Raw genomic sequence first — 72,089 nt, forward strand, 5'->3', positions numbered from 1 at the left:
TTCGGAACTTTTAAATATCTTGATATATCTCGAGAACTACGCATCTGATCAAAAAATATCATAGAACATAAAAAGTAGGAAACTTAATTCTCTACAAAAAAGGTCTCTTAACATTTTGCCATAGCTCGCTTCGTTTCCGAGATATTTGCAGATTTATCTCAAGGGAAGGGGCCTGACGGACATATTTCGAGATATTTCTTCTTCTTGTTGTTCTTCTTCTGCACAGCTAGGCTGGAAGTGGCATTTGCGGCTCGCACTAGTGCAGAGTTATCTCAAAGAAAGGGGCCACGGTGTTTCTGTATCTCTATTATGTTGGTGCGGCTTTGGAACTTTTAAATATCTCGATATATCTCGAAAACTACGCTTCTGACCAACAAATATCATAGAACATAAATTGTAGGAAACATAATTCTCTACAAAAAAGGTCTCTTAACATTTTGCCATAGCTCGCTTCGTTTCCGAGATATTTGCAGATATATCTCAAGGGAAGGGGCCTGACGGACAGATTTCGAGATATTTCTTCTTCTTGTTGTTCTTCTTCTGCACAGCTAAGCTGGAAGTGGCATTTACAGCTCGCAATAGTGCAGAGTTATCTCAAAGAAAGGGGCCACGGTGTTTCTGTATCTCTATTATGTTGGTGCGGCTTCGGAACTTTTAAATATCTTGATATATCTCGAGAACTATGCATCTGATCAAAAAATATCATAGAACATAAAAAGTAGGAAACTTAATTCTCTACAAAAAAGGTCTCTTAACATTTTGCCATAGCTCGCTTCGTTTCCGAGATATTTGCAGATTTATCTCAAGGGAAGGGGCCTAACGGACATATTTCGAGATATTTTTGCTTCTTGTTGTTCTTCTTCTGCACAACTAAACTGGAAGTGGCATTTCCAGCTCGCAATAGTGCAGAGTTATCTCAAAGAGAGGGGCCACGGCGTTTCGGTATCTCTATTATGTTGGTGCGGCTTCGGAACTTTTAAATATCTTGATATATCTCGAGAACTACGCATCTGATCAAAAAATATCATAGAACATAAAAAGTAGGAAACTTAATTCTCTACAAAAAAGGTCTCTTAACATTTTGCCATAGCTCGCTTCGTTTCCGAGATATTTGCAGATTTATCTCAAGGGAAGGGGCCTGACGGACATATTTCGAGATATTTCTTCTTCTTGTTGTTCTTCTTCTGCACAGCTAAGCTGGAAGTGGCATTTGCGGCTCGCACTAGTGCAGAGTTATCTCAAAGAAAGGGGCCACGGTGTTTCTGTATCTCTATTATGTTGGTGCGGCTTCGGAACTTTTAAATATCTTGATATATCTCGAGAACTACGCATCTGATCAAAAAATATCATAGAACATAAAAAGTAGGAAACTTAATTCTCTACAAAAAAGGTCTCTTAACATTTTGCCAGAGCTCGCTTCGTTTCCGAGATATTTGCATATTTATCTCAAGGGAAGGGGCCTGACGCTCATATTTCGAGATATTTCTTCTTCTTGTTGTTCTTCTTCTGCACAGCTAAGCTGGAAGTGGCATTTGCGGCTCGCACTAGTGCAGAGTTATCTCAAAGAAAGGGGCCACGGTGTTTCTGTATCTCTATTATGTTGGTGCGGCTTCGGAACTTTTAAATATCTCGATGTATCTCGAAAACTACGCTTCTGATCAAAAAATATCATAGAACATAAATTGTAGGAAACATAATTCTCTACAAAAAAGGTCTCTTAACATTTTGCCATAGCTCGCTTCGTTTCCGAGATATTTGCTGATATATCTCAAGGGAAGGGGCCTGACGGACATATTTCGAGAAATTTCTTCTTCTTGTTGTTCTTCTTCTGCACAGCTAAGCTGGAAGTGGCATTTGCAGCTCGCAATAGTGCAGAGTTATCTCAAAGAAAGGGGCCACGGTGTTTCTGTATCTCTATTATATTGGTGCGGCTTCGGAACTTTTAAATATCTTGATATATCTCGAGAACTACGCATCAGATCAAAAAATATCATAGAACATAAAAAGTAGGAAACTTAATTCTCTACAAAAAATGTCTCTTAACATTTTGCCATAGCTCTCTTCGTTTCCGAGATATTTGCAGATTTATCTCAAGGGAAGGGGCCTGACGGACATATTTCGAGATATTTCTTCTTCTTGTTGTTCTTCTTCTGCACAGCTAAACTGGAAGTGGCATTTGCAGCTCGCAATAGTGCATAGTTATCTGAAAGAAAGGGGCCACGGTGTTTCTGTATCTCTATTATGTTGGTGCGGCTTCGGAACTTTTAAATATCTTGATATATCTCGAGAACTACGCATCTGATCAAAAAATATCATAGAACATAAAAAGTAGGAAACTTAATTCTCTACAAAAAAGGTCTCTTAACATTTTGCCATAGCTCTCTTCGTTTCCGAGATATTTGCAGATTTATCTCAAGGGAAGGGGCCTGACGGACATATTTCGAGATATTTCTACTTCTTGTTGTTCTTCTTCTGCACAGCTAAGCTGGAAGTGGCATTTGCAGCTCGCAATAGTGCAGAGTTATCTCAAAGAAAGGGGCCACGGTGTTTCTGTATCTCTATTATGTTGGTGCGGCTTCGGAACTTTTAAATATCTTGATATATCTCGAGAACTACGCATCTGATCAAAAAATATCATAGAACATAAAAAGTACGAAACTTAATTCTCTACAAAAAAGGTCTCTTAACATTTTGCCATAGCTCGCTTCGTTTCCGAGATATTTGCAGATTTATCTCAAGGGAAGGGGCCTGACGGACATATTTCGAGATATTTCTTCTTCTTGTTGTTCTTCTTCTGCACAGCTAGGCTGGAAGTGGCATTTGCAGCTCGCAATAGTGCAGAGTTATCTCAAAGAAAGGGGCCACGGTGTTTCTGTATCTCTATTATATTGGTGCGGCTTCGGAACTTTTAAATATCTTGATATATCTCGAGAACTACGCATCAGATCAAAAAATATCATAGAACATAAAAAGTAGGAAACTTAATTCTCTACAAAAAATGTCTCTTAACATTTTGCCATAGCTCTCTTCGTTTCCGAGATATTTGCAGATTTATCTCAAGGGAAGGGGCCTGACGGACATATTTCGAGATATTTCTTCTTCTTGTTGTTCTTCTTCTGCACAGCTAAGCTGGAAGTGGCATTTGCAGCTCGCAATAGTGCAGAGTTATCTCAAAGAAAGGGGCCACGGTGTTTCTGTATCTCTATTATGTTGGTGCGGCTTCGGAACTTTTAAATATCTTGATATATCTCGAGAACTACGCATCTGATCAAAAAATATCATAGAACATAAAAAGTACGAAACTTAATTCTCTACAAAAAAGGTCTCTTAACATTTTGCCATAGCTCGCTTCGTTTCCGAGATATTTGCAGATTTATCTCAAGGGAAGGGGCCTGACGGACATATTTCGAGATATTTCTTCTTCTTGTTGTTCTTCTTCTGCACAGCTAGGCTGGAAGTGGCATTTGCGGCTCGCACTAGTGCAGAGTTATCTCAAAGAAAGGGGCCACGGTGTTTCTGTATCTCTATTATGTTGGTGCGGCTTTGGAACTTTTAAATATCTCGATATATCTCGAAAACTACGCTTCTGACCAACAAATATCATAGAACATAAATTGTAGGAAACATAATTCTCTACAAAAAAGGTCTCTTAACATTTTGCCATAGCTCGCTTCGTTTCCGAGATATTTGCAGATATATCTCAAGGGAAGGGGCCTGACGGACATATTTCGAGATATTTCTTCTTCTTGTTGTTCTTCTTCTGCACAGCTAAGCTGGAAGTGGCATTTACAGCTCGCAATAGTGCAGAGTTATCTCAAAGAAAGGGGCCACGGTGTTTCTGTATCTCTATTATGTTGGTGCGGCTTCGGAACTTTTAAATATCTTGATATATCTCGAGAACTACGCATCTGATCAAAAAATATCATAGAACATAAAAAGTAGGAAACTTAATTCTCTACAAAAAAGGTCTCTTAACATTTTGCCATAGCTCGCTTCGTTTCCGAGATATTTGCAGATTTATCTCAAGGGAAGGGGCCTGACGGACATATTTCGAGATATTTCTTCTTCTTGTTGTTCTTCTTCTGCACAGCTAAGCTGGAAGTGGCATTTGCGGCTCGCACTAGTGCAGAGTTATCTCAAAGAAAGGGGCCACGGTGTTTCTGTATCTCTATTATGTTGGTGCGGCTTCGGAACTTTTAAATATCTTGATATATCTCGAGAACTACGCATCTGATCAAAAAATATCATAGAACATAAAAAGTAGGAAACTTAATTCTCTACAAAAAAGGTCTCTAAACATTTTGCCATAGCTCGCTTCGTTTCCGAGATATTTGCATATTTATCTCAAGGGAAGGGGCCTGACGCTCATATTTCGATATATTTCTTCTTCTTGTTGTTCTTCTTCTGCACAGCTAAGCTGGAAGTGGCATTTGCGGCTCGCACTAGTGCAGAGTTATCTCAAAGAAAGGGGCCACGGTGTTTCTGTATCTCTATTATGTTGGTGCGGCTTCGGAACTTTTAAATATCTCGATGTATCTCGAAAACTACGCTTCTGATCAAAAAATATCATAGAACATAAATTGTAGGAAACATAATTCTCTACAAAAAAGGTCTCTTAACATTTTGCCATAGCTCGCTTCGTTTCCGAGATATTTGCAGATATATCTCAAGGGAAGGGGCCTGACGGACATATTTCGAGATATTTCTTCTTCTTGTTGTTCTTCCTCTGCACAGCTAAGCTGGAAGTGGCATTTGCAGCTCGCAATAGTGCAGAGTTATCTCAAAGAAAGGGGCCACGGTGTTTCTGTATCTCTATTATGTTGGTGCGGCTTCGGAACTTTTAAATATCTTGATATATCTCGAGAACTACGCATCTGATCAAAAAATATCATAGAACATAAAAAGTAGGAAACTTAATTCTCTACAAAAAAGGTCTCTTAACATTTTGCCATAGCTCGCTTCGTTTCCGAGATATTTGCATATTTATCTCAAGGGAAGGGGCCTGACGCTCATATTTCGAGATATTTCTTCTTCTTGTTGTTCTTCTTCTGCACAGCTAAGCTGGAAGTGGCATTTGCAGCTCGCAATAGTGCAGAGATATCTCAAAGAAAGGGGCCACGGTGTTTCTGTATCTCTATTATGTTGGTGCGGTTTCGGAACTTTTAAATATCTTGATATATCTCGAGAACTACGCATCTGATCAAAAAATATCATAGAACGTAAAAAGTAGGAAACTTAATTCTCTACAAATAAGGTCTCTTAAGATTTTGCCATAGCTCGCTTCGTTTCCGAGATATTTGCAGATTTATGTCAAGGGAAGGGGTCTGACGGACATATTTCGAGATATTTCTTCTTCTTGTTGTTCTTCTTCTGCACAGCTAAGCTGGAAGTGGCATTTGCAGCTCGCAATAGTGCAGAGATATCTCAAAGAAAGGGGCCACGGTGTTTCTGTATCTCTATTATGTTGGTGCGGCTTCGGAACTTTTAAATATCTTGATATATCTCGAGAACTACGGGTCTGATCAAAAAATATCATAGAACATAAAAAGTAGGAAACATAATTCTCTACAAAAAAGGTCTCTTAACATTTTGCCATAGCTCGCTTCGTTTCCGAGATATTTGCAGATTTATCTCAAGGGAAGGGGCCTGACGGACATATTTCGAGATATTTCTTCTGATTGTTGTTCTTCCTCTGCACAGCTAAGCTGGAAGTGGCATTTGCAGCTCGCAATAGTGCAGAGTTATCTCAAAGAAAGGGGCCACGGTGTTTCTGTATCTTTATTATGTTGGTGCGGCTTCGGAACTTTTAAATATCTTGATATATCTCGAGAACTACGCATCTGATCAAAAAATATCATAGAACATAAAAAGTAGGAAACTTAATTCTCTACAAAAAAGGTCTCTTAACATTTTGCCATAGCTCGCTTCGTTTCCGAGATATTTGCATATTTATCTCAAGGGAAGGGGCCTGACGGACATATTTCGAGATATTTCTTCTTCTTGTTGTTCTTCTTCTGCACAGCTAAGCTGGAAGTGGCATTTGCGGCTCGCGCTAGTGCAGAGTTATCTCAAAGAAAGGGGCCACGGTGTTTCTGTATCTCTATTATGTTGGTGCGGCTTCGGAACTTTTAAATATCTTGATATATCTCGAGAACTACGCATCTGATCAAAAAATATCATAGAACATAAAAAGTAGGAAACTTAATTCTCTACAAAAAAGGTCTCTTAACATTTTGCCATAGCTCGCTTCGTTTCCGAGATATTTGCATATTTATCTCAAGGGAAGGGGCCTGACGGACATATTTCGAGATATTTCTTCTTCTTGTTGTTCTTCTTCTGCACAGCTAAGCTGGAAGTGGCATTTGCGGCTCGCACTAGTGCAGAGTTATCTCAAAGAAAGGGGCCACGGTGTTTCTGTATCTCTATTATGTTGGTGCGGCTTCGGAACTTTTAAATATCTTGATATATCTCGAGAACTACGCATCTGATCAAAAAATATCATAGAACATAAAAAGTAGGAAACCTAATTCTCTACAAAAAAGGTCTCTTAACATTTTGCCATAGCTCGCTTCGTTTCCGAGATATTTGCATATTTATCTCAAGGGAAGGGGCCTGACGGACATATTTCGAGATATTTCTTCTTCTTGTTGTTCTTCTTCTGCACAGCTAAGCTGGAAGTGGCATTTGCGGCTCGCACTAGTGCAGAGTTATCTCAAAGAAAGGGGCCACGGTGTTTCTGTATCTCTATTATGTTGGTGCGGCTTCGGAACTTTTAAATATCTCGATATATCTCGAAAACTACGCTTCTGATCAAAAAATATCATAGAACATAAATTGTAGGAAACATAATTCTCTACAAAAAAGGTCTCTTAACATTTTGCCATAGCTCGCTTCGTTTCCGAGATATTTGCAGATATATCTCAAGGGAAGGGGCCTGACGGACATATTTCGAGATATTTCTTCTTCTTGTTGTTCTTCTTCTGCACAGCTAAGCTGGAAGTGGCATTTGCGGCTCGCACTAGTGCAGAGTTATCTCAAAGAAAGGGGCCACGGTGTTTCTGTATCTCTATTATGTTGGTGCGGCTTCGGAACTTTTAAATATCTTGATATATCTCGAGAACTACGCATCTGATCAAAAAATATCATAGAACATAAAAGGTAGGAAACTTAATTCTCTACAAAAAAGGTCTCTTAACATTTTGCCATAGCTCGCTTCGTTTCCGAGATATTTGCAGATTCATCTCAAGGGAAGGGGTCTGACGGACATATTTCGAGATATTTCTTCTTCTTGTTGTTCTTCTTCTGCACAGCTAAGCTCGAAGTGGCATTTGCAGATCGCAATAGTGCAGAGTTATCTCAAAGAAAGAGGCCACGGTGTTTCTGTACCTCTATTATGTTGGTGCAGCTTCGGAACTTTTAAATATCTTGATATATCTCGAGAACTACGCATCTGATCAAAAAATATCATCGAACATAAAAAGTAGGAAACTTAATTCTCTACAAAAAAGGTCTCTTAACATTTTGCCATAGCTCGCTTCGTTTCCGAGATATTTGCAGATTCAGCTCAAAGGAACTGGCCTGACGGACATATTTCGAGATATTTCTTCTTCTTGTTGTTCTTCCTCTGCACAGCTAAGCTGGAAGTGGCATTTGCAGCTCGCAATATTGCAGAGTTATCTCACAGAAAGGGGCCACGGTGTTTCTGTATCTCTATTATGTTGGTGCGGCTTCGGAACTTTTAAATATCTTGATATATCTCGAGAACTAAGCATCTGATCAAAAAATATCATAGAACATAAAAAGTAGGAAACTTAATTCTCTACAAAAAAGGTCTCTTAACATTTTGCCATAGCTCGCTTCGTTTCCGAGATATTTGCATATGTATCTCAAGGGAAGGGGCCTGACGGACATATTTCGAGATATTTCTTCTTCTTGTTGTTCTTCTTCTGCACAGCTAAGCTGGAAGTGGCATTTGCAGCTCGCACTAGTGCAGAGTTATCTCAAAGAAAGGGGCCACGGTGTTTCTGTATCTCTATTATGTTGGTGCGGCTCCGGAACTTTTAAATATCTTGATATATCTCGAGAACTACGCATCTGATCAAAAAATATCATAGAACATAAAAAGTAGGAAACTTAATTCTCTACAAAAAAGGTCTATCAACATTTATCCATAGCTCGCTTCGTTTCCGAGATATTTGCAGATTTATCTCAAGGGAAGGGGCCTGACGGACATATTTCGAGATATTTCTTCTTCTTGTTGTTCTTCTTCTGCACAGCTAAGCTGGAAGTGGCATTTGCAGCTCGCACTAGTGCAGAGTTATCTCAAAGAAAGGGGCCACGGTGTTTCTGTATCTCTATTATGTTGGTGCGGCTTCGGAACTTTTAAATATCTCGATATATCTCGAAAACTACGCTTCTGATCAAAAGATATCATAGAACATAAATTGTAGAAAACATAATTCTCTACAAAAAAGGTCTCTTAACATTTTGCCATAGCTCGCTTCGTTTCCGAGATATTTGCAGATTTATCTCAAGGGAAGGGGCCTGACGGACATATTTCGAGATATTTCTTCTTCTTGTTGTTCTTCTTCTGCACAGCTAAGCTGGAAGTGGCATTTGCGGCTCGCACTAGTGCAGAGTTATCTCAAAGAAAGGGGCCACGGTGTTTCTGTATCCCTATTATGTTGGTGCGGCTTCGGAACTTTTAAATATCTCGATATATCTCGAAAACTACGCTTCTGATCAAAAATTATCATAGAACATAAATTGTAGGAAACATAATTCTCTACAAAAAACGTCTCTTAACATTTTGCCATAGCTCGCTTCGTTTCCGAGATATTTGCAGATTCAGCTCAAAGGAACTGGCCTGACGGACATATTTCGAGATATTTCTTCTTCTTGTTGTTCTTCCTCTGCACAGCTAAGCTGGAAGTGGCATTTGCAGCTCGCAATAGTGCAGAGTTATCTCAAAGAAAGGGGCCACGGTGTTTCTGTATCTCTATTATGTTGGTGCGGCTTCGGAACTTTTAAATATCTTGATATATCTCGAGAACTACGCATCTGATCAAAAAATATCATAGAACATAAAAAGTAGGAAACTTAATTCTCTACAAAAAAGGTCTCTTAACATTTTGCCATAGCTCGCTTCGTTTCCGAGATATTTGCAGATTTATCTCAAGGGAAGGGGCCTGACGGACATATTTGGAGATATTTCTTCTTCTTGTTGTTCTTCTTCTGCACAGCTAAGCTGGACGTGGCATTTGCCCCTCGCACTAGTGCAGAGTTATCTCAAAGAAAGGGGCCACGGTGTTTCTGTATCTCTATCATGTTGGTGCGGCTTCGGAACTTTTAAATATCTCGATATATCTCGAAAACTACGCTTCTGATCAAAAAATATCATAGAACATAAATTGTAGGAAACATAATTCTCTACAAAAAACGTCTCTTAACATTTTGCCATAGCTCGCTTCGTTTCCGAGATATTTGCAGATTCAGCTCAAAGGAACTGGCCTGACGGACATATTTCGAGATATTTCTTCTTCTTGTTGTTCTTCTTCTGCACAGCTAAGCTGGAAGTGGCATTTACAGCTCGCAACAGTGCAGAGTTATCTCAAAGAAAGGGGCCACGGTGTTTCTGTATCTCTATTATGTTGGTGCGGCTTCGGAACTTTTAAATATCTTGATATATCTCGAGAACTACGCATCTGATCAAAAAATATCATAGAACATGAAAAGTAGGAAACTTAATTCTCTACAAAACAGGTCTCTTAACATTTTGCCATAGCTCTCTTCGTTTCCGAGATATTTGCAGATTTATCTCAAGGGAAGGGGCCTGGCGGACATATTTCGAGATATTTCTTCTTCTTGTTGTTCTTCTTCTGCACAGCTAAGCTGGAAGTGGCATTTGCAGCTCGCAATAGTTCAGAGTTATCTCAAAGAAAGGGGCCACGGTGTTTCTGTATCTCTATTATGTTGGTGCGGCTTCGGAACTATTAAATATCTTGATATATCTCGAGAACTACGCATCTGATCAAAAAATATCATAGAACATGAAAAGTAGGAAACTTAATTCTCTACAAAAAAGGTCTCTTAACATTTTGCCATAGCTCTCTTCGTTTCCGAGATATTTGCAGATTTATCTCAAGGGAAGGGGCCTGACGGGCATATTTCGAGATATTTCTTCTTCTTGTTGTTCTTCTTCTGCACAGCTAAGCTGGAAGTGGCATTTGCGGCTCGCACTAGTGCACAGTTATCTCAAAGAAAGGGGCCACGGTGTTTCTGTATCTCTATTATGTTGGTGCGGCTTCGGAACTTTTAAATATCTCGATATATCTCGAAAACTACGCTTCTGATCAAAAAATATCATAGAACATAAATTGTAGGAAACATAATTCTCTACAAAAAAGGTCTCTTAACATTTTGCCATAGCTCGCTTCGTTTCCGAGATATTTGCAGATATATCTCAAGGGAAGGGGCCTGACGGACATATTTCGAGATATTTCTTCTTCTTGTTGTTCTTCTTCTGCACAGCTAAGCTGGAAGTGGCATTTGCGGCTCGCACTAGTGCAGAGTTATCTCAAAGAAAGGGGCCACGGTGTTTCTGTATCTCTATTATGTTGGTGCGGCTTCGGAACTTTTAAATATCTTGATATATCTCGAGAACTACGCATCTGATCAAAAAATATCATAGAACATAAAAGGTAGGAAACTTAATTCTCTACAAAAAAGGTCTCTTAACATTTTGCCATAGCTCGCTTCGTTTCCGAGATATTTGCAGATTCATCTCAAGGGAAGGGGTCTGACGGACATATTTCGAGATATTTCTTCTTCTTGTTGTTCTTCTTCTGCACAGCTAAGCTCGAAGTGGCATTTGCAGATCGCAATAGTGCAGAGTTATCTCAAAGAAAGAGGCCACGGTGTTTCTGTACCTCTATTATGTTGGTGCAGCTTCGGAACTTTTAAATATCTTGATATATCTCGAGAACTACGCATCTGATCAAAAAATATCATCGAACATAAAAAGTAGGAAACTTAATTCTCTACAAAAAAGGTCTCTTAACATTTTGCCATAGCTCGCTTCGTTTCCGAGATATTTGCAGATTCAGCTCAAAGGAACTGGCCTGACGGACATATTTCGAGATATTTCTTCTTCTTGTTGTTCTTCCTCTGCACAGCTAAGCTGGAAGTGGCATTTGCAGCTCGCAATATTGCAGAGTTATCTCACAGAAAGGGGCCACGGTGTTTCTGTATCTCTATTATGTTGGTGCGGCTTCGGAACTTTTAAATATCTTGATATATCTCGAGAACTAAGCATCTGATCAAAAAATATCATAGAACATAAAAAGTAGGAAACTTAATTCTCTACAAAAAAGGTCTCTTAACATTTTGCCATAGCTCGCTTCGTTTCCGAGATATTTGCATATGTATCTCAAGGGAAGGGGCCTGACGGACATATTTCGAGATATTTCTTCTTCTTGTTGTTCTTCTTCTGCACAGCTAAGCTGGAAGTGGCATTTGCAGCTCGCACTAGTGCAGAGTTATCTCAAAGAAAGGGGCCACGGTGTTTCTGTATCTCTATTATGTTGGTGCGGCTCCGGAACTTTTAAATATCTTGATATATCTCGAGAACTACGCATCTGATCAAAAAATATCATAGAACATAAAAAGTAGGAAACTTAATTCTCTACAAAAAAGGTCTATCAACATTTATCCATAGCTCGCTTCGTTTCCGAGATATTTGCAGATTTATCTCAAGGGAAGGGGCCTGACGGACATATTTCGAGATATTTCTTCTTCTTGTTGTTCTTCTTCTGCACAGCTAAGCTGGAAGTGGCATTTGCAGCTCGCACTAGTGCAGAGTTATCTCAAAGAAAGGGGCCACGGTGTTTCTGTATCTCTATTATGTTGGTGCGGCTTCGGAACTTTTAAATATCTCGATATATCTCGAAAACTACGCTTCTGATCAAAAGATATCATAGAACATAAATTGTAGAAAACATAATTCTCTACAAAAAAGGTCTCTTAACATTTTGCCATAGCTCGCTTCGTTTCCGAGATATTTGCAGATTTATCTCAAGGGAAGGGGCCTGACGGACATATTTCGAGATATTTCTTCTTCTTGTTGTTCTTCTTCTGCACAGCTAAGCTGGAAGTGGCATTTGCGGCTCGCACTAGTGCAGAGTTATCTCAAAGAAAGGGGCCACGGTGTTTCTGTATCCCTATTATGTTGGTGCGGCTTCGGAACTTTTAAATATCTCGATATATCTCGAAAACTACGCTTCTGATCAAAAATTATCATAGAACATAAATTGTAGGAAACATAATTCTCTACAAAAAACGTCTCTTAACATTTTGCCATAGCTCGCTTCGTTTCCGAGATATTTGCAGATTCAGCTCAAAGGAACTGGCCTGACGGACATATTTCGAGATATTTCTTCTTCTTGTTGTTCTTCCTCTGCACAGCTAAGCTGGAAGTGGCATTTGCAGCTCGCAATAGTGCAGAGTTATCTCAAAGAAAGGGGCCACGGTGTTTCTGTATCTCTATTATGTTGGTGCGGCTTCGGAACTTTTAAATATCTTGATATATCTCGAGAACTACGCATCTGATCAAAAAATATCATAGAACATAAAAAGTAGGAAACTTAATTCTCTACAAAAAAGGTCTCTTAACATTTTGCCATAGCTCGCTTCGTTTCCGAGATATTTGCAGATTTATCTCAAGGGAAGGGGCCTGACGGACATATTTGGAGATATTTCTTCTTCTTGTTGTTCTTCTTCTGCACAGCTAAGCTGGACGTGGCATTTGCCCCTCGCACTAGTGCAGAGTTATCTCAAAGAAAGGGGCCACGGTGTTTCTGTATCTCTATCATGTTGGTGCGGCTTCGGAACTTTTAAATATCTCGATATATCTCGAAAACTACGCTTCTGATCAAAAAATATCATAGAACATAAATTGTAGGAAACATAATTCTCTACAAAAAACGTCTCTTAACATTTTGCCATAGCTCGCTTCGTTTCCGAGATATTTGCAGATTCAGCTCAAAGGAACTGGCCTGACGGACATATTTCGAGATATTTCTTCTTCTTGTTGTTCTTCTTCTGCACAGCTAAGCTGGAAGTGGCATTTACAGCTCGCAACAGTGCAGAGTTATCTCAAAGAAAGGGGCCACGGTGTTTCTGTATCTCTATTATGTTGGTGCGGCTTCGGAACTTTTAAATATCTTGATATATCTCGAGAACTACGCATCTGATCAAAAAATATCATAGAACATGAAAAGTAGGAAACTTAATTCTCTACAAAACAGGTCTCTTAACATTTTGCCATAGCTCTCTTCGTTTCCGAGATATTTGCAGATTTATCTCAAGGGAAGGGGCCTGGCGGACATATTTCGAGATATTTCTTCTTCTTGTTGTTCTTCTTCTGCACAGCTAAGCTGGAAGTGGCATTTGCAGCTCGCAATAGTTCAGAGTTATCTCAAAGAAAGGGGCCACGGTGTTTCTGTATCTCTATTATGTTGGTGCGGCTTCGGAACTATTAAATATCTTGATATATCTCGAGAACTACGCATCTGATCAAAAAATATCATAGAACATGAAAAGTAGGAAACTTAATTCTCTACAAAAAAGGTCTCTTAACATTTTGCCATAGCTCTCTTCGTTTCCGAGATATTTGCAGATTTATCTCAAGGGAAGGGGCCTGACGGGCATATTTCGAGATATTTCTTCTTCTTGTTGTTCTTCTTCTGCACAGCTAAGCTGGAAGTGGCATTTGCGGCTCGCACTAGTGCACAGTTATCTCAAAGAAAGGGGCCACGGTGTTTCTGTATCTCTATTATGTTGGTGCGTCTTCGGAACTTTTAAATATCTCGATATATCTCGAAAACTACGCTTCTGATCAAAAAATATCATAGAACATAAATTGTAGGAAACATAATTCTCTACAAAAAACGTCTCTTAACATTTTGCCATAGCTCGCTTCGTTTCCGAGATATTTGCAGATTCAGCTCAAAGGAACTGGCCTGACGGACATATTTCGAGATATTTCTTCTTCTTGTTGTTCTTCTTCTGCACAGCTAAGCTGGAAGTGGCATTTGCAGCTCGCAATAGTGCAGAGTTATCTCAAAGAAAGGGGCCACGGTGTTTCTGTATCTCTATTATGTTGGTGCGGCTTCGGAACTTTTAAATATCTTGATATATCTCGAGAACTACGCGTCTAATCAAAAAATGTCATAGAACATAAAAAGTAGGAAACTTAATTCTCTACAAAAACGGTCTCTCAACATTTTGCCATAGCTCACTTCGTTTCCGAGATATTTGCAGATATATCTCAAGGGAAGGGGCCTGACGGACATATTTCGAGATATTTCTTCTTCTTGTTGTTCTTCTTCTGCACAGCTAAGCTGGAAGTGGCATTTGCGGCTCGCACTAGCGCACAGTTATCTCAAAGAAAGGGGCCACGGTGTTTCTGTATCTCTATTATGTTGGTGCGTCTTCGGAACTTTTAAATATCTCGATATATCTCGAAAACTACGCTTCTGATCAAAAAATATCATAGAACGTAAATTGTAGGAAACATTATTCTCTACAAAAAAGGTCTCTTAACATTTTGCCATAGCTCGCTTCGTTTCCGAGATATTTGCAGATTCATCTCAAGGGAAGGGGTCTGACGGACATATTTCGAGATATTTCTTCTTCTTGTTGTCCTTCTTCTGCACAGCTAAGCTCGAAGTGGCATTTGCAGCTCGCAATAGTGCAGAGTTGTCTCAAAGAAAGAGGCCACGGTGTTTCTGTACCTCTATTATGTTGGTGCAGCTTCGGAACTTTTAAATATCTTGATATATCTCGAGAACTACGCATCTGATCAAAAAATATCATCGAACATAAAAAGTAGGAAACATAATTCTCTACAAAAAAGGTCTCTTAAGATTTTGCCATAGCTCGCTTCGTTTCCGAGATATTTGCAGATATATCTCAAGGGAAGGGGCCTGACGGACATATTTCGAGATATTTCTTCTTCTTGTTGTTCTTCTTCTGCACAGCTAAGCTGGAAGTGGCATTTGCAGCTCGCAATAGTGCAGAGTTATCTCAAAGAAAGGGGCCACGGTGTTTCTGTATCTCTATTATGAAGGTGCGGCTTCGGAACTTTTAAATATCTCGATATATCTCGAAAACTACGCTTCTGATCAAAAAATATCATAGAACCGAAATTGTAGGAAACATAATTCTCTACAAAAAAGGTCTCTTAAGATTTTGCCATAGCTCGCTTCGTTTCCGAGATATTTGCAGATATATCTCAAGGGAAGGGGCCTGACGGACATATTTCGAGATATTTCTTCTTCTTGTTGTTCTTCTTCTGCACAGCTAAGCTGGAAGTGGCATTTGCAGCTCGCAATAGTGCAGAGTTATCTGAAAGAAAGGGGCCACGGTGTTTCTGTATCTCTATTATGTTGGTGCGGCTTCGGAACTTTTAAATATCTTCATATATCTCGAGAACTACGCATCTGATCAAAAAATATCATAGAACATAAAAAGTAGGAAACTTAATTCTCTACAAAAAAGGTCTCTTAACATTTTGCCATAGCTCGCTTCGTTTCCGAGATATTTGCATATTTATCTCAAGGGAAGGGGCCTGACGGACATATTTCGAGATATTTCTTCTTCTTGTTGTTCTTCTTCTGCACAGCTAAGCTGGAAGTGGCATTTGCGGCTCGCACCAGTGCAGAGTTATCTCAAAGAAAGGGGCCACGGTGTTTCTGTATCTCTATTATGTTGGTGCGGCTTCGGAACTTTTAAATATCTTGATATATCTCGAGAACTACGCGTCTGATCAAAAAATATCATAGAACATAAAAAGTAAGAAACATAATTCTCTACAAAAAAGTTCTCTTAACATTTTGCCATAGCTCGCTTCGTTTCCGAGATATTTGCAGATTTATCTCAAGGGAAGGGGCCTGACGGACATATTTCGAGATATTTCTTCTTCTTGTTGTTCTTCTTCTGCACAGCTAAGCTGGAAGTGGCATTTGCGGCTCGCACTAGTGCACAGTTATCTCAAAGAAAGGGGCCACGGTGTTTCTGTATCTCTATTATGTTGGTGCGGCTTCGGAACTTTTAAGTATCTCGATATATCTCGAAAACTACGCTTCTGATCAAAAAATATCATAGAACATAAATTGTAGGAAACATAATTCTCTACAAAAAACGTCTCTTAACATTTTGCCATAGCTCGCTTCGTTTCCGAGATATTTGCAGATTCAGCTCAAAGGAACTGGCCTGACGGACATATTTCGAGATATTTCTTCTTCTTGTTGTTCTTGCTCTGCACAGCTAAGCTGGAAGTGGCATTTGCAGCTCGCAATGGTGCAGAGTTATCTCAAAGAAAGGGGCCACGGTGTTTCTGTATCTCTATTATGTTGGTGCGGCTTCGGAACTTTTAAATATCTTGATATATCTCGAGAACTACGCATCTGATCAAAAAAGATCATAGAACATAAAAAGTAGGAAACTTAATTCTCTACAAAGAAGGTCTCTTAACATTTTGCCATAGCTCGCTTCGTTTCCGAGATATTTGCATATTTATCTCAAGGGAAGGGGCCTGACGGACATATTTCGAGATATTTCTTCTTCTTGTTGTTCTTCTTCTGCACAGCTAAGCTGGAAGTGGCATTTGCAGCTCGCAATAGTGCAGAGTTACCTCAAAGAAAGGGGCCACGGTGTTTCTGTATCTCTATTATGTTGGTGCCGCTTCGGAGCTTTTAAATATCTGGATATATCTCGAGAACTACGCATCTGATCAAAAAATATCATAGAACATAAAAAGTAGGAAACTTAATTCTCTACAAAAAAGGTCTCTTAACATTTTGCCATAGCTCGCTTCGTTTCCGAGATATTTGCAGATTTATCTCAAGGGAAGGGGTCTGACGGACATATTTCGAGATATTTCTTCTTCTTGTTGTTCTTCTTCTGCACAGCTAAGCTGGAAGTGGCATTTGCAGCTCGCAGTAGTGCAGAGTTATCTCAAAGAAAGGGGCCACGGTGTTTCTGTATCTCTATTATGTTGGTGCGGCTTCGGAACTTTTAAATATCTTGATATATCTCGAGAACTACGCATCTGATCAAAAAATATCATAGAACATAAAAAGTAGGAAACTTAATTCTCTACAAAAAAGGTCTCTTAACATTTTGCCATAGCTCGCTTCGTTTCCGAGATATTTGCAGATTTATCTCAAGGGAAGGGGTCTGACGGACATATTTCGAGATATTTCTTCTTCTTGTTGTTCTTCTTCTGCACAGCTAAGCTGGAAGTGGCATTTGCAGCTCGCAGTAGTGCAGAGTTATCTCAAAGAAAGGGGCCACGGTGTTTCTGTATCTCTATTATGTTGGTGCGGCTTCGGAACTTTTAAATATCTTGATATATCTCGAGAACTACGCATCTGATCAAAAAATATCATAGAACATAAAAAGTAGGAAACTTAATTCTCTACAAAAAAGGTCTCTTAACATTTTGCCATAGCTCGCTTCGTTTCCGAGATATTTGCAGATTTATCTCAAGGGAAGGGGTCTGACGGACATATTTCGAGATATTTCTTCTTCTTGTTGTTCTTCTTCTGCACAGCTAAGCTGGAAGTGGCATTTGCAGCTCGCAGTAGTGCAGAGTTATCTCAAAGAAAGGGGCCACGGTGTTTCTGTATCTCTATTATGTTGGTGCGGCTTCGGAACTTTTAAATATCTTGATATATCTCGAGAACTACGCATCTGATCAAAAAATATCATAGAACATAAAAAGTAGGAAACTTAATTCTCTACAAAAAAGGTCTCTTAACATTTTGCCATAGCTCGCTTCGTTTCCGAGATATTTGCAGATTTATCTCAAGGGAAGGGGCCTGACAGACATATTTCGAGATATTTCTTCTTCTTGTTGTTCTCCTTCTGCACAGCTAAGCTGGAAGTGGCATTTGCAGCTCGCAATAGTGCAGAGTTATCTCAAAGAAAGGGGCCACGGTGTTTCTGTATCTCTATTATGTTGGTGCGGCTTCGGAACTTTTAAATATCTTGATATATCTCGAGAACTACGCATCTGATCAAAAAATATCATGGAACATAAAAAGTAGAAAACTTAATTCTCTACAGAAAAGGTCTCTTAACATTTTGCCATAGCTCGCTTCGTTTCCGAGATACTTGCCGATTTATCTCAAGGGAAGGGGCCTGACGGACATATTTCGAGATATTTCTTCTTCTTGTTGTTCTTCTTCTGCACAGCTAAGCTGGAAGTGGCATTTGCAGCTCGCAATTGTGCAGAGTTATCTCAAAGAAAGGGGCCACGGTGTTTCTGTATCTCTATTATGTTGGTGCGGCTTCGGAACTTTTAAATATCTCGATATATCCCGAGAACTACGCATCTGATCAAAAAATATCATAGAACATAAAAAGTGGGAAACTTAATTCTCTACAAATAAGGTCTCTTAACATTTTGGCATAGCTCGCTTCGTTTCCGAGATATTTGCAGATTTATCTCAAGGGAAGGGGCCTGACGGACATATTTCGAGATATTTCTTCTTCTTGTTGTTCTTCTCCTGCACAGCTAAGCTGGAAGTGGCATTTGCAGCTCGCAATAGTGCAGAGTTATCGCAAAGAAAGGGGCCACGGTGTTTCTGTATCTCTATTATGTTGGTGCGGCTTCGGAACTTTTAAATATCTTGATATATCTCGAGAACTACGCATCTGATCAAAAAATATCATAGAACATAAAAAGTAGGAAACCTAATTTTCTACAAAAAAGGTCTCTGAACATTTTGCCGTAGCTCGCTTCGTTTCCGAGATATTTGCAGATTTATCTCAAGGGAAGGGGCCTGACGGACATATTTCGAGATATTTCTTCTTCTTGTTGTTCTTCTTCTGCACAGCTAAGCTGGAAGTGGCATTTGCGGCTCGCACTAGTGCAGAGTTATCTCAAAGAAAGGGGCCACGGTGTTTCTGTACCTCTATTATGTTGGTGCAGCTTCGGAGCTTTTAAATATCTTGATATATCTCGAGAACTACGCATCTGATCAAAAAATATCATAGAACATAAAAAGTAGGAAACCTAATTCTCTACAAAAAAGGTCTCTTAACGTTTTGCAATAGCTCGCTTCGTTTCCGAGATATTTGCAGATTTATCTCAAGGGAGGGGTCCTGACGGACATATTTCGAGATATTTCTTCTTCTTGTTCTTCTTCTTCTGCACAGCTAAACTGGAAGTGGCATTTCCAGCTCGCAATAGTGCAGAGTTATCCCAAAGAAAGGGGCCACGCTGTTTCTGTATCTCTATTATGTTGGTGCGGCTTCGGAACTTTTAAATATCTCGATATATCTCGAAAACTACGCTTCTGATCAAAAAATATCATAGAACATAAATTGTAGGAAACATAATTCTCTACAAAAAAGGTCTCTTAACATTTTGCCATAGCTCGCTTCGTTTCCGAGATATTTGCAGATTTATCTCAAGGGAAGGGGCCTAACGGACATATTTCGAGATATTTCTTCTTCTTGTTGTTCTTCTTCTGCACAGCTAAACTGGAAGTGGCATTTGCAGCTCGCAATAGTGCAGAGTTATCTCAAAGAAAGGGGCCACGGTGTTTCTGTATCTCTATTATGTTGGTGCGGCTTCGGAACTTTTAAATATCTTGATATATCTCGAGAACTACGCATCTGATCAAAAAATATCATAGAACATAAAAGGTAGGAAAGTTAATTCTCTACAAAAAAGGTCTCTTAACATTTTGCCATAGCTCGCTTCGTTTCCGAGATATTTGCAGATTCATCTCAAGGGAAGGGGTCTGACGGACATATTTCGAGATATTTCTTCTTCTTGTTGTTCTTCTTCTGCACAGCTAAGCTCGAAGTGGCATTTGCAGCTCGCAATAGTGCAGAGTTATCTCAAAGAAAGAGGCCACGGTGTTTCTGTACCTCTATTATGTTGGTGCAGCTTCGGAACTTTTAAATATCTTGATATATCTCGAGAACTACGCATCTGATCAAAAAATATCATCGAACATAAAAAGTAGGAAACTTAATTCTCTACAAAAAAGGTCTCTTAACATTTTGCCATAGCTCGCTTCGTTTCCGAGATATTTGCAGATTCAGCTCAAAGGAACTGGCCTGACGGACATATTTCGAGATATTTCTTCTTCTTGTTGTTCTTCCTCTGCACAGCTAAGCTGGAAGTGGCATTTGCAGCTCGCAATATTGCAGAGTTATCTCACAGAAAGGGGCCACGGTGTTTCTGTATCTCTATTATGTTGGTGCGGCTTCGGAACTTTTAAATATCTTGATATATCTCGAGAACTAAGCATCTGATCAAAAAATATCATAGAACATAAAAAGTAGGAAACTTAATTCTCTACAAAAAAGGTCTCTTAACATTTTGCCATAGCTCGCTTCGTTTCCGAGATATTTGCATATGTATCTCAAGGGAAGGGGCCTGACGGACATATTTCGAGATATTTCTTCTTCTTGTTGTTCTTCTTCTGCACAGCTAAGCTGGAAGTGGCATTTGCAGCTCGCACTAGTGCAGAGTTATCTCAAAGAAAGGGGCCACGGTGTTTCTGTATCTCTATTATGTTGGTGCGGCTTCGGAACTTTTAAATATCTTGATATATCTCGAGAACTACGCATCTGATCAAAAAATATCATAGAACATAAAAAGTAGGAAACTTAATTCTCTACAAAAAAGGTCTCTCAACATTTATCCATAGCTCGCTTCGTTTCCGAGATATTTGCAGATTTATCTCAAGGGAAGGGGCCTGACGGACATATTTCGAGATATTTCTTCTTCTTGTTGTTCTTCTTCTGCACAGCTAAGCTGGAAGTGGCATTTGCAGCTCGCACTAGTGCAGAGTTATCTCAAAGAAAGGGGCCACGGTGTTTCTGTATCTCTATTATGTTGGTGCGGCTTCGGAACTTTTAAATATCTCGATATATCTCGAAAACTACGCTTCTGATCAAAAAATATCATAGAACATAAATTGTAGAAAACATAATTCTCTACAAAAAAGGTCTCTTAACATTTTGCCATAGCTCGCTTCGTTTCCGAGATATTTGCAGATTTATCTCAAGGGAAGGGGCCTGACGGACATATTTCGAGATATTTCTTCTTCTTGTTGTTCTTCTTCTGCACAGCTAAGCTGGAAGTGGCATTTGCGGCTCGCACTAGTGCAGAGTTATCTCAAAGAAAGGGGCCACGGTGTTTCTGTATCCCTATTATGTTGGTGCGGCTTCGGAACTTTTAAATATCTCGATATATCTCGAAAACTACGCTTCTGATCAAAAATTATCATAGAACATAAATTGTAGGAAACATAATTCTCTACAAAAAACGTCTCTTAACATTTTGCCATAGCTCGCTTCGTTTCCGAGATATTTGCAGATTCACGTCAAAGGAACTGGCCTGACGGACATATTTCGAGATATTTCTTCTTCTTGTTGTTCTTCCTCTGCACAGCTAAGCTGGAAGTGGCATTTGCAGCTCGCAATAGTGCAGAGTTATCTCAAAGAAAGGGGCCACGGTGTCTCTGTATCTCTATTATGTTGGTGCGGCTTCGGAACTTTTAAATATCTTGATATATCTCGAGAACTACGCATCTGATCAAAAAATATCATAGAACATGAAAAGTAGGAAACTTAATTCTCTACAAAAAAGGTCTCTTAACATTTTGCCATAGCTCTCTTCGTTTCCGAGATATTTGCAGATTTATCTCAAGGGAAGGGGCCTGACGGACATATTTCGAGATATTTCTTCTTCTTGTTGTTCTTCTTCTGCACAGCTAAGCTGGAAGTGGCATTTGCGGCTCGCACTAGTGCAGAGTTATCTCAACGAAAGGGGCCACGGTGTTTCTGTATCTCTATTATGTTGGTGCGGCTTCGGAACTTTTAAATATCTTGATATATCTCGAGAACTACGCATCTGATCAAAAAATATCATCGAACATAAAAAGTAGGAAACATAATTCTCTACAAAAAAGGTCTCTTAAGATTTTGCCATAGCTCGCTTCGTTTCCGAGATATTTGCAGATATATCTCAAGGGAAGGGGCCTGACGGACATATTTGGAGATATTTCTTCTTCTTGTTGTTCTTCTTCTGCACAGCTAAGCTGGAAGTGGCATTTGCAGCTCGCAATAGTGCAGAGTTATCTCAAAGAAAGGGGCCACGGTGTTTCTGTATCTCTATTATGAAGGTGCGGCTTCGGAACTTTTAAATATCTCGATATATCTCGAAAACTACGCTTCTGATCAAAAAATATCATAGAACCGAAATTGTAGGAAACATAATTCTCTACAAAAAAGGTCTCTTAACATTTTGGCATAGCTCGCTTCGTTTCCGAGATATTTGCAGATTTATCTCAAGGGAAGGGGCCTGACGGACATATTTCGAGATATTTCTTCTTCTTGTTGTTCTTCTCCTGCACAGCTAAGCTGGAAGTGGCATTTGCAGCTCGCAATAGTGCAGAGTTATCGCAAAGAAAGGGGCCACGGTGTTTCTGTATCTCTATTATGTTGGTGCGGCTTCGGAACTTTTAAATATCTTGATATATCTCGAGAACTACGCATCTGATCAAAAAATATCATAGAACATAAAAAGTGGGAAACCTAATTTTCTACAAAAAAGGTCTCTGAACATTTTGCCGTAGCTCGCTTCGTTTCCGAGATATTTGCAGATTTATCTCAAGGGAAGGGGCCTGACGGACATATTTCGAGATATTTCTTCTTCTTGTTGTTCTTCTTCTGCACAGCTAAGCTGGAAGTGGCATTTGCGGCTCGCACTAGTGCAGAGTTATCTCAAAGAAAGGGGCCACGGTGTTTCTGTACCTCTATTATGTTGGTGCAGCTTCGGAGCTTTTAAATATCTTGATATATCTCGAGAACTACGCATCTGATCAAAAAATATCATAGAACATAAAAAGTAGGAAACCTAATTCTCTACAAAAAAGGTCTCTTAACGTTTTGCAATAGCTCGCTTCGTTTCCGAGATATTTGCAGATTTATCTCAAGGGAGGGGTCCTGACGGACATATTTCGAGATATTTCTTCTTCTTGTTCTTCTTCTTCTGCACAGCTAAACTGGAAGTGGCATTTCCAGCTCGCAATAGTGCAGAGTTATCCCAAAGAAAGGGGCCACGCTGTTTCTGTATCTCTATTATGTTGGTGCGGCTTCGGAACTTTTAAATATCTCGATATATCTCGAAAACTACGCTTCTGATCAAAAAATATCATAGAACATAAATTGTAGGAAACATAATTCTCTACAAAAAAGGTCTCTTAACATTTTGCCATAGCTCGCTTCGTTTCCGAGATATTTGCAGATTTATCTCAAGGGAAGGGGCCTAACGGACATATTTCGAGATATTTCTTCTTCTTGTTGTTCTTCTTCTGCACAGCTAAACTGGAAGTGGCATTTGCAGGTCGCAATAGTGCAGAGTTATCTCAAAGAAAGGGGCCACGGTGTTTCTGTATCTCTATTATGTTGGTGCGGCTTCGGAACTTTTAAATATCTTGATATATCTCGAGAACTACGCATCTGATCAAAAAATATCATAGAACATAAAAGGTAGGAAACTTAATTCTCTACAAAAAAGGTCTCTTAACATTTTGCCATAGCTCGCTTCGTTTCCGAGATATTTGCAGATTCATCTCAAGGGAAGGGGTCTGACGGACATATTTCGAGATATTTCTTCTTCTTGTTGTTCTTCTTCTGCACAGCTAAGCTCGAAGTGGCATTTGCAGCTCGCAATAGTGCAGAGTTATCTCAAAGAAAGAGGCCACGGTGTTTCTGTACCTCTATTATGTTGGTGCAGCTTCGGAACTTTTAAATATCTTGATATATCTCGAGAACTACGCATCTGATCAAAAAATATCATCGAACATAAAAAGTAGGAAACTTAATTCTCTACAAAAAAGGTCTCTTAACATTTTGCCATAGCTCGCTTCGTTTCCGAGATATTTGCAGATTCAGCTCAAAGGAACTGGCCTGACGGACATATTTCGAGATATTTCTTCTTCTTGTTGTTCTTCCTCTGCACAGCTAAGCTGGAAGTGGCATTTGCAGCTCGCAATATTGCAGAGTTATCTCACAGAAAGGGGCCACGGTGTTTCTGTATCTCTATTATGTTGGTGCGGCTTCGGAACTTTTAAATATCTTGATATATCTCGAGAACTAAGCATCTGATCAAAAAATATCATAGAACATAAAAAGTAGGAAACTTAATTCTCTACAAAAAAGGTCTCTTAACATTTTGCCATAGCTCGCTTCGTTTCCGAGATATTTGCATATGTATCTCAAGGGAAGGGGCCTGACGGACATATTTCGAGATATTTCTTCTTCTTGTTGTTCTTCTTCTGCACAGCTAAGCTGGAAGTGGCATTTGCAGCTCGCACTAGTGCAGAGTTATCTCAAAGAAAGGGGCCACGGTGTTTCTGTATCTCTATTATGTTGGTGCGGCTTCGGAACTTTTAAATATCTTGATATATCTCGAGAACTACGCATCTGATCAAAAAATATCATAGAACATAAAAAGTAGGAAACTTAATTCTCTACAAAAAAGGTCTCTCAAGATTTATCCATTGCTCGCTTCATTTCCGAGATATTTGCAGATTTATCTCAAGGGAAGGGGCCTGACGGACATATTTCGAGATATTTCTTCTTCTTGTTGTTCTTCTTCTGCACAGCTAAGCTGGAAGTGGCATTTGCAGCTCGCACTAGTGCAGAGTTATCTCAAAGAAAGGGGCCACGGTGTTTCTGTATCTCTATTATGTTGGTGCGGCTTCGGAACTTTTAAATATCTCGATATATCTCGAAAACTACGCTTCTGATCAAAAAATATTATAGAACATAAATTGTAGAAAACATAATTCTCTACAAAAAAGGTCTCTTAACATTTTGCCATAGCTCGCTTCGTTTCCGAGATATTTGCAGATTTATCTCAAGGGAAGGGGCCTGACGGACATATTTCGAGATATTTCTTCTTCTTGTTGTTCTTCTTCTGCACAGCTAAGCTGGAAGTGGCATTTGCGGCTCGCACTAGTGCAGAGTTATCTCAAAGAAAGGGGCCACGGTGTTTCTGTATCCCTATTATGTTGGTGCGGCTTCGGAACTTTTAAATATCTCGATATATCTCGAAAACTACGCTTCTGATCAAAAATTATCATAGAACATAAATTGTAGGAAACATAATTCTGTACAAAAAACGTCTCTTAACATTTTGCCATAGCTCGCTTCGTTTCCGAGATATTTGCAGATTCAGCTCAAAGGAACTGGCCTGACGGACATATTTCGAGATATTTCTTCTTCTTGTTGTTCTTCCTCTGCACAGCTAAGCTGGAAGTGGCATTTGCAGCTCGCAATAGTGCAGAGTTATCTCAAAGAAAGGGGCCACGGTGTTTCTGTATCTCTATTATGTTGGTGCGGCTTCGGAACTTTTAAATATCTTGATATATCTCGAGAACTACGCATCTGATCAAAAAATATCATAGAACATAGAAAGTAGGAAACTTAATTCTCTACAAAAAAGGTCTCTTAACATTTTGCCATAGCTCGCTTCGTTTCCGAGATATTTGCAGATTTATCTCAAGGGAAGGGGCCTGACGGACATATTTGGAGATATTTCTTCTTCTTGTTGTTCTTCTTCTGCACAGCTAAGCTGGACGTGGCATTTGCCCCTCGCACTAGTGCAGAGTTATCTCAAAGAAAGGGGCCACGGTGTTTCTGTATCTCTATCATGTTGGTGCGGCTTCGGAACTTTTAAATATCTCGATATATCTCGAAAACTACGCTTCTGATCAAAAAATATCATAGAACATAAATTGTAGGAAACATAATTCTCTACAAAAAACGTCTCTTAACATTTTGCCATAGCTCGCTTCGTTTCCGAGATATTTGCAGATTCAGCTCAAAGGAACTGGCCTGACGGACATATTTCGAGATATTTCTTCTTCTTGTTGTTCTTCTTCTGCACAGCTAAGCTGGAAGTGGCATTTACAGCTCGCAACAGTGCAGAGTTATCTCAAAGAAAGGGGCCACGGTGTTTCTGTATCTCTATTATGTTGGTGCGGCTTCGGAACTTTTAAATATCTTGATATATCTCGAGAACTACGCATCTGATCAAAAAATATCATAGAACATGAAAAGTAGGAAACTTAATTCTCTACAAAACAGGTCTCTTAACATTTTGCCATAGCTCTCTTCGTTTCCGAGATATTTGCAGATTTATCTCAAGGGAAGGGGCCTGGCGGACATATTTCGAGATATTTCTTCTTCTTGTTGTTCTTCTTCTGCACAGCTAAGCTGGAAGTGGCATTTGCAGCTCGCAATAGTTCAGAGTTATCTCAAAGAAAGGGGCCACGGTGTTTCTGTATCTCTATTATGTTGGTGCGGCTTCGGAACTATTAAATATCTTGATATATCTCGAGAACTACGCATCTGATCAAAAAATATCATAGAACATGAAAAGTAGGAAACTTAATTCTCTACAAAAAAGGTCTCTTAACATTTTGCCATAGCTCTCTTCGTTTCCGAGATATTTGCAGATCTATCTCAAGGGAAGGGGCCTGACGGACATATTTCGAGATATTTCTTCTTCTTGTTGTTCTTCTTCTGCACAGCTAAGCTGGAAGTGGCATTTGCAGCTCGCAATAGTGCAGAGTTATCTCAAAGAAAGGGGCCACGGTGTTTCTGTATCTCTATTATGTTGGTGCGGCTTCGGAACTTTTAAATATCTTGATATATCTCGAGAACTACGCGTCTAATCAAAAAATGTCATAGAACATAAAAAGTAGGAAACTTAATTCTCTACAAAAACGGTCTCTCAACATTTTGCCATAGCTCACTTCGTTTCCGAGATATTTGCAGATATATCTCAAGGGAAGGGGCCTGACGGACATATTTCGAGATATTTCTTCTTCTTGTTGTTCTTCTTCTGCACAGCTAAGCTGGAAGTGGCATTTGCGGCTCGCACTAGCGCACAGTTATCTCAAAGAAAGGGGCCACGGTGTTTCTGTATCTCTATTATGTTGGTGCGTCTTCGGAACTTTTAAATATCTCGATATATCTCGAAAACTACGCTTCTGATCAAAAAATATCATAGAACGTAAATTGTAGGAAACATTATTCTCTACAAAAAAGGTCTCTTAACATTTTGCCATAGCTCGCTTCGTTTCCGAGATATTTGCAGATTCATCTCAAGGGAAGGGGTCTGACGGACATATTTCGAGATATTTCTTCTTCTTGTTGTCCTTCTTCTGCACAGCTAAGCTCGAAGTGGCATTTGCAGCTCGCAATAGTGCAGAGTTATCTCAAAGAAAGAGGCCACGGTGTTTCTGTACCTCTATTATGTTGGTGCAGCTTCGGAACTTTTAAATATCTTGATATATCTCGAGAACTACGCATCTGATCAAAAAATATCATCGAACATAAAAAGTAGGAAACATAATTCTCTACAAAAAAGGTCTCTTAAGATTTTGCCATAGCTCGCTTCGTTTCCGAGATATTTGCAGATATATCTCAAGGGAAGGGGCCTGACGGACATATTTCGAGATATTTCTTCTTCTTGTTGTTCTTCTTCTGCACAGCTAAGCTGGAAGTGGCATTTGCAGCTCGCAATAGTGCAGAGTTATCTCAAAGAAAGGGGCCACGGTGTTTCTGTATCTCTATTATGAAGGTGCGGCTTCGGAACTTTTAAATATCTCGATATATCTCGAAAACTACGCTTCTGATCAAAAAATATCATAGAACCGAAATTGTAGGAAACATAATTCTCTACAAAAAAGGTCTCTTAAGATTTTGCCATAGCTCGCTTCGTTTCCGAGATATTTGCAGATATATCTCAAGGGAAGGGGCCTGACGGACATATTTCGAGATATTTCTTCTTCTTGTTGTTCTTCTTCTGCACAGCTAAGCTGGAAGTGGCATTTGCAGCTCGCAATAGTGCAGAGTTATCTGAAAGAAAGGGGCCACGGTGTTTCTGTATCTCTATTATGTTGGTGCGGCTTCGGAATTTTTAAATATCTTCATATATCTCGAGAACTACGCATCTGATCAAAAAATATCATAGAACATAAAAAGTAGGAAACTTAATTCTCTACAAAAAAGGTCTCTTAACATTTTGCCATAGCTCGCTTCGTTTCCGAGATATTTGCATATTTATCTCAAGGGAAGGGGCCTGACGGACATATTTCGAGATATTTCTTCTTCATGTTGTTCTTCTTCTGCACAGCTAAGCTGGAAGTGGCATTTGCGGCTCGCACTAGTGCAGAGTTATCTCAAAGAAAGGGGCCACGGTGTTTCTGTATCTCTATTATGTTGGTGCGGCTTCGGAACTTTTAAATATCTTGATATATCTCGAGAACTACGCGTCTGATCAAAAAATATCATAGAACATAAAAAGTAAGAAACATAATTCTCTACAAAAAAGGTCTCTTAACATTTTGCCATAGCTCGCTTCGTTTCCGAGATATTTGCAGATTTATCTCAAGGGAAGGGGCCTGACGGACATATTTCGAGATATTTCTTCTTCTTGTTGTTCTTCTTCTGCACAGCTAAGCTGGAAGTGGCATTTGCGGCTCGCACTAGTGCACAGTTATCTCAAAGAAAGGGGCCACGGTGTTTCTGTATCTCTATTATGTTGGTGCGGCTTCGGAACTTTTAAGTATCTCGATATATCTCGAAAACTACGCTTCTGATCAAAAAATATCATAGAACATAAATTGTAGGAAACATAATTCTCTACAAAAAACGTCTCTTAACATTTTGCCATAGCTCGCTTCGTTTCCGAGATATTTGCAGATTCAGCTCAAAGGAACTGGCCTGACGGACATATTTCGAGATATTTCTTCTTCTTGTTGTTCTTGCTCTGCACAGCTAAGCTGGAAGTGGCATTTGCAGCTCGCAATGGTGCAGAGTTATCTCAAAGAAAGGGGCCACGGCGTTTCTGTATCTCTATTATGTTGGTGCGGCTTCGGAACTTTTAAATATCTTGATATATCTCGAGAACTACGCATCTGATCAAAAAATATCATAGAACATAAAAAGTAGGAAACCTAATTTTCTACAAAAAAGGTCTCTGAACATTTTGCCGTAGCTCGCTTCGTTTCCGAGATATTTGCAGATTTATCTCAAGGGAAGGGGCCTGACGGACATATTTCGAGATATTTCTTCTTCTTGTTGTTCTTCTTCTGCACAGCTAAGCTGGAAGTGGCATTTGCCGCTCGCACTAGTGCAGAGTTATCTCAAAGAAAGGGGCCACGGTGTTTCTGTACCTCTATTATGTTGGTGCAGCTTCGGAGCTTTTAAATATCTTGATATATCTCGAGAACTACGCATCTGATCAAAAAATATCATAGAACATAAAAAGTAGGAAACCTAATTCTCTACAAAAAAGGTCTCTTAACGTTTTGCAATAGCTCGCTTCGTTTCCGAGATATTTGCAGATTCAGCTCAAAGGAACTGGCCTGACGGACATATTTCGAGATATTTCTTCTTCTTGTTGTTCTTCCTCTGCACAGCTAAGCTGGAAGTGGCATTTGCAGCTCGCAATATTGCAGAGTTATCTCACAGAAAGGGGCCACGGTGTTTCTGTATCTCTATTATGTTGGTGCGGCTTCGGAACTTTTAAATATCTTGATATATCTCGAGAACTAAGCATCTGATCAAAAAATATCATAGAACATAAAAAGTAGGAAACTTAATTCTCTACAAAAAAGGTCTCTTAACATTTTGCCATAGCTCGCTTCGTTTCCGAGATATTTGCATATGTATCTCAAGGGAAGGGGCCTGACGGACATATTTCGAGATATTTCTTCTTCTTGTTGTTCTTCTTCTGCACAGCTAAGCTGGAAGTGGCATTTGCAGCTCGCACTAGTGCAGAGTTATCTCAAAGAAAGGGGCCACGGTGTTTCTGTATCTCTATTATGTTGGTGCGGCTTCGGAACTTTTAAATATCTTGATATATCTCGAGAACTACGCATCTGATCAAAAAATATCATAGAACATAAAAAGTAGGAAACTTAATTCTCTACAAAAAAGGTCTCTCAACATTTATCCATAGCTCGCTTCGTTTCCGAGATATTTGCAGATTTATCTCAAGGGAAGGGGCCTGACGGACATATTTCGAGATATTTCTTCTTCTTGTTGTTCTTCTTCTGCACAGCTAAGCTGGAAGTGGCATTTGCGGCTCGCACTAGTGCAGAGTTATCTCAAAGAAAGGGGCCACGGTGTTTCTGTATCCCTATTATGTTGGTGCGGCTTCGGAACTTTTAAATATCTCGATATATCTCGAAAACTACGCTTCTGATCAAAAATTATCATAGAACATAAATTGTAGGAAACATAATTCTCTACAAAAAACGTCTCTTAACATTTTGCCATAGCTCGCTTCGTTTCCGAGATATTTGCAGATTCAGCTCAAAGGAACTGGCCTGACGGACATATTTCGAGATATTTCTTCTTCTTGTTGTTCTTCCTCTGCACAGCTAAGCTGGAAGTGGCATTTGCAGCTCGCAATAGTGCAGAGTTATCTCAAAGAAAGGGGCCACGGTGTTTCTGTATCTCTATTATGTTGGTGCGGCTTCGGAACTTTTAAATATCTTGATATATCTCGAGAACTACGCATCTGATCAAAAAATATCATAGAACATAAAAAGTAGGAAACTTAATTCTCTACAAAAAAGGTCTCTTAACATTTTGCCATAGCTCGCTTCGTTTCCGAGATATTTGCAGATTTATCTCAAGGGAAGGGGCCTGACGGACATATTTGGAGATATTTCTTCTTCTTGTTGTTCTTCTTCTGCACAGCTAAGCTGGAAGTGGCATTTGCGGCTCGCACTAGCGCACAGTTATCTCAAAGAAAGGGGCCACGGTGTTTCTGTATCTCTATTATGTTGGTGCGTCTTCGGAACTTTTAAATATCTCGATATATCTCGAAAACTACGCTTCTGATCAAAAAATATCATAGAACGTAAATTGTAGGAAACATTATTCTCTACAAAAAAGGTCTCTTAACATTTTGCCATAGCTCGCTTCGTTTCCGAGATATTTGCAGATTCATCTCAAGGGAAGGGGTCTGACGGACATATTTCGAGATATTTCTTCTTCTTGTTGTCCTTCTTCTGCACAGCTAAGCTCGAAGTGGCATTTGCAGCTCGCAATAGTGCAGAGTTATCTCAAAGAAAGAGGCCACGGTGTTTCTGTACCTCTATTATGTTGGTGCAGCTTCGGAACTTTTAAATATCTTGATATATCTCGAGAACTACGCATCTGATCAAAAAATATCATCGAACATAAAAAGTAGGAAACATAATTCTCTACAAAAAAGGTCTCTTAAGATTTTGCCATAGCTCGCTTCGTTTCCGAGATATTTGCAGATATATCTCAAGGGAAGGGGCCTGACGGACATATTTCGAGATATTTCTTCTTCTTGTTGTTCTTCTTCTGCACAGCTAAGCTGGAAGTGGCATTTGCAGCTCGCAATAGTGCAGAGTTATCTCAAAGAAAGGGGCCACGGTGTTTCTGTATCTCTATTATGAAGGTGCGGCTTCGGAACTTTTAAATATCTCGATATATCTCGAAAACTACGCTTCTGATCAAAAAATATCATAGAACCGAAATTGTAGGAAACATAATTCTCTACAAAAAAGGTCTCTTAAGATTTTGCCATAGCTCGCTTCGTTTCCGAGATATTTGCAGATATATCTCAAGGGAAGGGGCCTGACGGACATATTTCGAGATATTTCTTCTTCTTGTTGTTCTTCTTCTGCACAGCTAAGCTGGAAGTGGCATTTGCAGCTCGCAATAGTGCAGAGTTATCTCAAAGAAAGGGGCCACGGTGTTTCTGTATCTCTATTATGTTGGTGCGGCTTCGGAACTTTTAAATATCTTCATATATCTCGAGAACTACGCATCTGATCAAAAAATATCATAGAACATAAAAAGTAGGAAACTTAATTCTCTACAAAAAAGGTCTCTTAACATTTTGCCATAGCTCGCTTCGTTTCCGAGATATTTGCATATTTATCTCAAGGGAAGGGGCCTGACGGACATATTTCGAGATATTTCTTCTTCATGTTGTTCTTCTTCTGCACAGCTAAGCTGGAAGTGGCATTTGCGGCTCGCACTAGTGCAGAGTTATCTCAAAGAAAGGGGCCACGGTGTTTCTGTATCTCTATTATGTTGGTGCGGCTTCGGAACTTTTAAATATCTTGATATATCTCGAGAACTACGCGTCTGATCAAAAAATATCATAGAACATAAAAAGTAAGAAACATAATTCTCTACAAAAAAGGTCTCTTAACATTTTGCCATAGCTCGCTTCGTTTCCGAGATATTTGCAGATTTATCTCAAGGGAAGGGGCCTGACGGACATATTTCGAGATATTTCTTCTTCTTGTTGTTCTTCTTCTGCACAGCTAAGCTGGAAGTGGCATTTGCGGCTCGCACTAGTGCACAGTTATCTCAAAGAAAGGGGCCACGGTGTTTCTGTATCTCTATTATGTTGGTGCGGCTTCGGAACTTTTAAGTATCTCGATATATCTCGAAAACTACGCTTCTGATCAAAAAATATCATAGAACATAAATTGTAGGAAACATAATTCTCTACAAAAAACGTCTCTTAACATTTTGCCATAGCTCGCTTCGTTTCCGAGATATTTGCAGATTCAGCTCAAAGGAACTGGCCTGACGGACATATTTCGAGATATTTCTTCTTCTTGTTGTTCTTGCTCTGCACAGCTAAGCTGGATGTGGCATTTGCAGCTCGCAATGGTGCAGAGTTATCTCAAAGAAAGGGGCCACGGCGTTTCTGTATCTCTATTATGTTGGTGCGGCTTCGGAACTTTTAAATATCTTGATATACCTCGAGAACTACGCATCTGATCAAAAAATATCATAGAACATAAAAAGTAGGAAACTTAATTCTCTACAAAGAAGGTCTCTTAACATTTTGCCATAGCTCGCTTCGTTTCCGAGATATTTGCATATTTATCTCAAGGGAAGGGGCCTGACGGACATATTTCGAGATATTTCTTCTTCTTGTTGTTCTTCTTCTGCACAGCTAAGCTGGAAGTGGCATTTGCAGCTCGCAATAGTGCAGAGTTACCTCAAAGAAAGGGGCCACGGTGTTTCTGTATCTCTATTATGTTGGTGCCGCTTCGGAGCTTTTAAATATCTGGATATATCTCGAGAACTACGCATCTGATCAAAAAATATCATAGAACATAAAAAGTAGGAAACTTAATTCTCTACAAAAAAGGTCTCTTAACATTTTGCCATAGCTCGCTTCGTTTCCGAGATATTTGCAGATTTATCTCAAGGGAAGGGGTCTGACGGACATATTTCGAGATATTTCTTCTTCTTGTTGTTCTTCTTCTGCACAGCTAAGCTGGAAGTGGCATTTGCAGCTCGCAGTAGTGCAGAGTTATCTCAAAGAAAGGGGCCACGGTGTTTCTGTATCTCTATTATGTTGGTGCGGCTTCGGAACTTTTAAATATCTTGATATATCTCAAGAACTACGCATCTGATCAAAAAATATCATAGAACATAAAAAGTAGGAAACTTAATTCTCTACAAAAAAGGTCTCTTAACATTTTGCCATAGCTCGCTTCGTTTCCGAGATATTTGCAGATTTATCTCAAGGGAAGGGGTCTGACGGACATATTTCGAGATATTTCTTCTTCTTGTTGTTCTTCTTCTGCACAGCTAAGCTGGAAGTGGCATTTGCAGCTCGCAGTAGTGCAGAGTTATCTCAAAGAAAGGGGCCACGGTGTTTCTGTATCTCTATTATGTTGGTGCGGCTTCGGAACTTTTAAATATCTTGATATATCTCGAGAACTACGCATCTGATCAAAAAATATCATAGAACATAAAAAGTAGGAAACTTAATTCTCTACAAAAAAGGTCTCTTAACATTTTGCCATAGCTCGCTTCGTTTCCGAGATATTTGCAGATCTATCTCAAGGGAAGGGGCCTGACAGACATATTTCGAGATATTTCTTCTTCTTGTTGTTCTTCTTCTGCACAGCTAAGCTGGAAGTGGCATTTGCAGCTCGCAATAGTGCAGAGTTATCTCAAAGAAAGGGGCCACGGTGTTTCTGTATCTCTATTATGTTGGTGCGGCTTCGGAACTTTTAAATATCTTGATATATCTCGAGAACTACGCATCTGATCAAAAAATATCATGGAACATAAAAAGTAGAAAACTTAATTCTCTACAGAAAAGGTCTCTTAACATTTTGCCATAGCTCGCTTCGTTTCCGAGATACTTGCCGATTTATCTCAAGGGAAGGGGCCTGACGGACATATTTCGAGATATTTCTTCTTCTTGTTGTTCTTCTTCTGCACAGCTAAGCTGGAAGTGGCATTTGCAGCTCGCAATTGTGCAGAGTTATCTCAAAGAAAGGGGCCACGGTGTTTCTGTATCTCTATTATGTTGGTGCGGCTTCGGAACTTTTAAATATCTCGATATATCCCGAGAACTACGCATCTGATCAAAAAATATCATAGAACATAAAAAGTAGGAAACTTAATTCTCTACAAATAAGGTCTCTTAACATTTTGGCATAGCTCGCTTCGTTTCCGAGATATTTGCAGATTTATCTCAAGGGAAGGGGCCTGACGGACATATTTCGAGATATTTCTTCTTCTTGTTGTTCTTCTCCTGCACAGCTAAGCTGGAAGTGGCATTTGCAGCTCGCAATAGTGCAGAGTTATCGCAAAGAAAGGGGCCACGGTGTTTCTGTATCTCTATTATGTTGGTGCGGCTTCGGAACTTTTAAATATCTTGATATATCTCGAGAACTACGCATCTGATCAACAAATATCATAGAACATAAAAAGTAGGAAACCTAATTTTCTACAAAAAAGGTCTCTGAACATTTTGCCGTAGCTCGCTTCGTTTCCGAGATATTTGCATATTTATCTCAAGGGAAGGGGCCTGACGGACATATTTCGAGATATTTCTTCTTCTTGTTGTTCTTCTTCTGCACAGCTAAGCTGGAAGTGGCATTTGCAGCTCGCAATAGTGCAGAGTTACCTCAAAGAAAGGGGCCACGGTGTTTCTGTATCTCTATTATGTTGGTGCCGCTTCGGAGCTTTTAAATATCTGGATATATCTCGAGAACTACGCATCTGATCAAAAAATATCATAGAACATAAAAAGTAGGAAACTTAATTCTCTACAAAAAAGGTCTCTTAACATTTTGCCATAGCTCGCTTCGTTTCCGAGATATTTGCAGATTTATCTCAAGGGAAGGGGTCTGACGGACATATTTCGAGATATTTCTTCTTCTTGTTGTTCTTGTTCTGCACAGCTAAGCTGGAAGTGGCATTTGCAGCTCGCAGTAGTGCAGAGTTATCTCAAAGAAAGGGGCCACGGTGTTTCTGTATCTCTATTATGTTGGTGCGGCTTCGGAACTTTTAAATATCTTGATATATCTCGAGAACTACGCATCTGATCAAAAAATATCATAGAACATAAAAAGTAGGAAACTTAATTCTCTACAAAAAAGGTCTCTTAACATTTTGCCATAGCTCGCTTCGTTTCCGAGATATTTGCAGATTTATCTCAAGGGAAGGGGTCTGACGGACATATTTCGAGATATTTCTTCTTCTTGTTGTTCTTGTTCTGCACAGCTAAGCTGGAAGTGGCATTTGCGGCTCGCACTAGTGCAGAGTTATCTCAAAGAAAGGGGCCACGGTGTTTCTGTACCTCTATTATGTTGGTGCAGCTTCGGAGCTTTTAAATATCTTGATATATCTCGAGAACTACGCATCTGATCAAAAAATATCATAGAACATAAAAAGTCGGAAACCTAATTCTCTACAAAAAAGGTCTCTTAACGTTTTGCAATAGCTCGCTTCGTTTCCGAGATATTTGCAGATTTATCTCAAGGGAGGGGTCCTGACGGACATATTTCGAGATATTTCTTCTTCTTGTTGTTCTTCTTCTGCACAGCTAAGCTGGAAGTGGCATTTGCAGTTCGCAATAGTGCAGAGTTATCTCAAAGAAAGGGGCCACGGTGTTTCTGTATCTCTATTATGTTGGTGCGGCTTCGGAACTTTTAAATATCTTGATATATCTCGAGAACTACGCATCTGATCAAAAAATATCATACAACATAAAAAGTCGGAAACCTAATTCTCTACAAAAAAGGTCTCTTAACGTTTTGCAATAGCTCGCTTCGTTTCCGAGATATTTGCAGATTTATCTCAAGGGAGGGGTCCTGACGGACATATTTCGAGATATTTCTTCTTCTTGTTCTTCTTCTTCTGCCCAGCTAAACTGGAAGTGGCATTTCCAGCTCGCAATAGTGCAGAGTTATCCCAAAGAAAGGGGCCACGCTGTTTCTGTATCTCTATTATGTTGGTGCGGCTTCGGAACTTTTAAATATCTCGATATATCTCGAAAACTACGCTTCTGATCAAAAAATATCATAGAACATAAATTGTAGGAAACATAATTCTCTACAAAAAAGGTCTCTTAACATTTTGCCATAGCTCGCTTCGTTTCCGAGATATTTGCAGATTTATCTCAAGGGAAGGGTCCTGATGGACATATTTCGAGATATTTCTTCTTCTTGTTGTTCTTCTTCTGCACAGCTAAGCTGGAAGTGGCATTTGCAGTTCGCAATAGTGCAGAGTTATCTCAAAGAAAGGGGCCACGGTGTTTCTGTATCTCTATTATGTTGGTGCGGCTTCGGAACTTTTAAATATCTTGATATATCTCGAGAACTACGCACCTGATCAAAAAATATCATAGAACATAAAAAGTAGGAAACTTAATTCTCTACAAATAAGGTCTCTTAACATTTTGCCATAGCTCGCTTGGTTTCCGAGATATTTGCAGATTTATCTCAAGGGAAGGGGCCTGACGGACATATTTCGAGATATTTCTTCTTCTTGTTGTTCTTCTTCTGCACAGCTAAGCTGGAAGTGGCATTTGCAGCTCGCAATAGTGCAGAGTTACCTCAAAGAAAGGGGCCACGGTGTTTCTGTATCTCTATTATGTTGGTGCCGCTTCGGAGCTTTTAAATATCTGGATATATCTCGAGAACTACGCATCTGATCAAAAAATATCATAGAACATAAAAAGTAGGAAACTTAATTCTCTACAAAAAAGGTCTCTTAACATTTTGCCATAGCTCGCTTCGTTTCCGAGATATTTGCAGATTTATCTCAAGGGAAGGGGTCTGACGGACATATTTCGAGATATTTCTTCTTCTTGTTGTTCTTCTTCTGCACAGCTAAGCTGGAAGTGGCATTTGCGGCTCGCACTAGTGCAGAGTTATCTCAAAGAAAGGGGCCACGGTGTTGCTGTACCTCTATTATGTTGGTGCAGCTTCGGAGCTTTTAAATATCTTGATATATCTCGAGAACTACGCATCTGATCAAAAAATATCATAGAACATAAAAAGTAGGAAACCTAATTCTCTACAAAAAAGGTCTCTTAACGTTTTGCAATAGCTCGCTTCGTTTCCGAGATATTTGCAGATTTATCTCAAGGGAGGGGTCCTGACGGACATATTTCGAGATATTTCTTCTTCTTGTTCTTCTTCTTCTGCACAGCTAAACTGGAAGTGGCATTTCCAGCTCGCAATAGTGCAGAGTTATCCCAAAGAAAGGGGCCACGCTGTTTCTGTATCTCTATTATGTTGGTGCGGCTTCGGAACTTTTAAATATCTCGATATATCTCGAAAACTACGCTTCTGATCAAAAAATATCATAGAACATAAATTGTAGGAAACATAATTCTCTACAAAAAAGGTCTCTTAACATTTTGCCATAGCTCGCTTCGTTTCCGAGATATTTGCAGATTTATCTCAAGGGAAGGGTCCTGATGGACATATTTCGAGATATTTCTTCTTCTTGTTGTTCTTCTTCTGCACAGCTAAGCTGGAAGTGGCATTTGCGGCTCGCACTAGTGCAGAGTTATCTCAAAGAAAGGGGCCACGGTGTTGCTGTACCTCTATTATGTTGGTGCAGCTTCGGAGCTTTTAAATATCTTGATATATCTCGAGAACTACGCATCTGATCAAAAAATATCATAGAACATAAAAAGTAGGAAACCTAATTCTCTACAAAAAAGGTCTCTTAACGTTTTGCAATAGCTCGCTTCGTTTCCGAGATATTTGCAGATTTATCTCAAGGGAGGGGTCCTGACGGACATATTTCGAGATATTTCTTCTTCTTGTTCTTCTTCTTCTGCACAGCTAAACTGGAAGTGGCATTTCCAGCTCGCAATAGTGCAGAGTTATCCCAAAGAAAGGGGCCACGCTGTTTCTGTATCTCTATTATGTTGGTGCGGCTTCGGAACTTTTAAATATCTCGATATATCTCGAAAACTACGCTTCTGATCAAAAAATATCATAGAACATAAATTGTAGGAAACATAATTCTCTACAAAAAAGGTCTCTTAACATTTTGCCATAGCTCGCTTCGTTTCCGAGATATTTGCAGATTTATCTCAAGGGAAGGGTCCTGATGGACATATTTCGAGATATTTCTTCTTCTTGTTGTTCTTCTTCTGCACAGCTAAGCTGGAAGTGGCATTTGCAGTTCGCAATAGTGCAGAGTTATCTCAAAGAAAGGGGCCACGGTGTTTCTGTATCTCTATTATGTTGGTGCGGCTTCGGAACTTTTAAATATCTTGATATATCTCGAGAACTACGCATCTGATCAAAAAATATCGTAGAACATAAAAAGTAGGAAACTTAATTCTCTACAAATAAGGTCTCTTAACATTTTGCCATAGCTCGCTTGGTTTCCGAGATATTTGCAGATTTATCTCAAGGGAAGGGGTCTGACGGACATATTTCGAGATATTTCTTCTTCTTGTTGTTCTTCTTCTGCACAGCTAAGCTGGAACTGGCATTTGCAGCTCGCAGTAGTGCAGAGTTATCTCAAAGAAAGGGGCCACGGTGTTTCTGTATCTCTATTATGTTGGTGCGGCTTCGGAACTTTTAAATATCTTGATATATCTCGAGAACTACGCATCTGATCAAAAAATATCATAGAACATAAAAAGTAGGAAACTTAATTCTCTACAAAAAAGGTCTCTTAACATTTTGCCATAGCTCGCTTCGTTTCCGAGATATTTGCAGATTTATCTCAAGGGAAGGGGCCTGACAGACATATTTCGAGATATTTCTTCTTCTTGTTGTTCTTCTTCTGCACAGCTAAGCTGGAAGTGGCATTTGCAGCTCGCAATAGTGCAGAGTTATCTCAAAGAAAGGGGCCACGGTGTTTCTGTATCTCTATTATGTTGGTGCGGCTTCGGAACTTTTAAATATCTTGATATATCTCGAGAACAACGCATCTGATCAAAAAATATCATAGAACATAAAAAGTAGGAAACTTAATTCTCTACAAAAAAGGTCTCTTAACATTTTGCCATACCTCGCTTCGTTTCCGAGATATTTGCATATTTATCTCAAGGGAAGGGGCCTGACGGACATATTTCGAGATATTTCTTCTTCTTGTTGTTCTTCTTCTGCACAGCTAAGCTGGAAGTGGCATTTGCGGCTCGCACTAGTGCAGAGTTATCTCAAAGAAAGGGGCCACGGTGTTTCTGTACCTCTATTATGTTGGTGCAGCTTCGGAGCTTTTAAATATCTTGATATATCTCGAGAACTACGCATCTGATCAAAAAATATCATAGAACATAAAAAGTCGGAAACCTAATTCTCTACAAAAAAGGTCTCTTAACGTTTTGCAATAGCTCGCTTCGTTTCCGAGATATTTGCAGATTTATCTCAAGGGAGGGGTCCTGACGGACATATTTCGAGATATTTCTTCTTCTTGTTCTTCTTCTTCTGCACAGCTAAACTGGAAGTGGCATTTCCAGCTCGCAATAGTGCAGAGTTATCCCAAAGAAAGGGGCCACGCTGTTTCTGTATCTCTATTATGTTGGTGCGGCTTCGGAACTTTTAAATATCTCGATATATCTCGAAAACTACGCTTCTGATCAAAAAATATCATAGAACATAAATTGTAGGAAACATAATTCTCTACAAAAAAGGTCTCTTAACATTTTGCCATAGCTCGCTTCGTTTCCGAGATATTTGCAGATTTATCTCAAGGGAAGGGTCCTGATGGACATATTTCGAGATATTTCTTCTTCTTGTTGTTCTTCTTCTGCACAGCTAAGCTGGAAGTGGCATTTGCAGTTCGCAATAGTGCAGAGTTATCTCAAAGAAAGGGGCCACGGTGTTTCTGTATCTCTATTATGTTGGTGCGGCTTCGGAACTTTTAAATATCTTGATATATCTCGAGAACTACGCATCTGATCAAAAAATATCATAGAACATAAAAAGTAGGAAACTTAATTCTCTACAAATAAGGTCTCTTAACATTTTGCCATAGCTCGCTTGGTTTCCGAGATATTTGCAGATTTATCTCAAGGGAAGGGGCCTGACGGACATATTTCGAGATATTTCTTCTTCTTGTTGTTCTTCTTCTGCACAGCTAAGCTGGAAGTGGCATTTGCAGCTCGCAATAGTGCAGAGTTACCTCAAAGAAAGGGGCCACGGTGTTTCTGTATCTCTATTATGTTGGTGCCGCTTCGGAGCTTTTAAATATCTGGATATATCTCGAGAACTACGCATCTGATCAAAAAATATCATAGAACATAAAAAGTAGGAAACTTAATTCTCTACAAAAAAGGTCTCTTAACATTTTGCCATAGCTCGCTTCGTTTCCGAGATATTTGCAGATTTATCTCAAGGGAAGGGGTCTGACGGACATATTTCGAGATATTTCTTCTTCTTGTTGTTCTTCTTCTGCACAGCTAAGCTGGAAGTGGCATTTGCGGCTCGCACTAGTGCAGAGTTATCTCAAAGAAAGGGGCCACGGTGTTGCTGTACCTCTATTATGTTGGTGCAGCTTCGGAGCTTTTAAATATCTTGATATATCTCGAGAACTACGCATCTGATCAAAAAATATCATAGAACATAAAAAGTAGGAAACCTAATTCTCTACAAAAAAGGTCTCTTAACGTTTTGCAATAGCTCGCTTCGTTTCCGAGATATTTGCAGATTTATCTCAAGGGAGGGGTCCTGACGGACATATTTCGAGATATTTCTTCTTCTTGTTGTTCTTCTTCTGCACAGCTAAGCTGGAAGTAGCATTTGCAGCTCGCAGTAGTGCAGAGTTATCTCAAAGAAAGGGGCCACGGTGTTTCTGTATCTCTATTATGTTGGTGCGGCTTCGGAACTTTTAAATATCTTGATATATCTCGAGAACTACGCATCTGATCAAGAAATATCATAGAACATAAAAAGTAGGAAACATAATTCTCTACAAAAAAGGTCTCTTAACATTTTGCCATAGCTCGCTTCGTTTCCGAGATATTTGCAGATTTATCTCAATGGAAGGGGCCTGACGGGCATATTTCGAGATATTTCTTCTTCTTGTTGTTCTTCTTCTGCACAGCTAAGCTGGAAGTGGCATTTGCAGCGCGGAATAGTGCAGAGTTATCTCAAAGAAAGGGGCCACGGTGTTTCTGTATCTCTATTATGTTGGTGCGGCTTCGGAACTTTTAAATATCTTGATATATCTCGAGAACTACGCATCCGATCAAAAAATATCATAGAACATAAAAAGTAGGAAACTTAATTCTCTACAAAAAAGGTCTCTCAACATTTTGCCATAGCTCGCTTCGTTTCCGAGATATTTGCAGATATATCTCAAGGGAAGGGGCCTGACAGACATATTTCGAGATATTTCTTCTTCTTGTTGTTCTTCTTCTGCACAGCTAAGCTGGAAGTGGCATTTGCAGCTCGCAATAGTGCAGAGTTATCTCAAAGAAAGGGGCCACGGTGTTTCTGTATCTCTATTATGTTGGTGCGGCTTCGGAACTTTTAAATATCTTGATATATCTCGAGAACAACGCATCTGATCAAAAAATATCATAGAACATAAAAAGTAGGAAACTTAATTCTCTACAAAAAAGGTCTCTTAACATTTTGCCATACCTCGCTTCGTTTCCGAGATATTTGCATATTTATCTCAAGGGAAGGGGCCTGACGGACATATTTCGAGATATTTCTTCTTCTTGTTGTTCTTCTTCTGCACAGCTAAGCTGGAAGTGGCATTTGCGGCTCGCACTAGTGCAGAGTTATCTCAAAGAAAGGGGCCACGGTGTTTCGGTATCTCTATTATGTTGGTGCGGCTTCGGAACTTTTAAATATCTCGATATATCTCGAGAACTACGCATCTGATCAAAAAATATCATAGAACATAAAAAGTAGGAAACCTAATTCTCTACAAAAAAGGTCTCTTAACATTTTGCCATAGCTCGCTTCGTTTCCGAGATATTTGCAGATTTATCTCAAGGGAAGGGGTCTGACGGACATATTTCGAGATATTTCTTCTTCTTGTTGTTCTTCTTCTGCACAGCTGAGCTGGAAGTGGCATTTGCAGGTCGCAATAGTGCAGAGTTATCTCAAAGAAAGGGGCCACGGTGTTTCTGTATCTCTATTATGTTGGTGCGGCTTCGGAACTTTTAAATATCTTGATATATCTCGAGAACTACGCATCTGATCAAAAAATATCATACTACATAAAAAGTAGGAAACTTAATTCTCTACAAGAAAGGTCTCTAAAGATTTTGCCATAGATCGCTTCGTTTCCGAGATATTTGCAGATTCAGCTCAAAGGAACTGGCCTGACGGACATATTTCGAGATATTTCTTCTTCTTGTTGTTCTTCTTCTGCACAGCTAAGCTGGAAGTGGCATTTGCAGCTCGCAATAGTGCAGAGTTATCTCAAAGAGAGGGGCCACGGTGTTTCTGTATCTCTATTATGTTGGTGCGGCTTCGGAACTTTTAAATATCTTGATATATCTCGAGAACTACGCATCTGATCAAAAAATATCATAGAAGATAAAAAGTAGGAAACTTAATTCTCTACAAAAAAGGTCTCTTAACATTTCGCCATAGCTCGCTTCGTTTCCGAGATATTTGCAGATTTATCTCAAGGGAAGGGGCCTGTCGGACATATTTCGAGATATTTCTTCTTCTTGTTGTTCTTCTTCTGCACAGCTAAGCTGGAAGTGGCATTTGCGGCTCGCACTAGTGCAGAGTTATCTCAAAGAAAGGGGCCACGGTGTTTCTGTATCTCTATTATGTTGGTGCGGCTTCGGAACTTTTAAATATCTCGATATATCTCGAAAACTACGCTTCTGATCAAAAAATTTCATAGAACATAAATTGTAGCAAACAGAATTCTCTACAAAAAAGGTCTCTTAACATTTTGCCATAGCTCGCTTCGTTTCCGAGATATTTGCAGATATATCTCAATGGAAGGGGCCTGACGGACATATTTCGAGATATTTCTTCTTCTTGTTGTTCTTCTTCTGCACAGCTAAGCTGGAAGTGGCATTTGCGGCTCGCACTGGTGCACAGTTATCTCAAAGAAAGGGGCCACGGTGTTTCTGTATCTCTATTATGTTGGTGCGGCTTCGGAACTTTTAAATATCTTGATATATCTCGAGAACTACGCATCTGATCAAAAAATATCATAGAACATAAAAAGTGTCACGTAGACAGACCGTTTTTATCAAACGTGTCTCCTTTCAAATAAGCTTAAACATCTGGAAAGGAAAACTCTCGGGCAAACCGACCATTTACTCTCGTAATAAACAGAAGGCCCACCGATAGCAGAACCAAACACTTGGGAAAGCAATGGGTCCGCCGTAATCAAATAGCAGATGCAACCACTCTAAACTGTCGCAGAGGCAGGTGGACCCAGCCTGATCACTCGAATAGTAACCAGACAACCCTTCTTAATTAGTATATAAACCCGTTCGTACCAACGATCGGGGGCAGTACCAGAGTTCATCTCGTGTCGAGCACGTCGTGTACGGTAGTGAGTTGGTTATAATTAGTGAGATCGGGTTGAAGTCCCCTTCGAGCAACATTCACCTTATAGAATCCGCGAGTCGTGTTTCTATTTGGCATTACAATCAACCACACACAACACCCCCGCATTGCCAGTGCGTGAACACCGAGCATAGTGGAAATAGGTAATATATCACATTATACACCTATATTCGCGACAACAACATCTGTAATAGACCAAGATTGTAGAATATATACATTGCTGTGTCAAACCCACATTAGCATTCTCCTTTAAACCCAGTGAAACCTTGTGACAGTTCCTACCACAATACAATCTTACCGCTCGGGTTGTATTGATAATAAAATAAGTTACGCGGCCGCCAATCAGAAAGCCTCTGATAGCCACGCGCGCTGCCAAGCCGTCGGCCACGTAACAAAAGTAGGAAACTTAACTCTACAAAAAAGGTCTCTTAACATTTTCCCATAGCTGGCATCGTTTCCGAGATATTTGCAGATTTAGCTCAAGGGAAGGGGCCTGACGGACATATTCCGAGATATTTCTTCTTCTTGTTGTTCCTCTTCTGCACAGCTAAGCTGGAAGTGGCATTTGCAGCTCGCAATAGTGCAGAGTTATCTCAAAGAAAGGGGCCACGGTGTTTCTGTATCTCTATTATGTTGGTGCGGCTTCGGAACTTTTAAATATCTTGATATATCTCGAGAACTACGCATCTGATCAAAAAATATCATAGAACATAAAAGGTAGGAAACGTAATTCTCCACAAAAAAGGTCTTTTAACATTTTGCCATAGCTCGGATTGTTTGCGAGATATTTGGAGATTTAGCTCAAGGGAAGGGGCCTGACGTACATATTCCGAGATATTTCTTGATCTTGTTGTGCTTCTTCTGCACAGCTAAGCTGGAACTGGCATTTGCTGCTCGCAAAAGTGCAGAGTTATCTCACAGAAATGGGCCACGGTGTTTCTGTATCTCTATTATGTTGGTGCGGCTTCGGAACTTTTAAATATCTTGATATATCTCGAGAACTACGCACCTGATCAAAAAATATCATAGAACATAAATTGTAGGAAACATAATTCTCTACAAAAAAGGTCTCTTAACGTTTTGCCATAGCTCGCTTCGTTTCCGAGATATTTGCAGATTTATCTCAAGGGAAGGGTCCTGACGGACATATTTCGAGATATTTCTTCTTCTTGTTGTTCTTCTTCTGCACAGCTAAACTGGAAGTGGCATTTCCAGCTCGCAATAGTGCAGAGATATCACAAAGAAAGGGGCCACGGTGTTTCTGTATCTCTATTATGTTGGTGCGGCTTCGGAACTTTTAAATATCTCGATATATCTCGAAAACTACGCTTCTGATCAAAAAATATCATAGAACATAAATTGTAGGAAACATAATTCTCTACAAAAAAGGTCTCTTAACATTTTGCCATAGCTCGCTTCGGTTCCGAGATATTTGCAGATTTATCTCAAGGGAAGGGTCCTGACGGACATATTTCGGGATATTTCTTCTTCTTGTTGTTCTTCTTCTGCACAGCTAAACTGGAAGTGGCATTTCCAGCTCGCAATAGTGCAGAGTTATCTCAAAGAAAGGGGCCACGGTGTTTCTGTATCTCTATTATGTTGGTGCGGCTTCGGAACTTTTAAATATCTTGATATATCTCGAGAACTACGCATCTGATCAAAAAATATCATAGAACATAAAAAGTAGGAAACTTAATTCTCTACAAAAAAGGTCTCTTAACATTTTGCCATAGCTCGCTTCGTTTCCGAGATATTTGCAGATTTATCTCAAGGGAAGGGGCCTGACGGACATATTTCGAGATATTTATTCTTCTTGTTGTTCTTCTTCTGCACAGCTAAACTGGAAGTGGCATTTCCAGCTCGCAATAGTGCAGAGTTATCTCAAAGAAAGGGGCCACGGTGTTGCTGTATCTCTATTATGTTGGTGCGGCTTCGGAACTTTTAAATATCTTGATATATCTCGAGAACTACGCATCTGATCAAAAAATATCATACTACATAAAAAGTAGGAAACTTAATTCTCTACAAGAAAGGTCTCTAAACATTTTGCCATAGCTCGCTTCGTTTCCGAGATATTTGCAGATTTATCTTAAGGGAAGGGGCCTGACGGACATATTTCGAGATATTTCTTCTTCTTGTTGTTCTTCTTCTGCACAGCTAAACTGGAAGTGGCATTTCCAGCTCGCAACAGTGCAGAGTTATCTCAAAGAAAGGGGCCACGGTGTTTCTGTATCTCTATTATGGTGGTGCGGCTTCGGAACTTTTAAATATCTTGATATATATCGAGAACTACGCATCTGATCAAAAAATATCATAGCACATAAAAAGTAGGAAACTTAATTCTCTACAAAAAAGGTGTCTTAACATTTTGCCATAGCTCGCTTCGTTTCCGAGATATTTGCAGATTTATCTCAAGGGAAGGGGCCAGACGGACATATTTCGAGATATTTCTTCTTCTTGTTGTTCTTCTTCTGCACAGCTAAGCTGGAAGTGGCATTTACAGCTCGCAGTAGTGCAGAGTTATCTCAAAGAAAGGGGCCACGGTGTTGCTGTATCTCTATTATGTTGGTGCGGCTTCGGAACTTTTAAATATCTTGATATATCTCGAGAACTACGCATCTGATCAAAAAATATCATACTACATAAAAAGTAGGAAACTTAATTCTCTACAAGAAAGGTCTCTAAACATTTTGCCATAGCTCGCTTCGTTTCCGAGATATTTGCAGATTTATCTCAAGGGAAGGGGCCTGACGGACATATTTCGAGATATTTCTTCTTCTTGTTGTTCTTCATCTGCACAGCTAAACTGGAAGTGGCATTTCCAGCTCGCAATAGTGCAGAGTTATCTCAAAGAAAGGGGCCACGGTGTTTCTGTATCTCTATTATGTTGGTGCGGCTTCGGAACTTTTAAATATCTTGATATATTTCGAGAATTACGCATCTGATCAAAAAATAACATAGAACATAAAAAGTAGGAAACTTAATTCTCTACAAAAAAGGTCTCTTAACATTTTGCCATAGCTCGCTTCGTTTCCGAGATATTTGCAGATTTATCTCAAGGGAAGTGGCCTGACGGACATTATTCGAGATATTTCTTCTTCTTGTTGTTCTTCTTCTGCACAGCTAAACTGGAAGTGGCATTTCCAGCTCGCAATAGTGCAGAGATATCCCAAAGAAAGGGGCCACGGTGTTTCTGTATCTCTATTATGTTGGTGCGGCTTCGGAACTTTTAAATATCTCGTTATATCTCGAAAACTACGCTTCTGATCAAAAAATATCATAGAACATAAATTGTAGGAAACATAATTCTCTACAAAAAAGGTCTCTTAACATTTTGCCATAAATCGCTTCGTTTCCGAGATATTTGCAGATTTATCTCAAGGGAAGGGTCCTGACGGACATATTTCGGGATATTTCTTCTTCTTGTTGTTCTTCTTCTGCACAGCTAAACTGGAAGTGGCATTTCCAGCTCGCAATAGTGCAGAGTTATCTCAAAGAAAGGGGCCACGGTGTTTCTGTATCTCTATTATGTTGGTGCGGCTTCGGAACTTTTAAATATCTTGATATATCTCGAGAACTACGCATCTGATCAAAAAATATCATAGAACATAAAAAGTAGGAAACTTAATTCTCTACAAAAAAGGTCTCTTAACATTTTGCCATAGCTCGCTTCGTTTCCGAGATATTTGCAGATTTATCTCAAGGGAAGGGGCCTGACGGACATATTTCGAGATATTTATTCTTCTTGTTGTTCTTCTTCTGCACAGCTAAACTGGAAGTGGCATTTCCAGCTCGCAATAGTGCAGAGTTATCTCAAAGAAAGGGGCCACGGTGTTTCTGTATCTCTATTATGTTGGTGCGGCTTCGGAACTTTTAAATATCTTGATATATCTCGAGAACTACGCATCTGATCAAAGAATATCATAGAACATAAAAAGTAGGAAACTTAATTCTCTACAAAAAAGGTCTCTCAACATTTTGCCATAGCTCGCTTCGTTTCCGAGATATTTGCAGATTTATCTCAAGGGAAGGGGCCTGACGGACATATTTCGAGATATTTCTTCTTCTTGTTGTTCTTCTTCTGCACAGCTAAGCTGGAAGTGGCATTTGCAGCTCGCAATAGTGCAGAGTTATCTCAAAGAAAGGGGCCACGGTGTTTCTGTATCTCTATTATGGTGGTGCTGCTTCGGAACTTTTAAATATCTTGATATATCTCGAGAACTACGCATCTGATCAAAAAATATCATAGCACATAAAAAGTAGGAAACTTAATTCTCTACAAAAAAGGTGTCTTAACATTTTGCCATAGCTCGCTTCGTTTCCGAGATATTTGCAGATTTATCTCAAGGGAAGGGGCCAGACGGACATATTTCGAGATATTTCTTCTTCTTGTTGTTCTTCTTCTGCACAGCTAAGCTGGAAGTGGCATTTACAGCTAGCAATAGTGCAGAGTTATCTCAAAGAAAGGGGCCACGGTGTTGCTGTATCTCTATTATGTTGGTGCGGCTTCGGAACTTTTAAATATCTTGATATATCTCGAGAACTACGCATCTGATCAAAAAATATCATACTACATAAAAAGTAGGAAACTTAATTCTCTACAAGAAAGGTCTCTAAACATTTTGCCATAGCTCGCTTCGTTTCCGAGATATTTGCAGATTTATCTTAAGGGAAGGGGCCTGACGGACATATTTCGAGATATTTCTTCTTCTTGTTGTTCTTCTTCTGCACAGCTAAACTGGAAGTGGCATTTCCAGCTCGCAACAGTGCAGAGTTATCTCAAAGAAAGGGGCCACGGTGTTTCTGTATCTCTATTATGGTGGTGCGGCTTCGGAACTTTTAAATATCTTGATATATATCGAGAACTACGCATCTGATCAAAAAATATCATAGCACATAAAAAGTAGGAAACTTAATTCTCTACAAAAAAGGTGTCTTAACATTTTGCCATAGCTCGCATCGTTTCCGAGATATTTGCAGATTTATCTCAAGGGAAGGGGCCAGACGGACATATTTCGAGATATTTCCTCTTTTTGTTGTTATTCTTCTGCACAGCTAAGCTGGAAGTGGCATTTACAGCTCGCAATAGTGCAGAGTTATCTCAAAGAAAGGGGCCACGGTGTTGCTGTATCTCTATTATGTTGGTGCGGCTTCGGAACTTTTAAATATCTTGATATATCTCGAGAACTACGCATCTGATCAAAAAATATCATACTACATAAAAAGTAGGAAACTTAATTCTCTACAAGAAAGGTCTCTAAACATTTTGCCATAGCTCGCTTCGTTTCCGAGATATTTGCAGATTTATCTCAAGGGAAGGGGCCTGACGGACATATTTCGAGATATTTCTTCTTCTTGTTGTTCTTCATCTGCACAGCTAAACTGGAAGTGGCATTTCCAGCTCGCAATAGTGCAGAGTTATCTCAAAGAAAGGGGCCACGGTGTTTCTGTATCTCTATTATGTTGGTGCGGCTTCGGAACTTTTAAATATCTTGATATATTTCGAGAATTACGCATCTGATCAAAAAATAACATAGAACATAAAAAGTAGGAAACTTAATTCTCTACAAAAAAGGTCTCTTAACATTTTGCCATAGCTCGCTTCGTTTCCGAGATATTTGCAGATTTATCTCAAGGGAAGTGGCCTGACGGACATTATTCGAGATATTTCTTCTTCTTGTTGTTCTTCTTCTGCACAGCTAAACTGGAAGTGGCATTTCCAACTCGCAATAGTGCAGAGTTATCTCAAAGAAAGGGGCCACGGTGTTTCTGTATCTCTATTATGTTGGTGCGGCTTCGGAACTTTTAAATATCTTGATATATCTCGAGAACTACGCATCTGATCAAAAAATATCATAGAACATAAAAAGTAGGAAACTTAATTCTCTACAAAAAAGGTCTCTCAACATTTTGCCATAGCTCGCTTCGTTTCCGAGATATTTGCAGATTTATCTCAAGGGAAGGGGCCTGACGGACATATTTCGAGATATTTCTTCTTCTTGTTGTTCTTCTTCTGCACAGCTAAGCTGGAAGTGGCATTTGCGGCTCGCACTAGTGCAGAGTTATCTCAAAGAAAGGGGCCACGGTGTTTCTGTATCTCTATTATGTTGGTGCGGCTTCGGAACTTTTAAATATCTCGATATATCTCGAAAACTACGCTTCTGGTCAAAAAATATCATAGAACATAAATTGTAGGAAACATATTTCTGTACAAAAAACGTCTCTTAACATTTTGCCATAGCTCGCTTCGTTTCCGAGATATTTGCAGATTCAGCTCAAAGGAACGGGCCTGACGGACATATTTCGAGATATTTCTTCTTCTTGTTGTTCTTCCTCTGCACAGCTAAGCTGGAAGTGGCATTTGCGGCTCGCACTAGTGCAGAGTTATCTCAAAGAAAGGGGCCACGGTGTTTCTGTATCTCTATTATGTTGGTGCGGCTTCGGAACTTTTAAATATCTCTATATATCTCGAAAACTACGCTTCTGATCAAAAAATATCATAGAACATAAATTGTAGGAAACATAATTCTCTACAAAAAACGTCTCTTAACATTTTGCCATAGCTCGCTTCGTTTCCGAGATATTTGCAGATTCAGCTCAAAGGAACGGGCCTGACGGACATATCTCGAGATATTTCTTCTTCTTGTTGTTCTTCCTCAGCACAGCTAAGCTGGAAGTGGCATTTGCAGCTCGCAATAGTGCAGAGTTATCTCAAAGAGAGGGGCCACGGTGTTTCTGTGTCTCTATTATGTTGGTGCGGTTTCGGAACTTTTAAATATCTTGATATATCTCGAGAACTACGCATCTGATCAAAAAATATCATAGAACATAAAAAGTAGGAAACTTAATTCTCTACAAAAAAGGTCTCTTAACATTTTGCCATAGCTCGTTTCGTTTCCGAGATATTTGCAGATTTATCTCAAGTGAAGGGGCCTGACGGACATATTTCGAGATATTTCTTCTTCTTGTTGTCCTTCTTCTGCACAGCGAAGCTGGAAGTGGCATTTGCGGCTCGCACTAGTGCAGAGTTATCTCAAAGAAAGGGGCCACGGTGTTTCTGTATCTCTATTATGTTGGTGCGGTTTCGGAACTTTTGAATATCTCGATATATCTCGAAAACTACGCTTCTGATCAAAAAACATCATAGAACATAAATTGTAGGAAACATAATTCTCTACAAAAAACGTCTCTTAACATTTTGCCATAGCTCGCTTCGTTTCCGAGATATTAGCAGATTTATCTCAAGGGAAGGGGCCTGACGGACATATTTCGCGATATTTCTTCTTCTTGTTGTTCTTCTTCTGCACAGCTAAGCTGGAAGTGGCATTTGCAGCTCGCAATAGTGCAGAGTTATCTCAAAGAAAGGGGCCACGGTGTTTCTGTATCTCTATTATGTTGGTGCGGCTTCGGAACTTTTAAATATCTTGATATATCTCGAGAACTACGCATCTGATCAAAAAATATCATAGAACATAAAAAGTAGGAAACTTAATTCTCTACAAAAAAGGTCTCTTAACATTTTGCCATAGCTCGCTTCGTTTCCGAGATATTTGCAGATTTATCTCAAGGGAAGGGGCCTGACGGACATATTTCGAGATATTTCTTCTTCTTGTTGTTCTTCTTCTGCATAGCTAAGCTGGAAGTGGCATTTGCGGCTCGCGCTAGTGCAGAGTTATCTCAAAGAAAGGGGCCACGGTGTTTCTGTATCTCTATTATGTTGGTGCGGCTTCGGAACTTTTAAATATCTTGATATATCTCGAGAACTACGCATCTGATCAAAAAATATCATAGAACATAAAAAGTAGGAAACTTAATTCTCTACCAAAAAGGTCTCTTAACATTTTGCCATAGCTCGCTTCGTTTCCGAGATATTTGCAGATTTATCTCAAGGGAAGGGGCCTAACGGACATATTTCGAGATATTTCTTCTTCTTGTTGTTCTTCTTCTGCACAGCTAAACTGGAAGTGGCATTTCCAGCTCGCAATAGTGCAGAGTTATCTCAAAGAAAGGGGCCACGGTGTTTCTGTATCTCTATTATGTTGGTGCGGCTTCGGAACTTTTAAATATCTTGATATATCTCGAGAACTACGCATCTGATCAAAAAATATCATAGAACATAAAAAGCAGGAAACTTAATTCTCTACAAAAAAGGTCGCTTAACATTTTGCCATAGCTCGCTTCGTTTCCGAGATATTTGCAGATTTATCTCAAGGGAAGGGGCCTGACGGACATATTTCGAGATATTTCTTCTTCTTGATGTTCTTCTTCTGCACAGCTAAGCTGGAAGTGGCATTTACAGCTCGCAATAGTGCAGAGTTATCTCAAAGAAAGGGGCCACGGTGTTTCTGTATCTCTATTATGTTGGTGCGGCTTCGGAACTTTTAAATATCTCGATATATCTCGGAAACTACGCTTCTGATCAAAAAATATCATAGAACATAAATTGTAGGAAACATAATTCTCTACATAAAACGTCTCCTAACATTTTGCCATAGCTCGCTTCGTTTCCGAGATATTTGCAGATTCAGCTCAAAGGAACGGGCCTGACGGACATATTTCGAGATATTTCTTCTTCTTGTTGTTCTTCCTCTGCACAGCTAAGCTGGAAGTGGCATTTGCAGCTCGCAATAGTGCAGAGTTATCTCAAAGAAAGGGGCCACGGTGTTTCTGTATCTCTATTATGTTGGTGCGGCTTCGGAACTTTTAAATATCTTGATATATCTCGAGAACTACGCATCTGATCAAAAAATATCATAGAACATAAAAAGTAGGAAACTTAATTCTCTACAAAAAAGGTCTCTTAACATTTTGCCATAGCTCGCTTCGTTTCCGAGATATTTGCAGATTTATCTCAAGGGAAGGGGCCTGACGGACATATTTCGAGATATTTCTTCTTCTTGTTGATCTTCTTCTGCATAGCTAAGCTGGAAGTGGCATTTGCAGCTCGCAATAGTGCAGAGTTATCTCAAAGAAAGAGGCCACGGTGTTTCTGTACCTCTATTATGTTGGTGCAGCTTCGGAACTTTTAAATATCTCGATATATCTCGAAAACTACGCTTCTGATCAAAAAATATCATAGAACATAAATTGTAGGAAACCTAATTTTCTACAAAAAACGTCTCTTAACATTTTGCCATAGCTCGCTTCGTTTCCGAGATATTTGCAGATTCAGCTCAAAGGAACGGGCCTGACGGACATATTTCGAGATATTTCTTCTTCTTGTTGTTCTTCTTCTGCACAGCTAAGCTGGAAGTGGCTTTTGCGGCTCGCACTAGTGCAGAGTTATCTCAAAGAAAGGGGCCACGGTGTTCCTGTATCTCTATTATGTTGGTGCGGCTTCGGAACTTTTAAATATCTCGATATATCTCGAAAACTACGCTTCTGATCAAAAAATATCACAGAACATAAATTGTAGAAAACATAATTCTCTACAAAAAAGGTCTCTTAAGATTTTGCCATAGCTCGTTTCGTTTCCGAGATATTTGCAGATATATCTCAAGGGAAGGGGCCTGACGGACATATTTCGAGATATTTCTTCTTCTTGTTGTTGTCCTTCTGCACAGCTAAACTGGAAGTGGCATTTCCAGCTCGCAATAGTGCAGAGTTATCTCAAAGAAAGGGGCCACGGTGTTTCTGTATCTCTATTATGTTGGTGCGGCTTCGGAACTTTTAAATATCTTGATATATCTCGAGAACTACGCATCTGATCAAAAAATATCATAGAACATAAAAAGCAGGAAACTTAATTCTCTACAAAAAAGGTCTCTTAACATTTTGCCATAGCTCGCTTCGTTTCCGAGATATTTGCAGATTTATCTCAAGGGAAGGGGCCTGACGGACATATTTCGAGATATTTCTTCTTCTTGATGTTCTTCTTCTGCACAGCTAAGCTGGAAGTGGCATTTACAGCTCGCAATAGTGCAGAGTTATCTCAAAGAAAGGGGCCACGGTGTTTCTGTATCTCTATTATGTTGGTGCGGCTTCGGAACTTTTAAATATCTTGATATATCTCGAGAACTACGCATCTGATCAAAAAATATCATAGAACATAAAAAGTAGGAAACTTAATTCTCTACAAAAAAGGTCTCTTAACATTTTGCCATAGCTCGCTTCGTTTCTGAGATATTTGCAGATTTATCTCAAGTGAAGGGGCCTGACCGACATATTTCGAGATATTTCTTCTTCTTGTTGTCCTTCCTCTGCACAGCTAAGCTGGAAGTGGCATTTGCAGCTCGCAATAGTGCAGAGTTATCTCAAAGAAAGAGGCCACGGTGTTTCTGTACCTCTATTATGTTGGTGCAGCTTCGGAACTTTTAAATATCTCGATATATCTCGAAAACTACGCTTCTGATCAAAAAATATCATAGAACATAAATTGTAGGAAACCTAATTTTCTACAAAAAACGTCTCTTAACATTTTGCCATAGCTCGCTTCGTTTCCGAGATATTTGCAGATTCAGCTCAAAGGAACGGGCCTGACGGACATATTTCGAGATATTTCTTCTTCTTGTTGTTCTTCTTCTGCACAGCTAAGCTGGAAGTGGCTTTTGCGGCTCGCACTAGTGCAGAGTTATCTCAAAGAAAGGGGCCACGGTGTTCCTGTATCTCTATTATGTTGGTGCGGCTTCGGAACTTTTAAATATCTCGATATATCTCGAAAACTACGCTTCTGATCAAAAAATATCACAGAACATAAATTGTAGAAAACATAATTCTCTACAAAAAAGGTCTCTTAAGATTTTGCCATAGCTCGTTTCGTTTCCGAGATATTTGCAGATATATCTCAAGGGAAGGGGCCTGACGGACATATTTCGAGATATTTCTTCTTCTTGTTGTTGTCCTTCTGCACAGCTAAACTGGAAGTGGCATTTCCAGCTCGCAATAGTGCAGAGTTATCTCAAAGAAAGGGGCCACGGTGTTTCTGTATCTCTATTATGTTGGTGCGGCTTCGGAACTTTTAAATATCTTGATATATCTCGAGAACTACGCATCTGATCAAAAAATATCATAGAACGTAAAAAGTAGGAAACCTAATTTTCTACAAAAAACGTCTCTTAACATTTTGCCGTAGCTCGCTTCGTTTCCGAGATATTTGCAGATTTATCTCAAGGGAAGGGGCCTGACGGACATATTTCGAGATATTTCTTCTTCTTGTTGTTCTTCCTCTGCACAGCTAAGCTGGAAGTGGCAATTGCGGCTCGCACTAGTGCAGAGTTATCTCAAAGAAAGGGGCCACGGTGTTTCTGTATCTCTATTATGTTGGTGCGGCTTCGGAACTTTTAAATATCTTGATATATCTCGAGAACTACGCATCTGATCAAAAAATATCATAGAACATAAAAAGTAGGAAACTTAATTCTCTACAAAAAAGGTCTCTTACCATTTTGCCATAGCTCGCTTGGTTTCCGAGATATTTGCAGATTTATCTCAAGGGAAGGGGCCTGACGGACATATTTCGAGATATTTCTTCTTCTTGTTGTCCTTCTTCTGCACAGCTAAGCTGGAAGTGGCATTTGCAGCTCGCAATAGTGCAGAGTTATCTCAAAGAAAGGGGCCACGGTGTTTCTGTATCTCTAATATGTTGGTGCAGCTTCGGAACTTTTAAATATCTTGATATATCTCGAGAACTACGCATCTGATCAAAAAATATCATAGAACATAAAAAGTAGGAAACTTAATTCTCTACAAATAAAGTCTCTTAACATTTTGCCATAGCTCGCTTCGTTTCCGAGATATTTGCAGATTTATCTCAAGGGAAGGGGCCTGACGGACATATTTCGAGATATTTCTTCTTCTTGTTGTTCTTCTTCTGCACAGCTAAGCTGGAAGTGGCATTTGCAGCTCGCAATAGTGCAGAGTTATCTCAAAGAAAGAGGCCACGGTGTTTCTGTACCTCTATTATGTTGGTGCAGCTTCGGAACTTTTAAATATCTTGATATATCTCGAGAACTACGCATCTGATCAAAAAATATCATAGAACATAAAAAGTAGAAAACTTAATTCTCTACAAAAAAGGTCTCTTAACATTTTGCCATAGCTCGCTTCGTTTCCGAGATATATGCAGATTTATCTCAAGGGAAGGGGCCTGACGGACATATTTCGAGATATTTCTTCTTCTTGTTGTTCTTCTTCTGCACAGCTAAGCTGGAAGTGGCATTTGCAGCTCGCAATAGTGCAGAGTTATCTCAAAGAAAGGGGCCACGGTGTTTCTGTATCTCTATTATGTTGGTGCGGCTTCGGAACTTTTAAATATCTCGATATATCTCGAAAACTACGCTTCTGATCAAAAAATATCATAGAACATAACTTGTAGGAAACATAATTCTCTACAAAAAAGGTCTCTTAACATTTTGCCATAGCTCGCTTCGTTTCCGAGATATTTGCAGATATATCTCAAGGGAAGGGGCCTGACGGACATATTTCGAGATATTTCTTCTTCTTGTTGTTCTTCTTCTGCACAGCAAAACGGGAAGTGGCATTTCCAGCTCGCAATAGTGCAGAGTTATCTCAAAGAAAGGGGCCACGGTGTTTCTGTATCTCTATTATGTTGGTGCGGCGTCGGAACTTTTAAATATCTTGATATATCTCGAGAACTACGCAGCTGATCAAAAAATATCATAGAACATAAAAAGTAGGAAACTTAATTGTCTACAAAAAAGGTCTCTTAACATTTTGCCATAGCTCGCTTCGTTTCCGAGATATTTGCAGATTTATCTCAAGGGAAGGGGCCTGACGGACATATTTCGAGATATTTCTTCTTCTTGTTGTTCTTCTTCTGCACAGCTAAGCTGGAAGTGGCATTTACAGCTCGCAATAGTGCAGAGTTATGTCAAAGAAAGGGGCCACGGTGTTTCTGTATCTCTATTATGTTGGTGCGGCTTCGGAACTTTTAAATATCTTGATATATCTCTAGAACTACGCATCTGATCAAAAAATATCATAGAACATATAAAGTAGGAAACTTAATTCTCTACAAAAAAGGTCTCTTAACATTTTGCCATAGCTCACTTCGTTTCCGAGATATTTGCAGATTTATCTCAAGGGAAGGGGCCTGACGGACATATTTCGAAATATTCCTTCTTCTTGTTGTTCTTCTTCTGCACAGCTAAGCTGGAAGTGGCATTTGCGGCCCGCACTAGTGCAGAGTTATCTCAAAGAAAGGGGCCGCGGTGTTTCTGAATCTCTATTATGTTGGTGCGGCTTCGGAACTTTTAAATATCTCGATATATCTCGAGAACTACGCTTCTGATCAAAAAATATCATAGAACATACATTGTAGGAAACATAATTCTCTACAAAAAAGGTCTCTTAACATTTTGCCATAGCTCGCTTCGTTTCCGAGATATATGCATATTTATCTCAAGGGAAGGGGCCTGACGGACATATTTCGAGATATTTCTTCTTCTTGTTGTTCTTCTTCTGCACAGCTAAGCTGGAAGTGGCATTTCCAGCTCGCAATAGTGCAGAGTTATCTCAAAGAAAGGGGCCACGGTGTTTCTGTATCTCCATTATGTTGGTGCGGCTTCGGAACTTTTAAATATCTCGATATATCTCGAAAACTGCGCCTCTGATCAAAAAATATCATAGAACATTACTTGTAGGAAACATAATTCTCTACAAAAAAGGTCTCTTACCATTTTGCCATAGCTCGCTTCGTTTCCGAGATATTTGCAGATATATCTCAAGGGAAGGGGCCTGACGGATATATTTCGAGATATTTCTTCTTCTTGTTGTTCTTCTTCTGCACAGCTAAACTGGAAGTGGCATTTGCAGCTCGCAATAGTGCAGAGTTATCTCAAAGAAAGGGGCCACGGTGTTTCTGTATCTCTATTATGTTGGTGCGGCTTCGGAACTTTTAAATATCTTGATATATCTCGAGAACTACGCATCTGATCAAAAAATATCATAGAACATAAAAAGTAGGAAACTTAATTCTCTACAAAAAAGGTCTCTTAACATTTTGCCATAGCTCGTTTCGTTTCGGAGATATTTGCAGATATATCTCAAGGGAAGGGGCCTGACGGACATATTTCGAGATATTTCTTCTTCTTGTTGTTCTTCTTCTGCACAGCTAAACTGGAAGTGGCGCTTCCAGCTCGCAATAGCGCAGATTTATCTCAAAGAAAGGGGCCACGGTGTTTCTGTATCTCTATTATGTTGGTGCGGCTTCGGAACTTTTAAATATCTTGATATATCTCGAGAACTACGCATCTGATCAAAAAATATCTTAGAACATAAAAAGTAGGAAACTTAATTCTCTACAAAAAAGGTCTCTTAACATTTTGCCATAGCTCGCTTCGTTTCCGAGATATTTGCAGATTTATCTCAAGGGAAGGGGCCTGACGGACATATTTCGAGATATTTCTTCTTCTTGTTGTTCTTCTTCTGCACAGCTAAGCTGGAAGTGGCATTTAAAGCTCGCAATAGTGCAGAGTTATCTCAAAGAACGGGGCCACGGTGTTTCTGTATCTCTATTATGTTGGTGCGGCTTCGGAACTTTTAAATATCTTGATATATCTCGAGAACTACGCATCTGATCAAAAAATATCATAGAACATAAAAAGTAGGAAACTTAATTCTCTACAAAAAAGGTCTCTTAACATTTTGCCATAGCTCGCTTCGTTTCCGAGATATTTGCAGATTTATCTCGAGGGAAGGGGCCTGACGGACATATTTCGAGATATTTCTTCTTCTTGTTGTTCTTCTTCTGCACAGCTAAGCTGGAAGTGGCTTTTGCGGCTCGCACTAGTGCAGAGTTATCTCAAAGAAAGGGGCCACGGTGTTTCTGTATCTCTATTATGTTGGTGCGGCTTCGGAACTTTTAAATATCTCGATATGTCTCGAAAACTACGCTTCTGATCAAAAAATATCATAGAACATAAATTGTAGAAAACATAATTCTCTACAAAAAAGGTCTCTTAAGATTTTGCCATAGCTCGTTTCGTTTCCGAGATATTTGCAGATATATCTCAAGGGAAGGGGCCTGACGGACATATTTCGAGATATTTCTTCTTCTTGTTGTTCTCCTTCTGCACAGCTAAGCTGGAAGTGGCATTTACAGCTCGCAATAGTGCAGAGTTATCTCAAAGAAAGGGGCCACGGTGTTTCTGTATCTCTATTATGTTGGTGCGGCTTCGGAACTTTTAAATATCTTGATATATCTCTAGAACTACGCATCTGATCAAAAAATATCATAGAACATATAAAGTAGGAAACTTAATACTCGACAAAAAAGGTCTCTTAACATTTTGCCATAGCTCACTTCGTTTCCGAGATATTTGCAGATTTATCTCAAGGGAAGGGGCCTGACGGACATATTTCGAAATATTTCTTCTTCTTGTTGTTCTTCTTCTGCACAGCTAAACTGGAAGTGGCATTTGCAGCTCGCAATAGTGCAGAGTTATCTCAAAGAAAGGGGCCACGGTGTTTCTGTATCTCTATTATGTTGGTGCGGCTTCGGAACTTTTAAATATCTTGATATATCTCGAGAACTACGCTTCTGATCAAAAAATATCATAGAACATAAATTGTAGGAAACATAATTCTCTACAAAAAAAGTCTCTTAACATTTTGCCATAGCTCGCTTCGTTTCCGAGATATATGCAGATTTATCTCAAGGGAAGGGGCCTGACGGACATATTTCGAGATATTTCTTCTTCTTGTTGTTCTTCTTCGGCACAGCTAAACTGGAAGTGGCATTTCCAGCTCGCAATAGTGCAGAGTTATCTCAAAGAAAGGGGCCACGGTGTTTCTGTATCTCCATTATGTTGGTGCGGCTTCGGAACTTTTAAATATCTCGATATATCTCGAAAACTGCGCCTCTGATCAAAAAATATCATAGAACATTACTTGTAGGAAACATAATTCTCTACAAAAAAGGTCTCTTAACATTTTGCCATACCTCGCTTCGTTTCCGAGATATTTGCAGATTTATCTCGAGGGAAGGGGCCTGACGGACATATTTCGAGATATTTCTTCTTCTTGTTGTTCTTCTTCTGCACAGCTAAGCTGGAAGTGGCTTTTGCGGCTCGCACTAGTGCAGAGTTATCTCAAAGAAAGGGGCCACGGTGTTTCTGTATCTCTATTATGTTGGTGCGGCTTCGGAACTTTTAAATATCTTGATATATCTCGAAAACTACGCTTCTGATCAAAAAATATCATAGAACATAAATTGTAGAACACATAATTCTCTACAAAAAAGGTCTCTTAAGATTTTGCCATAGCTCGTTTCGTTTCCGAGATATTTGCAGATATATCTCAAGGGAAGGGGCCTGACGGACATATTTCGAGATATTTCTTCTTCTTGTTGTTCTCCTTCTGCACAGCTAAACTGGAAGTGGCATTTCCAGCTCGCAATAGTGCAGAGTTATCTCAAAGAAAGGGGCCACGGTGTTTCTGTATCTCTATTATGTTGGTGCGGCTTCGGAACTTTTAAATATCTTGATATATCTCGAGAACTACGCATCTGATCAAAAAATATCATAGAACATAAAAAGTAGGAAACTTAATTCTCTACAAAAAAGGTCTCTTAACATTTTGCCATAGCTCGCTTCGTTTCCGAGATATTTGCAGATTTATCTCAAGGGAAGGGGCCTGACGGACATATTTCGAGATATTTCTTCTTCTTGTTGTTCTTCTTCTGCACAGCTAAGCTGGAAGTGGCATTTACAGCTCGCAATAGTGCAGAGTTATCTCAAAGAAAGGGGCCACGGTGTTTCTGTATCTCTATTATGTTGGTGCGGCTTCGGAACTTTTAAATATCTCGATATATCTCGAGAACTACGCTTCTGATCACAAAATATCATAGAACATAAATTGTAGGAAACATAATTCTCTACAAAAAAGGTCTCTTAACATTTTGCCATAGCTCGCTTCGTTTCCGAGATATATGCAGATTTATCTCAAGGGAAGGGGCCTGACGGACATATTTCGAGATATTTCTTCTTCTTGTTGTTCTTCTTCTGCACAGCTAAACTGGAAGTGGCATTTCCAGCTCGCAATAGTGCAGAGTTATCTCAAAGAAAGGGGCCACGGTGTTTCTGTATCTCTATTATGTTGGTGCGGCTTCGGAACTTTTAAATATCTCGATATATCTCGAAAACTACGCCTCTGATCAAAAAATATGATAGAACATAACTTGTAGGAAACATAATTCTCTACAAAAAAGGTCTCTTACCATTTTGCCATAGCTCGCTTCGTTTCCGAGATATTTGCAGATATATCTCAAGGGAAGGGGCCTGACGGACATATTTCGAGATATTTCTTCTTCTTGTTGTTCTTCTTCTGCACAGCTAAACTGGAAGTGGCATTTGCAGCTCGCAATAGTGCAGAGTTATCTCAAAGAAAGGGGCCACGGTGTTTCTGTATCTCTATTATGTTGGTGCGGCTTCGGAACTTTTAAATATCTTGATATATCTCGAGAACTACGCATCTGATCAAAAAATATCATAGAACATAAAAAGTAGGAAACTTAATTCTCTACAAAAAAGGTCTCTTAACATTTTGCCATAGCTCGCTTCGTTTCCGAGATATTTGCAGATTTATCTCGAGGGAAGGGGCCTGACGGACATATTTCGAGATATTTCTTCTTCTTGTTGTTCTTCTTCTGCACAGCTAAGCTGGAAGTGGCTTTTGCGGCTCGCACTAGTGCAGAGTTATCTCAAAGAAAGGGGCCACGGTGTTTCTGTATCTCTATTATGTTGGTGCGGCTTCGGAACTTTTAAATATCTCGATATGTCTCGAAAACTACGCTTCTGATCAAAAAATATCATAGAACATAAATTGTAGAAAACATAATTCTCTACAAAAAAGGTCTCTTAAGATTTTGCCATAGCTCGTTTCGTTTCCGAGATATTTGCAGATATATCTCAAGGGAAGGGGCCTGACGGACATATTTCGAGATGTTTCTTCTTCTTGTTGTTCTCCTTCTGCACAGCTAAACTGGAAGTGGCATTTCCAGCTCGCAATAGTGCAGAGTTATCTCAAAGAAAGGGGCCACGGTGTTTCTGTATCTCTATTATGTTGGTGCGGCTTCGGAACTTTTAAATATCTTGATATATCTCGAGAACTACGCATCTGATCAAAAAATATCATAGAACATAAAAAGTAGGAAACTTAATTCTCTACAAAAAAGGTCTCTTAACATTTTGCCATAGCTCGCTTCGTTTCCGAGATATTTGCAGATTTATCTCAAGGGAAGGGGCCTGACGGACATATTTCGAGATATTTCTTCTTCTTGTTGTTCTTCTTCTGCACAGCTAAGCTGGAAGTGGCATTAACAGCTCGCAATAGTGCAGAGTTATCTCAAAGAAAGGGGCCACGGTGTTTCTGTATCTCTATTATGTTGGTGCGGCTTCGGAACTTTTAAATATCTTGATATATCTCTAGAACTACGCATCTGATAAAAAAATATCATAGAACATAAAAAGTAGGAAACTTAATTCTCTACAAATAAAGTCTCTTAACATTTTGCCATAGCTCGCTTCGTTTCCGAGATATTTGCAGATTTATCTCAAGGGAAGGGGCCTGACGGACATATTTCGAGATTTTTCTTCTTCTTGTTGTTCTTCTTCTGCACAGCTAAGCTGGAAGTGGCATTTGCAGCTCGCAATAGTGCAGAGTTATCTCAAAGAAAGGGGCCACGGTGTTTCTGTATCTCTATTATGTTGGTGCGGCTTCGGAACTTTTAAGTATCTCGATATGTCTCGAAAACTACGCTTCTGATCAAAAAATATCATAGAACATAAATTGTAGAAAACATAATTCTCTACAAAAAAGGTCTCTTAAGATTTTGCCATAGCTCGTTTCGTTTCCGAGATATTTGCAGATATATCTCAAGGGAAGGGGCCTGACGGACATATTTCGAGATATTTCTTCTTCTTGTTGTTCTCCTTCTGCACAGCTAAACTGGAAGTGGCATTTCCAGCTCGCAATAGTGCAGAGTTATCTCAAAGAAAGGGGCCACGGTGTTTCTGTATCTCTATTATGTTGGTGCGGCTTCGGAACTTTTAAATATCTTGATATATCTCGAGAACTACGCATCTGATCAAAAAATATCATAGAACATAAAAAGTAGGAAACTTAATTCTCTACAAAAAAGGTCTCTTAACATTTTGCCATAGCTCGCTTCGTTTCCGAGATATTTGCAGATTTATCTCAAGGGAAGGGGCCTGACGGACATATTTCGAGATATTTCTTCTTCTTGTTGTTCTTCTTCTGCACAGCTAAGCTGGAAGTGGCATTTACAGCTCGCAATAGTGCAGAGTTATCTCAAAGAAAGGGGCCACGGTGTTTCTGTATCTCTATTATGTTGGTGCGGCTTCGGAACTTTTAAATATCTTGATATATCTCGAGAACTACGCATCTGATCAAAAAATATCATAGAACATAAAAAGTAGGAAACTTAATTCTCTACAAAAAAGGTCTCTTAACATTTTGCCATAGCTCGTTTCGTTTCCGAGATATTTGCAGATATATCTCAAGGGAAGGGGCCTGAGGGACATATTTCGAGATATTTCTTCTTCTTGTTGTTCTTCTTCTGCACAGCTAAACTGGAAGTGGCGCTTCCAGCTCGCAATAGCGCAGAGTTATCTCAAAGAAAGGGGCCACGGTGTTTCTGTATCTCTATTATGTTGGTGCGGCTTCGGAACTTTTAAATATCTTGATATATCTCGAGAACTACGCATCTGATCAAAAAATATCATAGAACATAAAAAGTAGGAAACTTAATTCTCTACAAAAAAGGTCTCTTAACATTTTGCCATAGCTCGCTTCGTTTCCGAGATATTTGCAGATTTATCTCGAGGGAAGGGGCCTGACGGACATATTTCGAGATATTTCTTCTTCTTGTTGTTCTCCTTCTGCACAGCTAAACTGGAAGTGGCATTTCCAGCTCGCAATAGTGCAGAGTTATCTCAAAGAAAGGGGCCACGGTGTTTCTGTATCTCTATTATGTTGGTGCGGCTTCGGAACTTTTAAATATCTTGATATATCTCGAGAACTACGCATCTGATCAAAAAATATCATAGAACATAAAAAGTAGGAAACTTAATTCTCTACAAAAAAGGTCTCTTAACATTTTGCCATAGCTCGCTTCGTTTCCGAGATATTTGCAGATTTATCTCAAGGGAAGGGGCCTGACGGACATATTTCGAGATATTTCTTCTTCTTGTTGTTCTTCTTCTGCACAGCTAAGCTGGAAGTGGCATTTGCAGCTCGCCATAGTGCAGAGTTATCTCAAAGAATGGGGCCACGGTGTTTCTGCATCTCTATTATGTTGGTGCGGCTTCGGAACTTTTAAATATCTCGATATATCTCGAAAACTACGCTTCTGATCAAAAAATATCATAGAACATAACCTGTAGGAAACATAATTCTCTACAAAAAAGGTCTCTTAACATTTTGCCATAGCTCGCTTCGTTTCCGAGATATTTGCTGATATATCTCAAGGGAAGGGGCCTGACGGACATATTTCGAGATATTTCTTCTTCTTGTTGTTCTTCTTCTGCACAGCTAAACTGGAAGTGGCATTTCCAGCTCGCAATAGTGCAGAGTTATCTCAAAGAAAGGGGCCACGGTGTTTCTGTATCTCTATTATGTTGGTGCGGCTTCGGATCTTTTAAATATCTTGATATATCTCGAGAACTACGCATCTGATCAAAAAATATCATACAACATAAAAAGTAGGAAACACAATTCTCAAAAAAAAACGTCTCTTAACATTTTGCCATAGCTCGCTTCGTTTCCGAGATATTTGCAGATTTATCTCAAGGGAAGGGGCCTGACGGACATATTTCGAGATATTTCTTCTTCTTGTTGTTCTTCTTCTGAACAGCTAAGCTGGAAGTGGCATTTGCAGCTCGCAATAGTGCAGAGTTATCTCAAAGAAAGGGGCCACGGTGTTTCTGTATCTCTATTATGTTGGTGCGGCTTCGGAACTTTTAAATATCTTGATATATCTCGAGAACTACGCATCTGATCAAAAAATATCATAGAACATAGAAAGTAGGAAACTTAATTCTCTACAAAAAAGGTCTCTTAACATTTTGCCATAGCTCGCTTCGTTTCCGAGATATTTGCAGATTTATCTCAAGGGAAGGGGCCTGACGGACATATTTCGAGATATTTCTTCTTCTTGTTGTTCTTCTTCTGCACAGCTAAGCTGGAAGTGGCATTTGCAGCTCGCAATAGTGCAGAATTATCTCAAAGAAAGGGGCCACGGTGTTTCTGTATCTCTATTATGTTGGTGCGGCTTCGGAACTTTTAAATATCTCGATATATCTCGAGAACTACGCATCTGATCAAAAAATATCATAGAACATAAAAAGTAGGAAACTTAATTCTCTACAAAAAGGGTCTCTTAACATTTTGCCATAGCTCGCTTCGTTTCCGAGATATATGCAGATTTATCTCAAGGGAAGGGGCCTGACGGACATATTTCGAGATATTTCTTCTTCTTGTTGTTCTTCTTCTGCACAGCTAAGCTGGAAGTGGCATTTGCAGCTCGCAATAGTGCAGAGTTATCTCAAAGAATGGGGCCACGGTGTTTCTGCATCTCTATTATGTTGGTGCGGCTTCGGAACTTTTAAATATCTCGATATATCTCGAAAACTACGCTTCTGATCAAAAAATATCATAGAACATAAATTGTAGGAAACACAATTCTCTACAAAAAACGTCTCTTAACATTTTGCCATAGCTCGCTTCGTTTCCGAGATATATGCAGATTTATCTCAAGGGAAGGGGCCTGACGGACATATTTCGAGATATTTCTTCTTCTTGTTGTTCTTCTTCTGCACAGCTAAGCTGGAAGTGGCATTTGCAGCTCGCAATAGTGCAGAGTTATCTCAAAGAAAGGGGCCACGGTGTTTCTGTATCTCTATTATGTTGGTGCGGCTTCGGAACTTTTAAATATCTTGATATATCTCCAGAACTACGCATCTGATCAAAAAATATCATAGAACATAGAAAGTAGGAAACTTAATTGTCTACAAAAAAGGTCTCTTAACATGTTCCCATATCTCGCTTCGTTTCCGAGATATTTGCAGATTTATCTCAAGGGAAGGGGCCTGACGGACATATTTCGAGATATTTCTTCTTCTTGTTGTTCTTCTTCTGCATAGCTAAGCTGGAACTGGCATTTGCGGCTCGCACTAGTGCAGAGTTATCTCAAAGAAAGGGGCCACGGTGTTTCTGTATCTCTATTATGTTGGTGCGGCTTCGGAACTTTTAAATATCTTGATATATCTCGAGAACTACGCATCTGATCAAAAAATATCATAGAACATAAAAAGTAGGAAACACAATTCTCAAAAAAAAACGTCTCTTAACATTTTGCCATAGCTCGCTTCGTTTCCGAGATATTTGCAGATTTATCTCAAGGGAAGGGGCCTGACGGACATATTTCGAGATATTTCTTCTTCTTGTTGTTCTTCTTCTGCACAGCTAAGCTGGAAGTGGCATTTGCAGCTCGCAATAGTGCAGAGTTATCTCAAAGAAAGGGGCCACGGTGTTTCTGTATCTCTATTATGTTGGTGCGGCTTCGGAACTTTTAAATATCTTGATATATCTCGAGAACTACGCATCTGATCAAAAAATATCATAGAACATAGAAAGTAGGAAACTTAATTCTCTACAAAAAAGGTCTCTTAACATTTTGCCATAGCTCGCTTCGTTTCCGAGATATTTGCAGATTTATCTCAAGGGAAGGGGCCTGACGGACATATTTCGAGATATTTCTTCTTCTTGTTGTTCTTCTTCTGCACAGCTAAGCTGGAAGTGGCATTTGCAGCTCGCAATAGTGCAGAATTATCTCAAAGAAAGGGGCCACGGTGTTTCTGTATCTCTATTATGTTGGTGCGGCTTCGGAACTTTTAAATATCTTGATATATCTCGAGAACTACGCATCTGATCAAAAAATATCATAGAACATAAAAAGTAGGAAACTTAATTCTCTACAAAAAAGGTCTCTTAACATTTTGCCATAGCTCGCTTCGTTTCCGAGATATATGCAGATTTATCTCAAGGGAAGGGGCCTGACGGACATATTTCGAGATATTTCTTCTTCTTGTTGTTCTTCTTCTGCACAGCTAAGCTGGAAGTGGCATTTGCAGCTCGCACTAGTGCAGAGTTATCTCAAAGAAAGGGGCCACGGTGTTTCTGTATCTCTATTATGTTGGTGCGGCTTCGGAACTTTTAAATATCTTGATATATCTCGGGAACTACGCATCTGATAAAAAAATATCATAGAACGTAAAAAGTAGGAAACTTAATTCTCTACAAATAAAGTCTCTTAACATTTTGCCATAGCTCGCTTCGTTTCCGAGATATTTGCAGATTTATCTCAAGGGAAGGGGCCTGAGGGACATATTTGGAGATATTTCTTCTTCTTGTTGTTCTTCTTCTGCACAGCTAAACTGGAAGTGGCATTTCCAGCTCGCAATAGTGCAGAGTTATCTCAAAGAAAGGGGCCACGGTGTTTCTGTATCTCTATTATGTTGATGCGGCTTCGGAACTTTTAAATATCTTGATATATCTCGAGAACTACGCATCTGATCAAAAAATATCATAGAACATGAAAAGTAGGAAACTTAATTCTCTACAAAAAAGGTCTCTTAACATTTTGCCATAGCTCGCTTCGTTTCCGAGATATTTGCACATTTATCTCAAGGGAAGGGGCCTAACGGACATATTTCGAGATATTTCTTCTTCTTGTTGTTCTTCTTCTGCACAGCTAAGCTGGAAGTGGCATTTGCGGCTCGCACTATTGCAGAGTTATCTCAAAGAAAGGGGCCACGGTGTTTCTGTATCTCTATTATGTTGGTGCAGCTTCGGAACTTTTAAATATCTTGATATATCTCGAGAACTACGCATCTGATCAAAAAATATCATACAACATAAAAAGTAGGAAACTTAATTCTCTACAAAAAAGGTCTCTTAACATTTTGCCATAGCTCGCTTCGTTTCCGAGATATTTGCAGATTTATCTCAAGGGAAGGGGCCTGACGGACATATTTCGAGATATTTCTTCTTCTTGTTGTTCTTCTTCTGCACAGCTAAGCTGGAAGTGGCATTTGCAGCTCGCAATAGTGCAGAGTTATCTCAAAGAAAGGGGCCACGGTGTTTCTGTATCTCTATTATGTTGGTGCGGCTTCGGAACTTTTAAATATCTTGATATATCTCGAGAACTACGCATCTGATCAAAAATTATCATAGACCATGAAAAGTAGGAAACTTAATCCTCTACAAAAAAGGTCTCTTAACATTTTGCCATAGCTCGCTTCGTTTCCGGGATATTTGCAGATTTATCTCAAGGGAAGGGGCCTGACGGACATATTTCGAGATATTTCTTCTTCTTGTTGTTCTTCTTCTGCACAGCTAAGCTGGAAGTGGCATTTACAGCTCGCAATAGTGCAGAGTTATCTCAAAGAAAGGGGCCACGGTGTTTCTGTATCTCTATTATGTTGGTGCGGCTTCGGAACTTTTAAATATCTTGATATATCTCGAGAACTACGCATCTGATCAAAAAATATCATAGAACGTAAAAAGTAGGAAACTTAATTCTCTACAAATAAAGTCTCCTAACATTTTGCCATAGCCCGCTTCGTTTCCGAGATATTTGCAGATTTATCTCAAGGGAAGGGTCCTGATGGACATATTTCGAGATATTTCTTCTTCTTGTTGTTCTTCTTCTGCACAGCTAAACTGGAAGTGGCATTTCCAGCTCGCAATAGTTCAGAGTTATCTCACAGAAAGGGGCCACGGTGTTTCCGTATCTCTATTATGTTGGTGCGGCTTCGGAACTTTTAAATATCTTGATATATCTCGAGAACTACGCATCTGATCAAAAAATATCATAGAACATAAATAGTAGGAAACTTAATTTCCTACAAAAAAGATCTCTTAATATTTTGCCATAGCTCGCATTGTTTCCGAGATATTTGCAGATTTATCTCAAGGGAAGGGGCCTGACGGACTTAATCCGAGATATTTCTTGTTCTTGTTGTGCTTCTTCTGCACAGCTAAGCTCGAACTGGCATTTGCAGCTCGCAATAGTGCAGAGTTATCTCACAGAAAGGGGCCACGGTGTTTCCGTATCTCTATTATGTTGGTGCGGCTTCGGAACTTTTAAATATCTTGATATATCTCGAAAACTACGCATCTGATCAAAAAATATCATACAACATAAAAAGTAGGAAACTTAATTCTCTACAAAAAAGGTCTCTTAACATTTTGCCATAGCTCGCTTCGTTTCCGAGATATTTGCAGATTTATCTCAAGGGAAGGGGCCTGACGGACATATTTCGAGATATTTCTTCTTCTTGTTGTTCTTCTTCTGCACAGCTAAGCTGGAAGTGGCATTTGCAGCTCGCAATAGTGCAGAATTATCTCAAAGAAAGGGGCCACGGTGTTTCTGTATCTCTATTATGTTGGTGCGGCTTCGGAACTTTTAAATATCTCGATATATCTCGAGAACTACGCATCTGATCAAAAAATATCATAGAACATAAAAAGTAGGAAACTTAATTCTCTACAAAAAGGGTCTCTTAACATTTTGCCATAGCTCGCTTCGTTTCCGAGATATATGCAGATTTATCTCAAGGGAAGGGGCCTGACGGACATATTTCGAGATATTTCTTCTTCTTGTTGTTCTTCTTCTGCACAGCTAAGCTGGAAGTGGCATTTGCAGCTCGCAATAGTGCAGAGTTATCTCAAAGAATGGGGCCACGGTGTTTCTGCATCTCTATTATGTTGGTGCGGCTTCGGAACTTTTAAATATCTCGATATATCTCGAAAACTACGCTTCTGATCAAAAAATATCATAGAACATAAATTGTAGGAAACACAATTCTCTACAAAAAACGTCTCTTAACATTTTGCCATAGCTCGCTTCGTTTCCGAGATATATGCAGATTTATCTCAAGGGAAGGGGCCTGACGGACATATTTCGAGATATTTCTTCTTCTTGTTGTTCTTCTTCTGCACAGCTAAGCTGGAAGTGGCATTTGCAGCTCGCAATAGTGCAGAGTTATCTCAAAGAAAGGGGCCACGGTGTTTCTGTATCTCTATTATGTTGGTGCGGCTTCGGAACTTTTAAATATCTTGATATATCTCCAGAACTACGCATCTGATCAAAAAATATCATAGAACATAGAAAGTAGGAAACTTAATTGTCTACAAAAAAGGTCTCTTAACATGTTCCCATATCTCGCTTCGTTTCCGAGATATTTGCAGATTTATCTCAAGGGAAGGGGCCTGACGGACATATTTCGAGATATTTCTTCTTCTTGTTGTTCTTCTTCTGCATAGCTAAGCTGGAACTGGCATTTGCGGCTCGCACTAGTGCAGAGTTATCTCAAAGAAAGGGGCCACGGTGTTTCTGTATCTCTATTATGTTGGTGCGGCTTCGGAACTTTTAAATATCTTGATATATCTCGAGAACTACGCATCTGATCAAAAAATATCATAGAACATAAAAAGTAGGAAACACAATTCTCAAAAAAAAACGTCTCTTAACATTTTGCCATAGCTCGCTTCGTTTCCGAGATATTTGCAGATTTATCTCAAGGGAAGGGGCCTGACGGACATATTTCGAGATATTTCTTCTTCTTGTTGTTCTTCTTCTGCACAGCTAAGCTGGAAGTGGCATTTGCAGCTCGCAATAGTGCAGAGTTATCTCAAAGAAAGGGGCCACGGTGTTTCTGTATCTCTATTATGTTGGTGCGGCTTCGGAACTTTTAAATATCTTGATATATCTCGAGAACTACGCATCTGATCAAAAAATATCATAGAACATAGAAAGTAGGAAACTTAATTCTCTACAAAAAAGGTCTCTTAACATTTTGCCATAGCTCGCTTCGTTTCCGAGATATTTGCAGATTTATCTCAAGGGAAGGGGCCTGACGGACATATTTCGAGATATTTCTTCTTCTTGTTGTTCTTCTTCTGCACAGCTAAGCTGGAAGTGGCATTTGCAGCTCGCAATAGTGCAGAATTATCTCAAAGAAAGGGGCCACGGTGTTTCTGTATCTCTATTATGTTGGTGCGGCTTCGGAACTTTTAAATATCTTGATATATCTCGAGAACTACGCATCTGATCAAAAAATATCATAGAACATAAAAAGTAGGAAACTTAATTCTCTACAAAAAAGGTCTCTTAACATTTTGCCATAGCTCGCTTCGTTTCCGAGATATATGCAGATTTATCTCAAGGGAAGGGGCCTGACGGACATATTTCGAGATATTTCTTCTTCTTGTTGTTCTTCTTCTGCACAGCTAAGCTGGAAGTGGCATTTGCAGCTCGCACTAGTGCAGAGTTATCTCAAAGAAAGGGGCCACGGTGTTTCTGTATCTCTATTATGTTGGTGCGGCTTCGGAACTTTTAAATATCTTGATATATCTCGGGAACTACGCATCTGATAAAAAAATATCATAGAACGTAAAAAGTAGGAAACTTAATTCTCTACAAATAAAGTCTCTTAACATTTTGCCATAGCTCGCTTCGTTTCCGAGATATTTGCAGATTTATCTCAAGGGAAGGGGCCTGAGGGACATATTTGGAGATATTTCTTCTTCTTGTTGTTCTTCTTCTGCACAGCTAAACTGGAAGTGGCATTTCCAGCTCGCAATAGTGCAGAGTTATCTCAAAGAAAGGGGCCACGGTGTTTCTGTATCTCTATTATGTTGATGCGGCTTCGGAACTTTTAAATATCTTGATATATCTCGAGAACTACGCATCTGATCAAAAAATATCATAGAACATGAAAAGTAGGAAACTTAATTCTCTACAAAAAAGGTCTCTTAACATTTTGCCATAGCTCGCTTCGTTTCCGAGATATTTGCACATTTATCTCAAGGGAAGGGGCCTAACGGACATATTTCGAGATATTTCTTCTTCTTGTTGTTCTTCTTCTGCACAGCTAAGCTGGAAGTGGCATTTGCGGCTCGCACTATTGCAGAGTTATCTCAAAGAAAGGGGCCACGGTGTTTCTGTATCTCTATTATGTTGGTGCAGCTTCGGAACTTTTAAATATCTTGATATATCTCGAGAACTACGCATCTGATCAAAAAATATCATACAACATAAAAAGTAGGAAACTTAATTCTCTACAAAAAAGGTCTCTTAACATTTTGCCATAGCTCGCTTCGTTTCCGAGATATTTGCAGATTTATCTCAAGGGAAGGGGCCTGACGGACATA

The sequence above is a fragment of the Osmia lignaria genome, unplaced genomic scaffold, assembly GCF_051020975.1.
Source record: "Osmia lignaria lignaria isolate PbOS001 unplaced genomic scaffold, iyOsmLign1 scaffold0005, whole genome shotgun sequence".
Classification (NCBI taxonomy): Eukaryota; Metazoa; Arthropoda; class Insecta; order Hymenoptera; family Megachilidae; genus Osmia; species Osmia lignaria.